Raw genomic sequence first — 70,376 nt, forward strand, 5'->3', positions numbered from 1 at the left:
GTGTTTGTTGGGGTGGGGGGGCGGGGCTCATTCAGCCAGCTAAAGGCCGTAAGAGCAAAAACTGAGGTACCCCTGAAGAAGAAGGAATTCTGCTCCCAAACTACACAGAAATTCTGTTTGAGTTTTCAGCCCTCAGACCCAAGACCACAACATCAACTCTTGCCTGAATTTCCAGCCTGCCCTGTGGATTACAGGCTTGCCTGCCCCTACAATTTGTGAGCCAATTCCTTAAAATAAATCTCTCTCTCCATAGTTATAATGTGCACCCTATTGGTTCTGTTTCTCTGAAGTCCTCTGACTAATACAGGCCAGGGTAGCAGAAGAGAGTGACTAATGGGCTAAGTACCGTGAGATGGAGCCAGAGATGAGGGGTGGGAGGGAGGAGCCATGGCGTAGGGCCTTGGAGCCAGCAGGAGGGCTTTGGCCTTCATGTGGGCTGGGAAGTCACTGGAGGGTTCTGAGCAGAAGGGTGACACCTTCTGACTCGTGTTTTCAAAGCTTCCCGGGCTGCCATGGGGAGAATGGGCAAAGGGCAAGGGCAGAGGCAGGGAGCCCAGGAGGAGGCCAGCTGCAGGGAGGGACACGTGGTCTGGAGGGTCGGGGAATGGCAGTGCAGGTGCTCAGAAGTGAAGAGATGCCTCTTAGACACTTGGCTGTTGGTCTGCCAAATCTGGACTTCAGGGGCCTGGTCTGGAGATGTACCTCTGGTGGCTTTGGGCCGGCCCCGGCCATGACCACACAGGGATGCCGGCCAAGCTCTGCCCAGGACTGAGGCCTGGGTTCTCCACTCAGCACCTCGAGTGTGGGCTGTGTGCTAGAGAGCCTGCCGCAACACCCACACCTCCCCCAGGCAGGTCTCCCAACAGAAGCACTGGCCTCTGTGTCCGAGGCTATCACCCAAGCCTCGGCCCCACTGTTCACGGCACAGGGTCATTCCACTGCAGGCCAGTTATTCACAGAAAACAGAAACAAGCTTGGAAAACCCTAAACCCAGTTGTCTATTAACCCAGCCCTGGGGAGGGCCAAGCAGACAGTCCTGATTTTCTTACCAGAACTGGTTTCTGTTAGTCCTGGCAAGGCAAACAGGTTTCATCTCATGTGCAAACCTAGATTAGTTAGGCTTGCATGTTGTTGTAAGTCATGTCCAACTCTTTTGCGACCCCGTGGTCTGTAGTCTACCAGGCTCCTCTGTCCATGGGGTTTTCCAGGCAAGAATCCTTGAGTGGGTTGCCATTTCCTTCTCCAGGGGATCTTCCACCCAGGGATTGAACCCGTGTCTCCTGCATTGGCAGGTGGATTCTTTACCACTGAGCCACCTGGGAAGCCCCTTGGCTCTGAATAGAGCTATATTAACCAGAGGGAAGTGGCATGGTCATCCTTCAGGAATGGAGACACGGAAAATGAACAGGGGCAGAAGAAAGGAAAGGCTGCTCTTCCAATACCCGTGACATGGCTGCAACATTTAGCTCTGTCCTCTCAAAGCAGCCCAGGTAGGGGATCTGTGGATTGGCATGGGGGTGGCAGATAGCTAAAGCAGTGGGCTAAGTAGGGAGAAGTTTGTGTGGAGCCCATTCATTTATTCAGCAAATAATTACAGCCTACATGTAGCAGTCATTAAGCTCAGTGTAAGGGATGAAAAAGTAGCAACAAGCCGACTCTGTAAATCTGCTGTGCTGTCTTAGTCAGCTCCAGTTGCCATAACAAAGGAGCACAGACTGGGTGGCTCAAGCAGCAGAACTGTATTGCTCACAGTTCTGGAGGTCAGAGGTCCAGGGTTAGGTGCCGCGGCCAGTTCAGTTCCTGATGAAAGCTCCTACCCGGCTTTTGGACAGCCATCTTCTCATTGTGTAGTCTTCTTCTGGGTTCTTACATGCCTTTCTTCTGTGTGTATTTTCTAGGGGAAAGAGAACTCCCTCTCTTCTTTTTTTCCCTTTCCTTTTTGGTCATACAGTTTGGGGGATCTTAGTTCCCTGACCAGGGACTGAACCCAGGCCCCCTGTAGTGAAAGCACAGAGTCCTCACCACTGGACTGCCAGAGATTTCCCTCTCTCTTCCTAAGGTCAGCAGATCTATCGAGGGATTAGGGTCCCACCCTTGTGACTTTGTTTAATCTTGTGTGCATGTGTGCTAAGTCGTGCCCGACTCTTTTGTGACCCCATGGACTATAGCCTGCCAGGCTCCTCTGTCTGTGGGATTCACCAGGCAAGAATACTGGAGTGGGTTGCATGCCCTCCTCCAGCGGATCTTCCTGACCCAGGAATCGAACCCACATCTCTTCTGCCTCCTGCATTGGCAGGCAGGTTCTTTATCACTAGGACCATCTGGGAAGTCCTTATTTAATCTTAATTACCTTCAAAAACCCTATCTCCAAATAGTCACATTGGGTGTTAGGATTTCAACATGAATTTTGTGGGGATAAAATTCAGTCCACAGCACCTGCCCTCATGGAGACTATAGTTTCATGAAGACTGACAATTTAACACTATAAGAAAGTAAACAAATATATAATTACAAGTCCTCTTAAAAAAGTAAACAGAGTGGGGGACTTCCTTGGTGGTTAAGAATGCAGAGCATGCAGGTTTGGTCCCTGGTCTGGAAACTAAGATCCCACAAGCTGTGGGGCAGCTAAGCTGGTGAGGACAACTACTAAAGCCCATGCACCACAGCTAGAGAGAAGCCTGTGCACTGCGACAAAGAACCCATGGGCTACAATGAAGATTCCATGCAGCCAAATTAATTAATTAATTAAAAACAATAAACAGGGCACTGTGATCGAGAATAGTAGAGGGAATCTAATTTCTACAGGGAGGGAAGTGCTCTGTGAGGGTGTGACATTTAGGTCTGGACCTGAAGGATTAGAACTACCCATTCAACAAGCAGGAAAAAGGTGTTCCCGGAAAAGACACCCACAAGTGCAAAGGCCCTGGGGCACGAAAGAACTTAGTATGTTAGGGGAACTGTAAGCACAACGTTGGCTTTTAAAAGATCGCTCTCCTTTCTGTGCAGAAAATAGACCATATAGGAACAAGAGTAGAGGAAGGCAAACCAATTCCAAGGCTATTGCAGTCATCCATATAAAAGATGATGGTTGGAACTAGAGTCTTAAAAGAAGAGATGGAAAGAATTGACTGATTTTAATATCTCTCAGTTGAAGCTAGACTTGATAGGATTTGATGATTGATTAGAGTTTGGAGACGTGAGAGCAAAGTGAAGAGAATGCTTCCTAGGTGGCTGGCCTGAGCCACCAGATAAATTGTGGTGCCATGTATTGGTGTGGGGATGCCTGTGGGAGGCACACATGTGGCAGGGTTATTCACGAGTTCTAATGGGGATGTGTTTGACTGGAGATTACTAATAAATACCTAACTGAAGAGCCTGCAAAAGAGTCCAAAGTGAGGCCAGTGAGTTACAGAAAAGGTGTGTGGCAGAAGTTGATGAGGAAAGTATTTCAAGGAGGAATCTGTTCAATTGCATTGAAAGCTGTTGAAGGGATTAAGAGGGACAAGAATGTAAAATTGATATTGGATTTGGTAGAGTGGTGGACTTTTGTACTCTGGACTGCCTTTAGGTAGGAAATGAACACTTTGCATTTGCATAGGGACAGAAGAGATAAATCCAGACAGGAGCGGTTTGTAAACTTGGTGATAGAAGGAGAACAGAGTTCCTCTTTTGTCCTAACAATATGTCAATAAAATGACCTCATGAGTTGTGGCCATGAGTCAAAAAAGGCATATGAGATCATAAAAATGCCATCAAACACATTTTAGGTAACATGACCTACGAGACCAACCTGCGACTATAAAAAGGGCTTATGTAACAGTCATGATGGTGAGAAAAACCACCATGGATGTTCCCAGTGCCAGGTCTCACCATCTGAACGTCTCCAGCCATTCATAACTTCAATAAACGACTGGAGATGGTTGTTCGTTAGGATGAGTAACATTCACTGTTGCAACAAACATCCCCAAATGTAAGTGGCTGAACTTAATAGAAAGATATTTCTCATGCATGTCACCGTCCAATGCAGAATGGTGAGGGCTTTGCTCTATAGTCAGTCAGAGACCCAGACTTCTCCCACCTTAGGAGTCTGCCTTCAAGGTTCCCGAAGTCCTCTCCATTCAGCTGATAGATGGAGAAGACAAAGGGTCATGCTTGGAGGTCTGTGTGAAGAAGTGAGGCACATCACTTCCACTCACATTCTGTCTGTTAGTTCTCAGTTGCATGCTTACACCCCAACAGCCCCACGGGGGGTTCCCACCAAGACCAGCATCAAGCCCCCAATGTGTGTGTGAGGGTGTCTCCAGATGACTTCAGCCCTCAGCTGTTGAATTTTCCCAATTGAGGACCCAGACACCAAGGAACTGAAACCCACTGCTTCCCACTCTGCCCTGAACAAAATCCTGCAACTGTATACATTTTAATCCTTAATAAATTCCTTTTCCTATACTAGTCTCATATTTCTATTTATATGACCCAAATTCTAACCAGCTATGGACTTGAACTGAACATAATTGTCACTCCCAGTGGTCAGAGCGCTGCACCCGTGGGTTCTGTATCTTTTAAGAAAACAAAATCCTACTGACTTACTACTTATACAAGTGTTAGAACACACCCACAATAAAACCAAAGTAAAGGGTAAATTATTTAGGCGCACTAACAAGTGAGTAATTGGAGGATAAAGATAACCTGATGATTCCTCTGAAGCACAGAGCAGAGTTCTCCCTAAAGAATGAGCAATGTGGTGTGTGCCGTGGGCAGGGACGTGGGCGAAGCAGCAGAATGCCATCAATTTTTCTCAGAAGTGGCTATTTTAGGAGGCCCGTTTATCAATGTTCATGATGAACATTATATTTCATGATGTTTTCATAAGTTTTTTCATGATTTTCATGATTTCATATTTCATGATTTCATAAGTTCATGATGAACTTATATTTATAAATAATTGATTGTACTATTTATTGCAGTTGCTACTTACCGTTTCCCAACTAATATCTTCATATTTCAACATTTCATCCACTGTCACAGGCTGCACAGGGCACACCCACCCAGCAGCCCTGCTAGAGCCTGCTATTTTGGGGGGCAGGGGGCGGGGTGAACTGATCATCTAGTTAGATGTCTCCCCACCTGCAAGTCTTCCTTTCAGAATTCAAATTGTAGAAACATTTTGCTTGGTCTTTTCAAACAAGAAAAACATTTCCCAGATGCAGGCCATTCCCATGTCCTTACCCCATGCACATCTGGTTTATTCTGGGGCCCTTTCTTTCCCATCCAATGCTCTTCACCTGAGGGCACAGACTACCCTGCTTTTATTTCTCCTCCCTGGGTCTCCAGTTTTCCTGAATGTAAAATAAATAAGATGGACAGGTCAGCAGTTTACAAACTTTATCACAGTAGATTGACTACAGTTCTCTGTGCCAGTAGGACTTTGCTGTTATCCGTGCTGTGTATAATGGCTTGATCTGCTATCCCAAACTCCAGTCCATCCCTCCCCCAGCCCCTTGGCAAGCACAAGTCTGTTCGCTATGTCTATGAATCTGTTTCTGTTTCATAAATGAGTTCATTTGTGTCCTATTTCAGATTCCACATATAAGTGATATCACATGGTATTTGTCTTTTCCTGTCTGTCTTATTTCATTTAGTAAAATAATGTCTAGGTCCATCCATGTTGTGGCAAATGGCATTATTTCCTTCTTCTTTATGGCTGAATAGTATTCATTACACACACACACACATCTGTATATATGCCACATCTTCACATCTTCTTTATCCAGTCCTCGGCCAGTGGAAGTTTAGGTTGTTTCCATGTCTTGGCCTTTGTAAACAGTGCTGCTGCAAACATAACAGGGGTGCATGTATCTTTTTGAATTATAGTTTTGTCTGGGCATATGCCCAAGAGTGGTATTGCAGGATCATATGGCAACTCTAGTTTTCTGAGGAGCCTCCATACTGTTTTCCATAGTAACTACATTGATCCACATTCCTACCAACAGTGTAGGTGGGTCCTGGGACCATGATTAATCCTACTTCTGAAAGGAGGACACCAAACATCAGTGAAGCCCGAGTAGGGAATGTAGGGCAGAGTCGGGACTCCATTCAGACCTGTCCTGAAACCTTCTCTTTTCTTTCCTACGTGCTCACCCAAGAGCAGGAGCTGGAACTGGGGTCCAGAAGTGACCCTGAAACTCACTCTAGCTCCCTGTTGTCCATCAGGAAGAGCGGGATGAGCTTAGCACTTCCCTCTCCATGGCGACGACTCTCCCCCAGGCTTCCCCACTCACCCCCAGCCTCCTAATGCACAGACACCCCTCTGCACCCACAAGCCAACTAGTCCCCAATATCAGGAATGGGGAGCCAGGCTCCTGATCACCTTCTGTACTCTAGGTGTGGCAGGTCTGCAGACTCCCCTCCCAACAGCGCTCATGTGCTCACCCCTCTCCACCACGTGGCAGCACTTCCGGTCCAGGCCCCCATCCCCTGAACCACTCCAGCTCTCGGGCCCCCAGCTCACTCTACACCTGGAAGCCTGAGAAATCCTATAACGCGTGATTCAGGTTGTTCACCTTACCTACCCCCAGCCACAGAACAGCCCGGTGGCACTGGATATAAGACTCAACCCCTCAGCCGAAGTCTTCTCTCAGGGAACTCACCTCTCTCCGGCTGCAAGGGTCTCCTCTGAGCTCATGTGAGAAGCCACTCTTGCCCCACCTCAGGGTCTCTGCCCACGCAGTCCCTCTGCCTGGCACCCTCTTCCTCATCTCTCACCAAGCTGGCCACTCACAGACCTTTAGATGCCATCTTCATTGAGGAGCTTCCCCACACCTCCTGTTTGGCTCCAGATTCCACACCCCCTTACTCCTTCAAGCACTCTGTTGTTTCCCTCAAGGCCTATTATAACAATGCGGAATTATACAGTTATTGGCTTACTTTATGTCTATTGTTCCTGTTTGACTGTAAACTGTGAGAGGGGTTGCCATGTTGGACTCTATGATGGTTAATGTCATGTGTCAACTCAACTGGGCCATAGAGTATGCCTGGGAGAGTGTTTCTGGATGAGGTTAGCATATGACTCAGTGGACTCAGTAAAGCATCTGGGCTTCCCAGGTGGCGCTAGTGGTAAAGAACCTGCCTGCCAATGCAGGAGACATTGGTTTGCTGGTTTGATCCCTGAGTCGGGAAGATCCCCTGGAGGAGGGCATGGCGACCCACTCCAGTATTCTTGCCTGGGGTGTCCAGAATCACATGGACAGAGGAGCCTGGTGGGTTACAGTCCATGAGGTCGCAAAGAGTGGGACATGGCTGAAGTGACTAAGCACGCATGCACGCCCTCAGTAAAGCAGTGGGCCTCAATCCCTAGCCTGGTGGGCCTCATCCAATTCACAAAGGCTCAAATAGAATTAAAAGCTAAGGGAGAATTTGCTCTCTCTCCTATCTCTGAGCTGGGACATTGGTCTTCTTCTGCCACAAACTAGGACTGGGACTCACACCACTGGCTCTTTTGGGGCCCCGGCTTGCTGGTTGCAGACGTGGAAGATGCTCCTTCTCTCCTTCTCTCAATAGATAGACAGATAAATGCTTTTAGTTCTGCTTCTCTCAAGAACCCTGACTAATACAGTCTGCTTCACATTTGTATCCCCAGAGTGTAGTACTTAGTACTACTTTAATCCAAAAATGTGTATTAAATGAATGAATGATGCAAGTTAAGAGAAGAATGATGGAAGAATGATGCAGGATCCGCATAAAAAAGGAGGCTCGGGGTTGTGAAGGTGGCGGGGCTGAGCCTCTCTCATCAGACCCTCACTGAGCCGGTGGCCAGCTTCACAAAGATGAGAGGCCCGTGTGAGGGGAGGAAGTCTCTCAGCTTACACGCCTATCCTCAGTTTTCCAGTATTTGTCCTAATTTCCCTTCTGATCACCTCAAAGGAGAGTGTGTCCCCATTTCCCTTTCGCAGATGGTTCTTCCAAGCTTTGTCGTCAGAATCTTCCTTTTACCCCTTCTCCTCTGCACCAAGAACCCTTCCCCTTATCTCAATAACATCTCTGTCCTCTAGAAGCATCTGAAGTCAGTGACCACTGTCCAGGGGCCCTCTTTTGTTGTCACTTATCACTTTCTGGCTCTGTCTCTGGCCTTTTCCTAAGCACTTAAGATGCATTGTTGCAGACTCACAGATAGAGGAAACAAGCTTACAGTTTCCAAAGGGGAAAGAGGGTGGGGAGTAAATTAGGAGTATGAGATGAACAGGTATACATCACTATATATAAAATAAACAACAAAGGTATACTGTATAGCACAGGGAATCATATGCAATATCTTATAATAATCTATAACGGAACAAAACTGAAAAATTACATATAATGTATAACTGAATTGCTTTGCTATTTACCTAAAACTAACATGGCACCCCACTCCAGTACTCTTGCCTGGAAAATCCCATGGACAGAGGAGCCTGGTAGGCTGCAGTCCATGGGGTCGCTGAGGGTCGGACACGACTGAGCAACTTCACTTTCACTTTTCACTTTCATGCACTGGAGAAGGAAATGGCAACCCACTCCGGTGTTCTTGCCTGGAGAATCCCAGGGACAGGGCAGCCTGGTGGGCTGCCATCTATGGGGTCGCACAGAGTTGGACACGACTGAAGTGACTTAGCAGCCACAGCAGCAACACAATATTGTAAATCAAGTATACTTAAATTTTTTTTAATGCATTTTTACATTTACTCTTCATAACAACTTTGTAAGGTCAGTTCTAATTTTATCTCATTTTCACAAATGAGGTAACCAGAGAGGTAAGGTGACCTGCCCAAGGTCACACAGTGAGTGAAGTTAATGATGCAACCATGGCTGGAAAAGAGGCTTCAACTTTTCGTCTCACCATCTGCTCATGCACCCTCCCTGCTCTTGCTAGAATAAATACTTGAAGGAAGAGCCACCCATCTCTGCTTCAAAGGCCTCAGAACCTTTATGAAAGTGTAAGTCTCTCAGTTGTCTCCGACTTTTCAACACCATGGACTGTTGCAAAGAGTACCTTTGCGTGGAATTCTCCAGGGAAGAATACTGGAGTGGTTTGCCATTTCCTTCTCCAGGGGATCTTCCCAACCTAGGGATCAAACCCAGGTCTCCTGCATTGCAGGCAGATTCTTTACCATCTGAGCCAAACCTTTGGGACCACTAAAAGGCCCCCTTGCAAAGTTAGCCCAGAGTGCCCTCTGCTGACACTGCTTCTTATTGCGCCTCCTGTCTCTGACCTTATGTGGCCTACATTAATTGAGAGTGGTTTGGCTGCAAGCCCTAGAAACCAGCTCTGGCTAACTTAAGGTGAAGAGGGCAGGAGGTAGGTGGGGCGAGCAGGGGATGAACATTAGAAGGGTCAAGGGATAGCTCATAGATTCCAAGACAGGGTTGAACAGCCAAGAAATTGCCACAGAAGGGCAGACCTGGAGACCTCCCAGCAAGAGATTACAGGGCTTTTTTCCTAGAGCACTGCCATCAATGGGCTTCTTGTCCACTGACACTGAGATTTCTATGCCTCTCCATTCAAAATTCCAAATTCCTAGCATTTGATCAGTTATTTCCACAAGCTGTGGGGCCGCATGACAGCTCTCTCCTCTAATGGCCAGGCTGGCTCCTGTATGCTTTGATCTGTTCCAGTATCCCCAAAGGCCCTTGGAAGTGTTAAGAGGCAGCCAGGCATGCTAGGATGTGTGTGTGTATGTGTGTGTGTGTGGCCAAAGGACAGGGCTTGTCATGGGTTCAGTGGCTGAGCATCCCAGGGCCAGGGAGAAAGAGGAGACGTGCCAGAGATGCACAGTGGCAGACAGGAGAAGATCAGCAACTGGATCACGGAGCACATTCCTTGCCCCTGCCCAAACCACTCTTCAGTCCACCCTTTCCATCACCTTTAAAGATTGAAATTCAATTAAAGGTACAGTTTCCCAGCTCTACTCTAAGAAGGGCAGACTTAAAGCTCCAGCTCCTGGGGGTAGGGAGGGAGCTCTTACACACCCACCCCCTTCCTTGTGATTGCTTCTCTGCTGTGAGTTTCAGGGAGGAGGGAGAAAGGAAAAACAGGTTTCTCATGTGACTGCCCATGGTGAGTTTGGGCAGGCCTCTTTGGGCAGGTAGGGTCATAACCGCCCTTCCCCTGCACAAGTAACCACAGAGCAATTGCTGCGCTTTCAGTGGACTAAACCAGGGGTGATGCTCCAAGCATCTAACAACCTCAGTGGCACAGGCACCAGCCCACCGGAACAGTGGCTGGCGAGTTGCCAGTCCTGAAAGCCCCTTTCTGTGTCAGGCCAGAGGCAGATGGGCAGGGCTGATTCCGCATGGTGGTTCAAAAGTCCAGGGAGTCCTACTGGGGTTGGGGCAGGGTGGTAGGGGTGGCAGGTGGCGCTTGAGAAAATGGCTATTTACCAACTGATGTGGAAATGTCTCAATATTTTAATGATTGGTATATTGTTCTGGTAAATTTCAGCCTTTCCACCACTAACCCAACTCACTGACTATAGCCTCAGAGTCCATAGTGACATCCCTACAGACTGCTGTGAGAGATTTGACCCTAAACCATTCTCTTGGATATGGATGGACTCTTTTTTTAATTTATTTTAATTGGAGGCTAATTACTTTACAATATTGTATTGGTTTTTCCATACATCAACATAAATCTGTCACGGGTGTACACATGTTCCCCATCCTGAACCCCCCTCCCACTTCCCTCCCCGTACCATCCCTCTGAGTCATCCCAGTGCACCAGCCCCAAGCATCCTGTATCCTGCATCGAACCTGGACTGGCGATTCGTTTCTTATATGATGTTACACATGTTTCAATGCCATCCTCCCAAATCATCCCACCCTCTCCCTCTCACACAGAGTCCAAAAGACTGTTCTATACATCTGTGTCTCTTTTGTTCTCTTGCATACAGGGTTATCGTTACCGTTTTTCTAAATCCCATATATATGCGTTAGTATACCGTATTGGTGTTTTTCTTTCGGGCTTACTTCACTCTGTATAATAGGCTCCAGTTTCATCCCCCTCATTAGAGCTGATTCAAATGTATTCTTTTTAATGGCTGAGTAATACTCCATTGTGTATACGTACCACAGCTTTCTTATCCATTCATCTGCTGATGGACATCTAGGTTGCTTCCATGTCCTGGCTATTATAAACAGTGCTGCGATGAACATTGGGGTACACGTGTCTCTTTCAATTCTGGTTTCTTCAGTGTGTATGCCCAGCAGTGGGATTGCTGGGTTCTAAGGCAGTTCTATTTCCAGTTTTTTAAGGAATCTCCACACTGTTCTCCATAGTGGCTGTACTAGTTTGCATTCCCACCAACAGTGTAAGAGGGTTCCCTTTTCTCCACACCCTCTCCAGCATTTATTGCTTGTAGACTTTTAGATCGCAGCCATTCTGACTGGCGTGAAATGGTACCTCATTGTGGTTTTGATTTGCATTTCTCTGATAATGAGTGATGTTGAGCATCTTTTCATGTGTTTGATAGCCGTCTGTATGTCTTCTTGGATGGACTCTTGAAACATAGTCACATTTTTCTGTTGACCTTCAGCTGGCAGCACACTAGGTTCCTCTGCAATAGTCCCAGCAAGCCTACAGCTCCCAATCTTAGGTAGCCTTTTTATTTTGAACTTCAAGTTCTGCAGCAGGTGCTGTCCAATCTAATAACCACAATTTTTATGTGATTGTGAGGCTTCCCTCATGGTTCAGCAGTAAAGAATCTGTCTGCAATGCAAGAGATGTGAGTTCCATCCCTGGGTCAGGAAGATCCCCTGGAGAAGGAAATGGCAACCTGCTCCAGTATTCTTACCTGGGAAATTCCATGGACAGAGGAGCCTTGCGGGCAACAGTTCATGGGGGTCACAAAAGAGTCAGACAGGACTTAGTGAGTAAACAACAAATGACAATATGCAATTATTTAAATTAAAATTAAATAAAAATGTTAAATTTATTTCTTCATTAGCACTATCCACATTTCAAGTACTCAACAGTCATGAGTGGCTAGAAGCTACCGTATTGGATAAGCATGGAGGTATAACATGCTCATTGTCACGAAAAGTTCAGTGGATCACTGCTGGACTACAGGTCTGTTTGCTGTAATCCTCGGGAATTGACCACTCTAGGGCACGCTGTTTTCTCTCTCCAACTGGCACTATCACTACATCATCTCTTCACAATGCTTTTTCCTATATTGTCCTACCCCAGCCATGGAAGTAGTGACAGATGATACATTAATTTTATTAATACCTTATGGGTCAGCGGAGACAGAACTGAGAAATGAGTTGACTCCCCTTCCTGATTGTGTGAATTATAATAAATATGTATATTTTGTCTTTAGTGTCCACCTCCACAGTTTCCAAAACCCTTGGAATTTCCTAAATGGATAGAGAATGGTGTCTTTCATCACGTTAATGAGGTGACTTTTAGCATGCACTTGGGTTACCTAAGGATGGAGCTGGTTGCCAGGGGAACCAACTTTTTGGTTGTAAGATTGGAACTTTCTGTCCCTCCCTGGAAGGGGAGGGGGCTGGAGATTGAACTGATCACCAATTACAAAGTTGTTGTCCAGTTGCCAAGTTGTGTCCAACTCTTTGCAACCCCACGGACACCCAGCTTCCCTGTCTCTCACTATCTCCCAGAGCTTGCCCAAGTTCATGTCCACTGAATTGGTGATGCCATCCAACCATCTCATCCTCTTTTCTTTCTGCCTTCAATCTTTCCCAGCATCAGGGTCTTTTCCAATGAGTCAGCTGTTCACATCAAGTGACCAAAGTATTTACAGCATCAGTCCTTCCAAAGAGTATTCAGGGTTGATTTCCTTTAGGACTGACTGATTTGATCTCCTTGCTGTCCAAGGGGCTCTGAAGAGCCTTCGCCAACACCACAGCTTGAAAGCATCAATTCTTTGGTGCTCTACCTTCATCATTGTCCAGCTCTCACGTCTGTATATGGCCGTTGGAAAGACTATAGCCTTGACTATACGGACCTTTGTCAGCCAAGTGATGGCTTTGTTTTTTAAAACAAAGTTTAACACATGTCTTCCCTGCCGAGAAGCAATTGTCTTCTAATTTCATGGCTGCAGTCACCAACCGCAGTGCTTTTAGAGCCCAGGGAGAGGAAATCTGTCACTGCTTCCACCTTTTCCCCTTCTATTTGTCATGAAATGATGGGACTGGATACCATGATCTTGGTTTTTTTTAATACTGAGCTTTAAGTTGGCCTTAAGAAAATTAATTTGTTTATTTTAATTGGAGGCTACTTACTATACCCTATTGTGGTGGTTTTTGCCATACACTGACATGAATCAGTGTACATGTGTCCCCCATCCCAAACCCCCTTCCCGCCTCCCTCCCCATCCTGTCCCCCTGGGTTCCCCCAGTGCACCGAATCTGAGTGCCCTGTTTTATGCATCGAACTTGGACTGGTGATCTATTTCACATAATACATTAGTTGCAATGCTGTTCTCTCAGATCATTCACTCTCCTCCTTCACCTTCATCAAGAGGCTCTTTAGCTCCTCTTTGCTTTCTGCCATTAGAGTGGTATAATTCGTGTATCTGAGGTTGTCGATATCTCTCCCAGCAATCTTGATTCCAGCTTGTAACTCATCCAGCCTGGCACTTCACCTGATGTGCTCTGTGTATAAGTTAAATAAACAGGGTGACAACAAATAGCCTTGTCGTACTCCTTTCTCAATCCTCTTCCATATGGGGTTCTAACTGTTGCTTCTTGACCCGCATACAGGTTTATTACATAGCTAATCATGCCTATATAATGAAGCCTCCATAAAAACCCAAAAAGGAGAGGGTTTGGAGAGCTTCTGGGTCGGTGAACACCTGGAGGTGCTGGGAGAGCAAGGCACCTGGACAGGATGTGGAAATTCTGAGCCCTTCCCACATACCTTGCCCTGTGCATCTCTTCACCTGGCTGTTCATCTGTATCCTTTACCATATCCTTTAATAAATGGATAAACCTAAGTATTAATATTTCCCTGAGTTCTGTGTGGCACTAGCAGATTAATCGATCCCAAGGCACTGATCTGTAGCCAACTGGGCTAGAAATTGTGGGTGATCTGGGGATCTACTACTTGTGATTGGCATCTGAAGTAGGATGGGAGAAGTTGGTAAGACTGAGCCCTTAACCATAAAATCTTCCAGCTTCTATGTCCAGGTAGACAGCATCAGAATTGAGTTAAATTTTAAGACACCCTGATGGTGTCACAGAGAATTGCTTTGGTGTGGGGACCAGAGGGTCAAAAATGAAGTCTTCTGGGTGAGTGTGATAGTAATGTGAATGTAAAGGAGACACACAGTGGGGCTTCCCTAGTAGTCTGTTGGTTGAGATTCCACACTTCCACTGCCAGGGATGTGGGTTCAATCCCTTGTTGGGGAACTAAGATCCTGCATACTGTGCAGTACAGCACCTCCCCCTCCTGACCAAATTTTTTTAATTCTAAAAAAAGAAGACACACAAGAAAAAAAGATGCATGAGGCAGAAAACTGAGGTTCTTCCTTTATACTGAGGATACCCCAAAACTCCATGAGCTAATTGTTGGGATTCCCCCTCCAAGAACTATCAGAAAGGAACCATATGAATAGACTCAAAAGGAAAGAGGGGCGAGGGCAGTTTGTCTCCATCTTCATAATCCTAATCTGTTCAGGTCTCAGTATTCTTTACAGAAACCTACTGGGAGAGTAGCAAGGTTCTCTGGCTAGTTTTGAAGTTGGGCATCTCTCAGCAAACACTGAGGAAGGTGGCTGAAACTAAGTACTAAGTCTTAGTACTTTGAATTTACAATACCAGCCACTTACCTGCTTGCTCTCTCTTTTCTCATCTTACTATGCCCTCCTCTGTATAGCCAGGGGCTGGAAGCCTACAAATGACATTTCTCAGACTTCTTTATCAACTGGCTTCCCGTACAATTCCATTTATTTAAGTTGCTCCATTGTGTCCAACTATTTGCGACCCCATGGACTGCAGTACCAGAGAAGGCGGTGGCACCTCACTCCAGTACTTTTGCCTGGAAAATCCCATGGACGGGGGAGCCTGGTAGGCTGCAGTCCATGGGGTAGCGAAGAGTCGGACACGACTGAGCGACTTCACTTTCACTTTTCACTTTCATGCATTGGAGAAGGAAATGGCAACCCACTCCAGTGTTCTTGCCTGGAGAATCCCAGGGACAGGGCAGCCTGGTGGGCTGCCATCTATGAGGTCGCACAGAGTCGGACACGACTGAAGCGACTTAGCAGTAGCAGCAGCAGGACTGCAATACACCAGGTTTCCCATTACCAATTCCTGGAGCTTGCTCAAACTCAAGTCCATCGAGTTGGTGATACCATCCACCCATCTCATCCTCTGTTGTCCCCTTCTCCTCCTGCCTTCAATCTTTCCCAGCATCAGGGTCTTTTCTAATGAGTCAGTTCTTCACATTAGGTGGCCAAAGTATTGGAGCTTCAGCTTCAGCATCAGTCCTTCCAGTGAATATTCAGGACTGATTTCCTTTAGGATTGACTGGTTTGATCTCCTTGCAGTACAAGGGACTCTCAAGAGTCTTCTCCAACACCACAGTTCAAAAGCATCAGTTCTTCAACGCTCAGCTTCCTTTATGGTCCAACTCTCACATCCATACATGACTACTGGAAAAACCATAGCTTTGAATAGATGGACCTTTGTTGGCAAAGTAATGTCTCTGCTTGCAGCAGCAGGTTGGTCATAGCTTTTCTTGCAAGGAGCAAGTGTCTTTTCATTTCATGGCTGCAGTCACCATCTGCAGTGATTTTGGAGCCCAAGAAAATAAAGTCTTGTCACTGTTTCCATTGTTTCCCCATCTATTTGCCATGAAGTGATGGGACCAGATGCCATGATATTTTTGAATGTTGAGTTTTAAGCCAGATTTTTCACTCTCCTCTTTCATCAAGAGGCTCTTTAGTTCCTCTTCACCCTCTGCCATAAGGGTGGTGTCATCTGCACATCTGAGGCTATTGGTATTTCTCCTGGCAATCTTGATTCCAGCTTGTGCTTCTTCCAGCCCAGTGTTTCTCATGATGTACTCTGCATATAAGTTAAATAAGCAGGGTGACAATATACAGCCTTGACGTACTCCTTTTCCTATTTGGAACCAGTCTGTTGTTCCATGTCCAGTTCTAACTGTTGCTTCTTGACCTGCATACACATTTTTCACGAGGCAGGTAAGGTGGTCTGGTATTACCGTCTCTTGAAAAATTGTCCACAGTTTGCTGTGATCCACATGATCAAACGCTTTAGAATTGTCAATGAAGCAGAAGTAGATGCTTTTCTGGAATTCTCTTGCTTTTTCTGTGATCCAATGGATGTTGGCAATTTGATCTCTGGTTCCTCTGCCTTTTCTAAATCCAGCTTGAACATCTGGAAGTTCTTAGTTTACATACTGTTGAAGCCCAGCCTGGAGAATTTTGAACATTACTTTGCTAGCGTGTGAGATGAGTGCAATTGTGCGGTAGTTTGAACATTCTTTGGCATTGCCTTTCTTTGGGATTGGAATGAAAACTGACCTAGCTGTGTGTGTTTTTATAATTTAGGAACTTCTATTGTCCTTGGTAAGAACACCCTCCTTCCCTACTCTGGATACACATGCTTTAGGAGGAATTGAACTTACCTCCCAGTTCTAGGGGTGGGTAACCCAGCCCTAGCTAAGGAGAGCACTGGATCCCCCTGTTTTCAAAAACTGATTCTGAGTTTAGCCTGGATCCCAAATCAGGCCAATGAGAACCAACCCAGGTGTTGACTGGCTGCTCTGCAAAAGAGAAAGTCTGCTTTTCTGTAGGACTCCCCTGGAAAGGATGGTGGCTAGAGATGATAGCAGATATCTTGCCTTTATATGGATCCCAAGAACCAAAATTGACACTGACACAGGAGAGCGAAGCCACGCCCCAGAAAGAGGTCAGATATTAATCACATTGCTTAAGCCTCTGAATCAAGTCACCCCCTGAAGTCCAATCTACTTGTGGAGTTTTCCCTTGCTAGAGCCACTTTATCCTATTTTTGCTTAGCCCATTGTGAGTTGGATTTTCTGTCTCTTGCAACCAAGAGTCATAACTGATAGAGAAATATGACAAACTCACATGTACTTCCTGCAAGCAAACAAAAGTCACCTCTGGGGAGCTTAAGTTTAAAAAAAAAAAAAAGAAAATAAATTTGAGGGAGGGATGTGAAATGGCTCACAGAGCCAAAGGAAAAGCAGAAGTAAGTCTTTGGAAGAAACGTGTACCAAAGTGGTTCTGAGGATTCAGATAGCAGGAATGAATTATAGCATCATCAGGGCGCTGCTCTGGAATAAACCAGAGCTAATCATTTACCACCCTTGAATCACTTTACTCAAGATTCAGATTAGCTTGAGAGGAACAGCGAGAGAGACTATTTAGCCTTATTTGAGTCTTATGACCAATCCTTGTCCATAGGAAGGCAGGACACTTAGATTGATAGTCCCACCAAGACTGTATACAATGGGGAAGGAGTGATTCCCCAAAGTAAAATCTGTTCTAAGCACTTGGCATGTATTAACTCATTTTAATTCTTAGAGTAGCCCTTGGTATAGGTACTGTTACTATTATCCTTGTTTTATAGATGAGGAGATTGAGACGCAGATAAAGTAACCTGCCTGTGGTCACCCTGCTGGAAAGTGATAGATGCAAACCCAGGCAGCCCAGCCCCAGGGTCTATGCATTTGACCCACTACACCACAGGGCTTCTGCAGCAGAAAATAAATGAGAGCAGGGCCATCAAAACACAAGGTCTCCTGTAGGTAATGCTCAAGGGAGAGAGTATGGGGAATTTTTTAGCCACTGTGTATTAACAAGAAAAAAAAATAATAGATTTCTATTTTGAAAATTAAAAAAAAAAAAATCCTGCTTAGCCAATAGAGAAAAGGAAAGAGCCCAAAGCTGGTGATCTCACTCTCTCCCAGCCACTAAGAAGACTACAAAATATCTAGAACCCAGGGGAATTCCAGCTGTCACCAGGCTGCACTGAGAAGGCTGAGGAAACCCAGGGAGTCAGGAAGCGTTATTCATCATAAAGGCACCGTTTGGGACCAGCAGGGGAAGAACGCTAGCATTTCGGCAGAGCAAACTGAAGCGCCGGCCACTGCCTACAAATGTCTGCCCTCACCGAAACCCCGCTGGACTCAGTTCTTCTGTGCCCCCTTTTGGGGGTCTCCTACACAACCACACTGCTCCTTTTTCCCTTCAGGCTGCTCTGCCCTCCTCATTCTGCCGAGCCCCTTCCTTCAACATACCTCACAGGTGCTGCCAAGCCTGAGAACAGATCGGTCACAGCAAAACTCCAGAACTTAAACCTCACTCCTCTGGCTCAGCCTTTAGCTGCAGAACAGTGGAAACAACAGCTCTGTTCTGAACACTCTCCTTTCCCAGGAACACAGGTCAGTTAGTGGTCAAGAGCATGCACTTTGGGGACTTCCCTGGTGATCCAGTGGCTAAGATTCCAAGCCCCCAGTGCAGGGGCCTAGGTGCAATGCCTGGTCAGGGAACTAGATCCGCATGCTGCAACTAAAAGATACTGCCTGACCCCACTCCAGTACTCTTGCCTGGAAAATCCCATGGATGGAGGAGCCTGGAAGGCTGCAGTCCATGGGGTCGATGAGGGTCAGACACGACTGAGTGACTTCATTTTCACTTTTCACTCTCACGCATTGGAGAAGGAAATGGCAACCCACTCCAGTGTTCTTACCTGGAGAATCCCAGGGACGGGGGAGCCTGGTGGGCTGCCGTCTATGGGGTCGCACAGAGTGGACACGACTGAAGCGATTTAGCAGCAGCAGCAGCTGCAACAAAGATCAAAGATCCCACATGCCACAGCCAAGACCCAGTGCAGTCAAATAAATAAATATTTTCATTTAAAAAAGAGTGTGTACTCTGGAGTGGACCGAGGTTGGAATCTCTGTCACTGATGGGCTGTGTTACAATGGGCAAGTTCTCTAACATTTCTGAGCTGCCATTCACTGTCAAGAAATAAAATAATGATACCAGGACTGAAATTTAGTCTGTACACACTGGTATAGCAGGTTGTTAAAACATCAAAATATTTCTAAATTGATTGGTAAATGGTTAGCCTAGCCTTGGGCCCCTATCTTCCTAGCTTCTCTTTTGCCTGCTCCCCTTGATCCAGTAACTAAAGTGTTCATTTTTGGAAGAACAGAGTCCTTGATCTAAAACTAAGGCCAGCATCCGTTCTGACTGGTAACGCTTGTGCCTGAACTGGTTGTTAGATATTTTAAATGTCACCCTTGGCAGAAGTCATATTTGGGATGATACAGATAAAGGACTTGGCAGAGTGTCTGGTACATAGTGAAGCAACTCAGTCAATGTCAGTTGCTATTGCTTTAAACATCTAAAGGGCAGAGGCAGGATCAAGATCAAGTCTCAAGTGTCATAAGCTGGTGAAGATGGGTTATGACTGGCAGTTCAGGAACAGTCACAGGGCCTGTGATGATTCATGGGCAAGGCTGGCTAGATGTCCTGCCTGGTTTAAAGAGCCAGAGGAGGACCAATATATCCCACTGGGCTTTGCCTTTCTAATGCCTTGGGGGATCAGAAAAGAATATTCCAATCCAAAGCCCTTCCCATTGAGGATTTGAAGGATCTTTAAAGAGAGACAATACTGTGTACTGGCTACAAGTGTGGACTCTGGAGCCAGACTGCTTGAATTTAAATCCCAGCTCTGCAGCTTACCAACTATGAGAACTTGAGCTAGTTATTTAACTGTTAAATGCCTCAATCTATTAAATGGGAGGGATAGAAGTACCTGCTCTGGGGTACTTTCCTGGCAGTCTAATGGTTAAAACCGCGTTCCAATGCAGGGGTTGCAGGTTCCATCCCTAATCAGGGAGCTAAGATCTCACATGTCTCAGGGCCAAAAAACCAAAACATAAAATAGAAGCAATACTGTTAACAAATTCAATAAAGACCCAAAATAGTCCACATTAAAAAAAATCTTTGAAAAAATGTACCTGCTGCAAAGAGTTCTTATGAGGAAAAAAAATAGGCAATACATATAAAGTGTTAGAATAGTATTTGACACAAAGTAAGCTCTCTATATGTCACCTATTGTTAAGAAGCTCATAAGTGTAGCAGAAAGCAGTCGGATTCATGTCCACAAAATTCTGTCCAGAATGACAGTCTTTCTTCAGCCTCCTAGTTGAAATTCTTCCCCTGCCTCCTGTGTCCCTGGGCCTCCTGTGTCAGCTCCCAATTTTACAGACTGAGGAAGGCACAGAGAGGGAAGGGTCTTGCCCATGCTCATCTGTGGACTCCCTGGCAGAGATGGGATTCCACCTGAGTTCCAGAGTCCGTTTCCAGCATCTCACGCTGCTTCTCCCCACTTGCTTATGCCTTGGTTATGATACCTGTGAGCAGGAATGAATTTTTGCTCTTCTCTGGGTTCCCAGGGCCAGGTGCTCAGGACGTGACAAAGTCAGGGTTTTCAAACACCTGTCTTGGGATGTCACCCAACTAAGGGGCCAGGGACGTGCCAGGTATGCTGTCATTCTGCTAGTACCTCAAAGAGAAGACAAAGCCTGCAGCTGGGAGGATGGGACGGCAAAACAGATTCAAGGGGGAACGGACGCTTCCTAAGGAAAAAGAGAGAACTCCACTGGCTCCTCCCCAGGGAGTTTGGCTCTGAAGTTTCTGGGATCAAGCCTCCACTCTCGGCAAGGTTATCCTCATCCCCTATCGCCCCTCCCACCTCAACGCCCTCAAAATTGGCAAAAGGCCCCGCCTCCCTTTCAGCCCCCTGTCCCCCAACATTCTCTCTCCGATTCAACCAATCCCCAGAAGCCCCGCCCTACTTTTGACAGATCCCTAGACGCCCCTCCCCGCACGTGGCCCAACCCGAAGCTATCTGCTCCCCTTTCGCCCCCGATTTGGAGTAAAAGGGTTCCTTATTATCGCCTTGGGTTGGAAGCTCTCAGCTGCCAGTGCAGCTGGGGCGGGCGGCTGGGCCCGGCATTGGGGAGACCCCCAAATGCGGGGAGGAGGTGTTCCCAGGGCCCTGAAACCTTCCAGACCCGCTCAGTGTAAACCGCTTCCAGCTTGTGTCAACATCCGAGGCCAGAGACTGGCGGGGGCTGGGGACAGGCTCCGTCTACAGGACGGAAGACGGGAGGGTGGGAAATGGAGGGGTTCATGGGGCAGGCAGAGAGATACCTCTCGGGGAGATCCCGTGAGGCCTCCTAGGACTCCGTGAGAAGTAACGAAGGCCTGTGTGGGGGAAGGATCGAAATTCTAGCGTGGGGTTAGGTCGAGGCTGGGTACTTCGCCATCCTCGCCCACCTGCCATGGCTTGGGGGGAGTGGGTGTGTTGGGGGAGGCGATGAATGATGTGAAGGCGTGGGCTGCTGACCACCTCATCTCTTCCCTCCCCACTCAGTTCCTCGTGGCCCTTCTCCGATTTTGGGTGGGATGTGCGGGGGAGGGGGGATCACATCTTGTGACTCATCCCCTTTTCCATCCCCACCCTCTCTGGGCCCAAGAAGGAAAGGCTTAGAGCCTCTGCTGTGGTTCTTCCGTTCCCATAGCAACCGTGCAGTTGTTTTTGCGAATCCACTTCAATCGTGGACACTTTTAACCTCAGACGATGGCCTGGGGTCTGAGTCTCGGGGCGGGATACAGGCGAAGGTACAGCCCTCCCCTTTTCATCGCGACTCTGGGAAGGTCAGGGAGGTCGGGCGAGGCGCGCTCCTGTAGCGGGGCCTCACTGGCCACCCGGTCCCCACCTGAAACCCCGCCTGCCACTCCGCCTCAGCCGACCCAATCAACGCCCAACATGCCCGGGGTGAGGCGGGGCTTATGCAAATCGTGTCGCCTCCGAGCGACAGAGTGATCCAAGAGCTGGGAGGCGGCTTCGGAGCGGACCTTGGAGAACCTGGAGGCCGGCCCGCGAGCCCGTCTCGGTCCCCGCGACCCGCGGAGGCTCAGAGTCATCCAGCGACCCGGCGAGCGGCCTCAGGTAACGCGGGTAGGGCCGGGCGGAGGCACGTATCCCCTCCCCCTCCACTCTCCATTCCCTCGTCTTCTGCTCCCTCGGATTCATCTCCCTGACCCCTGATTCCACCATAGGCGGCGGCTTATGGGGGTCCCGCCCCTGGCCAGGGGACCACCCACTCGAGTCCTGGCCCCGCAGGTCCCAGGGAAGCAGGCAAAGAAGCCTCCTTAACCCCAAAGCAACAACTGCTCTGGTCCCCAACACACACACACACACACACACACACACACACACACCACACACACACACACACACACACCCCTGGGGGTGTGGTGGCTGATGCTAGAGGAACCCATCCCCCTCCCCCATGGGTAGTCAGCTCAGCCCCATGACCACCTCCCACCTCCACAGACAGCCCCTAGCCACACCACCCAGCCCCAGGAGCAGTTCACTGCACTTCACACCACAGTGTCCCTGTCCCGAAAGACAGCCTCCACCTCCACAGAGAGCCCACTCCCACTTCACACAGCTCCTCAGACCATCTCCACCTCCACTTCTCAAGCTGACAGAGCTCACAGCATACCTGGGGGCCACCCAGTTCTCCTCCTCATGACTCTCTCTCAGCAGGCCCCCCTCCCCATGGTCTCAGTGAGAGACAGAGGCCCATCTTCCGCCTCTTTCACCTGGCTTCAAGATAAACACTACCCCTCAGCAGACCACCCAGACCTGTCAGTCACTGCTGCCAAGGTCCCAGCCTCCTCCGTTCCCCTCACCCCTCACGGCCAAAGCACCAAGTTTTCTCATTCCACCTCTCAAATATCGTTCTAATTCATACCCTCTCTGGCCTTCTTGCACCCAGCCAGCCGCTCCCTCTCCCGTCTTCCTTCTGCTCAGTGGGGATCATGCCAAAGCTCCATGGACTGTTTGGCTCTTTCCCTAAGGCAGCCTGAGTCTGGAGGGCAGAAGAACTTGCCTTTGCTGTTTGACCAAGTCAAACTTCCCTCTCTGATCCTTCATGAGATAGGAGACAGAGGGTGGGTGGGCAGGACAGAGAGTGGATCTGATGAGACGATCTTGGATAACCTTCCAACTCTGACGCACTCTGATTCTATGGCTAATTATGAGAAAACAGGACCCTTTTTTTCTTTTCCTGAACCGTTAGGACATTTCAGAAAGGAGGTCTGAGGGGCTTTAGTCCTCACCAAAAGGACATTGCTTCTTACCCAGGCCTGGGTATGGGCCTCCCCCTTCCTACACACTCTCCAGGCTCAGGCTCCTCCTTAGCAATTAGGAGTCCCTTCTTGACCAAGAGCCCACATGACATGGGCAGCTCCAAGGTGGAGGTAATCAACAAGCCCACCTTTGGTTTATCATCCCCTGCCACTCACTAATAAGAAGGAGAAGACCTAGCTATTGCCGCCATGGCTGCTGCTTGGAGAAGAGCAAAGGGAGGAGAAGAAAAAAATCTCCTGACCAGGGAGCTATTGTCACCATGGCAACAGTCTCAGCACCAGCTCCTCTGAAGCTTGGTGAGGGTGTGGGATTATTGCCTCCCTCAGTTCCTCCCACCCTCTCTGCCACCTTCCCATTTGGAGCCCACAACTCTGAGTTCTGCCCTCTGAAAGAAACCTCTGAGCCCAGAGGCACAGTGTCTTCACGCATGGGGAAGAGCCAGCTTCTTCAGAGCTGGAGGCAGCCCTCAAGAGGAGCCTGCCTACGTTCAGCCAGGCCACAGCTCCAACAGAACATGCCCCCGCAGGTTCTGGCCTTCTTCCTGCTGATGGACTCCACTTGACCTTGGGTGAACTCTTCCTTTCCTCAGATCTAGGTTCTGTTGTCTCTAAGAGGGTGCAACGGCAGGAGAACACAGATAAACAGCCTGATGCTGTTCCAAGGAGAAAGAAGGGGGTTCTGCCCCTTGAGTAATCCACAAAGGGACATTCATTGAACATCTCTGGGTTCCAGAGTAGGTCTCTGCAGGGCACCTCTGTCCTGCCACAGAGGGCAGAGTGGGAACCTGTGTGGGCAGCTACAAGAGGGAAAATAGGAATAAGGGAAGATGACTTTTCTCACTGTCCGAGCTGCTCCCAAGCAGACAGGGTTAATATTGGGAGAGGATAAGCTCTTTACCATTGAGCAAAATGTCTGGAGAAATGTTTCTGGCCCAGACAAGAGAGTAATGCAAAACTCTTCCCCAAATCAGGCTCCATTCTGGAATTCTAGAACACCAGGTGAGAATCAGAGAGCTCTGGAGTCTACACACCTGTCAGGATCAATTCTGTGGCCTCACAGGGTCTACTCATGCCCAGAATGCCAAGTCCAGGCTGCTGACTGTCCGCTCTCCAGTCTGGGAGAGGCTGATCATAAGGAAGTGGGCTTTAGTCAGCCCTGAAGGCTGATTGTAGCTGCATCAGCCCAGAAGAGAAGGAAGGATTATGAACAACAATTGAAGTAGGTTCTGACTGAAGTATGTAGTTGTGAGGGGAGTAGTGGGAGGTAAGGGTAGACAGTTGACTCGAGACATGAGATTTTAGAGGGTTCTGGAGTTTAAGGGGACCCATGGGTAGAGCAACCCGTAGCCTACATTGTACCTCTGGGCAAAACTAGAGAAGACATTCTGTTGAACAGAGGAATCACAAGGAAAGCCCTCCTTCTGAGGCAGCTGAGTCCATAGGATGGCTTGGCAAACAGTGCCTCAGCTGGGTTTCAGCCCCTTTGGCTGTGCCCCTGACCCTGACTATGCAGTGGCGGGGGCGGGGAGGAGGGGCACGGGGAGAAGATGTGGTGTACATTCCAGGAGCACTTCAAAAGAAGGAACAATAGGCCTTAGTAGCAAGTGGGATCTAGGGAAAAGGAAGAGGGGAAACTAAATGTAACTATGATTGTATTCCCTCCCTGATCCCAGGGAGGGAAGGAAGGGTCATGGAGGGAGAAGGACCATCACAGGTTGAGGGTGAATCTGGCTGTAGGTGTGCTGAGTCAGAGGCCCTGGTGGTCCACCCCAAGGATGGATATTTCCTAGGTATCAGATAGTGTGACTTGGAGCCAGCAAAATGGTCCCATCTATGCCAAGAGGCAGAGCAGAGCCATAGTTTTCCTGGAAGGCAGGTAGGAGTCTGTAGTGGACAAGAGGTGATTCAGAGAGGGCAGTCCAGGCAGGTGGCATAGATTCAGCCTGGGTGTAACTCTGAGCCAATTTTCTCCTCCCTCTGGCTTCCAGTTTTTCACTAACATAAGGGGATGATCTTAAAGGGGATGATCTTAAAAGCTTTGGCCTGCTGACCTAAGAGTGGTAGAAGGAATGAAGAGAGATGAAGCCTCCTTCTTAGTCCCTGGTGGGCCAGGAATCAAATGGGGACTGAGAACAGGTATGGCCAGGAGACAGAAAATGGTGGGAAGGCAGCACAGAGCGGGGGAGAGAAAAGGGGCAGAAGGTAAGAGCCACATAGACTCCATCACACACACAAACACACACACACATACGTGTGTGTGTGTGCGTTCTGGCAGATTTGCAGTCTTATACACTGACGTGCTCCCACCCACTCCTACTGCTTACGCAGACACTTGGGTACGTCTCACAGGAGACAGAGGGAGAGGCTCTGCCTCCCCCACCAGACACCACTACCTCTGCATTCTCGAACTTTCTTGACGGTACCTGAGCCTTCAGTGTGCTTTGGAGGAGGGGGCAGCTGAGAATGGAGCCCGCCTCCTTCTGCCCATGTGTGTTTCAGTTGTGCTTTTGATTCCGGTCCCAGGACAGCTGTGTGGGACCCCCTGGTTCCAGGTTCCCGAAGATGGCATGCCTCCCCGTCCCTGGCTTTCCCTGGGAGCGTATAGGATTCATCATCCTCTGGGGGTGGGAGGCAGGCGAGGATGTTGCCGCCTCCACTGCTTCTTGATCTTCTTGATGGCCCTGTGGAGGGTCTGAGATCCAGAGGTATTCTATAACTCAGGAGTCCCCAACCTCTGGGATCTAACGCCTGATGGTCTGAGGTGGAGCTGATGTAATAATAATAGAAATGAAGTGCACAATAAATGCAATGCACTTGAATCATCCTGAAACCATCCCCCCACCCTGGTCTGTGGAAAAATTGTCTTCCATGGAACAGGTCCTAGGTGCCAAAAAGGCTGGAGATCATTGCTTGAAGTCATGAAGCGAGAGAGGGCATGGAACTGACCAAACTCAGACCTGGCTGTCTAGGGTACTCCCAGCAGTAAGGATTAGAAGCCACACAGGCATGCACTGGGCTGTGGAAGTGGAATTCCTTCTGCAAGCCTGCGGGTGTCCTTTTCCAGAGTGTCTTCATGACAGGCCACCCTGCAGCTGGGGTCTGGCACTCTTCCAAAGAGACTCAGAGTGGGTCAAATTCACCTCCCAGGTCATGTCCTGGGGAAGTCAGGCTCTAGCAGGACGTTCCCCCCATGGAGGTCTGACAAGAATGTCAACTCAGCCTTCAGGGCCTGCCAGGGGCCTCACTCCAGCCAGGCTTCCTGGGGAGGGTTTGTACCTCCCTCTGCAGGAACTTCCTCAGGCACAAGATACTTGAGGGGCTCATGGTCCCACTGGGACCTGATTCTTCACCCTCCCCAAACCTGCTTCTCAGAAATACCACCTCTATCCATTCAGCCCCGGTTCTGAGCATTGGCAGCAGTCCTCTGTCACTCTCAGCCCCACATCCATTCAGTCCCCAGGTCCTGCCAGTGCCTCCTCCTAGCATCTCTCAGTCCATCCACATCCCTCTACCACCCCACCCTATTGTCATCGCCTCCCACCTGAACTCTGCAGCAGAGCTACCCCTCCTCTCCCGACCCAGGTCATGTCGTACACTGTAGCCAGGGAAAAATCTGAAAAATGCATTCCTTCTCTGTGGGTTCCCAGCACCATATTGTAAACAATCTATAAGTATTTATGTAAACCACAGGAGCTTCTGTGCCCCACGCCAAACTCCCTGGCATGGATTTAAGGTGCTTTACAATCAGCCTCTTTGATCCAATTATGAGTTAGTGAAGTCTGGCTCATGTTGACTTTATCCCCATCATCAGCACAGGGCCTGGCACATGGTCAGCCTCAATAAATGCTCAGGGAATGAATGAACTAATGAAAAGGAGAAGACAGTCAGGGTCATCAGGGCTACCAGCTAGGATTTCTGTTGTACAAAGGAAGGAGGGAGAGAAGCTTCTTGCTCAGGTGCCCTGGAAAGTCTTGAGGAAGGACTTGGGAGACAGCGCCAGGGGAATACATGAGGAACCTGCCAGGTAGGAGAGGAGCTTGTAGTGGTGGGTAGAAGCTGAGTGCAGAGAGCTCTGAAGAGCAAGGAGAGGATTACGACTATTCTATGGGTGTAGGGAGCTATGGAAGGTGTAAAGAGGAGAGGAAAGAATGAAGACTGTGATTTGCAAACCGGTCAGTGAGAAAGAGGAGAGCTGAGCCCTGGGAGGCTAGAGACCCTGGTTGCCAGGGGAGGAAAACTGCTGTGAGGATAGGGGAGGGGCCTGCTTGGAGAGGAGGCCCTGTAATCGGGATGTAATAAGGGGAAAGCCCCCACTTTGTGTGCGGGGAAAGAGGGGAGCAGAGGAGAGGCAGGAGCTTCTATGGGAAGGAGTGTGGTGGAATGACAGAACCCATCTGTAGGAGGCGGGGGTGTCCACCGTGTAAGTGAGAAGAAGACCCCTCCCCCCCTACCCCCGGCTGTGGAAGGAGGGGGGGGGGTGGTCCTGGCTGTGGGAATGTGGAGTTGGTTAGAGGAAGGGGCTGTTGTGGAGAAAGGGAACCCCGTCCTAGAGAGACTTGGCGGAAGGCTGCAGAGGTGACGGCCTTGCCCTGGACCAAACTGAGGGAGCCCCTCTCCGCCAGGCCCTGCCATGGGGAAGACCAACAGCAAGCTGGCCCCAGAGGTGCTGGAAGACCTGGTTCAAAACACCGAGTTCAGTGAGCAGGAGCTGAAGCAGTGGTACAAGGGCTTCCTGAAGGACTGCCCCAGCGGCATCCTCAACCTGGAGGAGTTCCAGCAGCTCTACATCAAGGTAAGCGGAGCCCAGCACTCCGGGGGCGGGCCGGACGGGCGGGGGCGGAGCCAGGCAGCCATGGGGGCGGGGCCAGGCAGCCAGGGGGCGGGCCGCGAGCGCGGGGCTGTCGCTGGGCTCCAGCCCCTCGTGTCCTCGCCTCAGTTCTTCCCCTACGGCGACGCCTCCAAGTTCGCGCAGCACGCTTTCCGCACCTTCGACAAGAACGGCGATGGCACCATCGACTTCCGGGAGTTCATTTGCGCCCTTTCGGTCACCTCCCGCGGCAGCTTTGAGCAGAAACTCAACTGGGCCTTTGAAATGTACGACTTGGACGGTGACGGGCGCATCACGCGTCTCGAGATGCTGGAGATCATTGAGGTGGGTTGGGTATACACGCTTCCTGTCTTCGCTGCGAGGGCCGTTCTCCAGCCACCCTCCGCTCAGGCCTCGGGAGCCCACCACTCCCTCCTCCCTCTTCCCTCCTCCTAGGATCCAGCGGCTAGCCTTGGTTGGGTGTTCAGAATAGGATCGGTCTTGTGCTAAGTACTTTACCCAACAAGTCTAGGGGGTAGGTACTGTTAGAAACCCCATTTTACGGTTGAAGAAATGTATCAGGTGATGGTTCTTGATCCCAAATCTAAGGAGTCTGACTCCAGAGTCCCAAGATCTTAACTCAGTGTTCTTTCAACAAATATATATTCTTTCAACAAGAGTCCAAGTTCTTAACTCATTCTTTCAACAGAGACTGCCACAAGCCAGTCTCTGTTCAAAGTTCTTGCTTTCACAGGGCATTCCTTCTACCAAGAAAATTTAACAAAACAAAGCCTATGCTATGTCAGGCAGTAAGTATTACAAACAAGATACGCAAAGCAAAATAAGGGGAGAGGGCAATGAAGTAAAAGTGATTTTGTGTAAGGTGAGATTTGAGGAGTAACCTGGATAAAGTGAGGGAGCTAACTGCATAGGTGTCAGGGGGAGGAGTGTTCTGTGCATGGGGAAGAATAAATGCAAAGACCCCACTAGACTGTGTTTCCAGTGTTCAAGGAGTGGCTGGGAGCCCAGGGTGGTGGGAGAGAAGTGAGCAAGGGGAGAGTGGTAGGAAGAGGTCAGAGAGGTAGTCAGGAGGCCGTTTCTTAGCATCATCTGGGGTAGAGACTTGACTTTCTTCGAAGTGAGATGTGAAGCCCTTAAGGGCTCTCTCTATTCTCCATGTGGAGAACACACTGAGCAGGTGGGAGGGCAGCAAAAGTAGGGAGAGACCAGTTGCGAGGCTTCCAACAGCAGTCTGGTCACAGGGGGATGGAGGCGACAGCCACGGAGCAGTGGAATAGCAGGCGGTGGCTCGTTATTGGACCTATTCAGAATTAGGGCTGACAGAATTTGCTGTAAGATTAGACATGGGTGTGAGAAAAAGAGAGTCAAGAATGGTGTCGAGGCTTTTGGTCTGAACATCTAGAAGAATGAATTTGCTGTTCACTGAGACAGGGCCCTCTGGGGCAGAAGCAGGTTGGAGGTGAAGAGTTGGGTAGTAGACATGTTTGGTGTGAGATGCTGATTAAATAGCCAGTCTTAGTGACTATACATCACCTTCCAGTATCCTCACACGGCCCCTTGTTCTCCATGCCACCCCTGGGTCCCTTCGTACATCTCCCATCTCCTGTCCCCGTTGTGAGTGTTCACATCCCCCTTCTTGCCCCACCAGGCTATTTACAAGATGGTGGGCACTGTGATCATGATGCGCATGAACCAGGATGGGCTCACGCCCCAGCAGCGTGTGGACAAGATCTTCAAGAAGATGGATCAAGATAAGGACGACCAGATTACACTGGAGGAGTTCAAGGAGGCGGCCAAGAGCGACCCGTCTATTGTGCTGCTGCTGCAGTGTGATATGCAGAAGTAGAGGCTGGTGAGGGGCAGGGCCTCTGGCCAGGAGGGGCGTGGCCACCTCCCAACCCAGTGACCTCTCTGGCTGGCCCTTCCTTAGGGGGAGGGGGACTCCAGCCTCACTCTCTGGCCCACCCACCCCTCTGCCCAAGCCCTTGCTCTCCTCAGTCAAGATCTTTAAGGGACCACCTCACCCTGGAATAGAGAAGATCCTCAGGTATTTAATGGCCTAGCCCCAGCCCCAGTCTTGGCCCAGAACCAACATCTGCTGGGCATAGGGGAACTGGTTTTTGCCCCAAGGTTCAGGGTAAAGGCAGGGGGGCTGGGTTCTGCTTTGAAATTCTGTTCTTCTGGGATTGTGCTTTATAGGATGTGGTCCTACAGACCCCAGTTAAAGGGCCAGATTGGGTCTGTCCTTCACTGAGGACCCAGAACCCTTAAGGGTGGTCTGTGCCCTGTCCCACAACTCTACCTGGCCCCTCCGGCCCCAGCCTTTGGAGTGTTCACTCAGTCCTTTCTTCAACTAATGTTTATTGAGCACCTATTCAAGGCCAGGCACCGCTAGGTGCTAAGGCTATGGTAGTTTACAAGACACATTCTGGCCCTCTGGCAGCTCATAGGGTAGTGGTCAGGGACTCAGACGGACATTGAACTCAGGTGAGGAGAGGGTACAGCTGGTTAGTTTGAGAGGAACAGTTAAATCTTTCTGCTCAGCTCCACACAGAGCTGCAGAAGGATGAAAGGGAAAGTATTTGGAAATCTAGGAACCACATCAGTGGGGATTTTAAGAAAAATTGAAATTGATGTAATACTTATTTTTTAATACCCTTTAAAAGAGCTAAACTCATTTTATTAGTTGAGGATGTTAAAACATACTTTATATTACTTGGTTTCTTGTAAAATGATTAAATGAATATAGAAAGTGCTAATTTTCAGGGGGTAAAAAAGAGCTGAGAGAAAAAGAGGAAAATATCACCCAGCTTACCAGATGACACATTTTCTTATCAGGCTACATCCTGAACTGTCACTGTCAGCAGCTTCTGCTGCTTCCTTTTAAATGGTCTTTTTTTCAATTCAGTGAGCAACCCTCTACTGTGCACTTAATGCTGGTTAGGTGCTGACTTCAGTAACAGAGAACACAAGGCTTGCCAAGAGTGAGACAGAAGTAGTTCCCACATCTGGATTTGGTCTAGTTTAAGGATGGGCTTTGTTCTTTCACTGCTCCAGAAGCAGAAGGAGCTAGAAGAAGAGGACCAGCCGGCCACTGTTTAGGCTGCCAGGCTGCATTTATGGATTAAATGCCTAAAAGCATGCCGGGCATGCTCCACTTGAAAGGCTTTTTCTAACTCCCAATCCTGAATCTGCCAGGTAATTTGTCATCTTCCAAGTACACTGGCTTTGCTTTTCAGTGTCTGCTTTCCAATTCTGGATCAGTGAGCTCTACAGCTGCATGCTTTGACTGCCGGAAAATTAATCTTGCTTCTTCATCAAGTCTTTCACTTTACTTTCTCCTGTACTTATAATCAGAAGTTAGCTTTGATGTGCAGTGACAGTGGATTTCCTCTTGAACTGCTGGTGAAAACAGTCTAGTTCACAGGTGCTGTCAACCCAGTGTGGGAGCAGGGAATGATTGCTGGGTTGGGGAGTACAAGAGTATATCTTCAGGAAAGGGATGCGGCATACCTCTTACTTCTGAGTCCTCCCTCTCTGCAAATGGAGACTCGGGGAAGCTGACTTTTTCCCTCAAACTCTCCTAGACCTTCCTTCTTGCTGCCCTTGGAGATGGCAAGTCCACTGAGTTGTCACCCTCTTTTCATCCTTCTGCCTATGACCAGCCACATGGTCAGGCTGGGGAATTCACATCCTTGGGCAGTAACCAGCAAGTTTTTATCCAGTAATGCCTCAAGGGATGTTCTATTACTCTCAGGAGCTGGCTGTTAAGTCTGTTTTATGCTGCCAGTCAGCACCAGAGATACATAGGACTCTACAGCCCAGCTCAGCTTTGACTTTCAGTGGGAGACTTTTTACAAAGTGGGGTTCCTATCCCCCAAATGTTGACTCTAACCTAATTCACAATCACACAGAACTTCATGCTTTAGATCTTGCCATTGACCCCCATCTCATTCTATCCTCACAGCCTAGGGAAATAGGATTCTTCATTCCATGTCTCCACGCTAGGAAACTGAGGCACAGAGTGGAGTTCCTAGCGCATGAGCACAGCCAGGAGGTGGCACAGTGCCCAGACTTGAGCCCGGGGCTCTATGAGGATCTCTTCCCTGCTCGTTCCTCTGACTCTGAGTGGTACAGAGGTTGACCGTAAAGAAAGCTAAGTTGGTTTTGATCCTTTACAAGCGTCCTTCTAAGAAGTATCTGAGGCTCTGGTCTTCCAAAAAGAAATAGGAGCTTGATTGAAGCCCCCACGTTTTCAAACATCTTATTTTCTATTTCTGGGCAGCTCTGCTAACAGGTCAGTGCTGTCTTAGGAGGCATCTGACTCAACCTTGGAAGCATCTTGCAGTGTCTTTACTATTTTCCTCCCTAAGGGAACTTTTTTTTCCCTCTCTCTTTCTTTCTTTCTAACTGGCGGGAAAATCCTACTCATGAAAGCATGATCACTCCAAGCTTCTGGACACATACCATGGGTGATACTTGCTGTTCAGGTCAAAGGTTCTCAGCCATCCCAGCAGGGTGAACACATAATGTCAGGCTGGGAACTGAGACCCCCATCTTGCTCATGGGAGGAGCCACAGGCAGGCCAGGCTTTGCTCCCACATGCTCCTGGATGTCCTAGGGACTGTGTGCTTGGGAATTCCTGTGGTAGAGCACCAGCCCTGCCTTGAGAAGAGAGGCAGTCCTCCTATCCCTGCCCCAGCAAAGAAGGGCTTGCCACAGAGTTAGCAGAGTATGAAGTATGACTTGCATAGACACGAAAACATATGGACAGTTAAAATGTTGATATAGCCAAACTCTCCCTTGAAGTTCTGTATCTTTTTGCAGCAGCTCTGTGAATTGCAAGGTCCCCAATCTGCCTTCTAACTGTATTTTGCCCTCATTCATCCTTTTGGGCTAACTGATGAGCCCTTTGTTTCTTCTCTCTGAAAATCATCACTGGGACTTCATGGCGATCCAGTGCTTACGATTCCACGCTCTGACTGCCAAGGATCCGAGTTCAATCCCTGGTTGGGGAACTAAAATCCCACAAACCAAGTGACTCAGCCAAATATATATATATATATATATATATATCATTATGAAGGGGAACTTCAGATGTCCACTCTAGTCTTTTGAGTTGTAGTCAAGATTATATGACTTACCTTTAAATCAAAAGTTAAGAAAAAGGAAGCCCATAAGCAAAGGCACTGAAGTGTTTCCTGACAATAGCACAGTCCCTCGAGGAAGAAATTCATCCTACAGCAGATCAAGAGAGGAGGAGAGGGGAGAAAAAGGAAAGAGAGAAGAGGCTGGGCAGGGGAGTAAGCTGACCCTGTAAATACTTTTACACAAAAATTTACTAAAACAACAAGTATTTCCTGAAGATCCACCCTGGGTGAGGCTTTGTGCTGACTTTGGAGATCACTGTGGGGGCAAGAATACATTGCTTACATATTTTATTCATCAGTTTTGAAAAAATGTCATTCGAAGCTGCAATTGAAAAGTCTCAGAAAAATGTGGAATTTTCTTTCCAAAACTTTCAGGGTTTTCTTTTACTTTTTCCAGAGGGTGGAACAGGACTGGGCCTCCCAGGGCATCTGGCCCTGCTTGCTTTGGTGGAGGCCTGGAGAAGTAGGGGGCGCTGGGTGGCAGAAGGGGGGCCTCCCAACCCATTCTCCAGCGTGGCCCCCTCTCTCCTGATGTGCTCCTCCTGGTTGTGCCTGCAGTGACTGTCCTCACTGTTCAACCCTGTGCTGTGTCGTGTATTTTTTTTTTTCACTGACATTGAATAAAAAGTGTGACCGTGCTGGGGGCCTCTTCTCTTCCTCCATTGGAGACAGGGCTGGGGTGAGGAGAAAAAGGGGAGAAGAGACCTGAGGGAGCTCACACAATGGGGGAACCTCGACATCCTCCTTGGGGCAGAGGTCCTTGTTCCAAGTTACAGGGGACAGAGACCCACTCAAGCTAGTTCACAGCAAGGGGTGAGCAGATTACAAGGGACCCTAAAGATGGAAATTCAAGAATGACTGGGCCTCAAGAGAACAGGCACTGTCAGTGGGACCTCTGCCCTCTCATCTCTGGGCCTTGAGGGTTCTCATCCCTTTGGCAATGTTCGCGTCTATACTCTTTTCTTTAGTTTCTCTTAAGACCCCTTTGGTTTCCCTGCACAAAGTGGCTGCTTCTTCAGCTCTGTATCCAGACTCACCAGTGACTAACAGCTCCCTTCCGTGTCTCTTAATTCAGTTTTCAAGCAAGGGAATCTGATTGGTTCAGCTTAGATTTTCCTGGGAGCCCTTGGTCCATTCATCGGCGCCAGACCAGATGCTGATTTGGGGGGCCTGGGGGCAGGAGTACTGTCCCCAAAAGGGAGCTAGTGGCGGCAGACCTTGGACTCAGTTTCTCCCTCTGTCCAATGGAAGACGTGGTTAGAGCCCACATGAGTTAGTGGGCAGAGGGCAGCGGGGACAAAGGCCAAGAGTCGGGATTACAATTAGTCCACCTGGTGCTCTTTGCACATGTTAGGAAAAGGTGCCCCTTTGAATGTAGCAATCCCATAAGCAAGCAGCTAGGCCAGTAGATGGCACATTTGAGCTAATGAGAACGATCTACCCCTTTCTGAACAGTCAGCCTGTCATGCCCCAGTTCACAGCTTGGCAAGGGGCACACAGCCTGGATCTCAGCCCCTGCTTGCCCCCCTGGTCAGGGGTGTTGTGCAGACACTGTTCCACCATCTACAGGAGCCCAGAGCCTTGAGACCCGCTTACGCTGACCCAAAGGTGGTGGGGTGGGGATGGGAGTTGGTGGCAAAGTGTTTTTCTCAGAACATGCCCCCCTCAATAGCCAGAGAAGCACTGTTCTCTGCAGGGAGTGGGGGCCAGTGAGGGGGGAGCGGTCAGCTGCAGGTGTCTGCTTCCTCCTGAAACGCTCAATTACTTTCACAAGGGTTTTCTCAAGGACGCTTGGAGGGGGCCAGCTCCCTTGACAGGAAGCAATTAGGACAGAGGAGGGAGGCTGACCTGGCCTCAGGGCAACAGAACCTAAGGAGGTGACTCAGAGGCCTGAGAACTGGGGGGGCTGCTGTTTCCAGCTGAAGCCACACTGGAGGGAGGGAGAGCCTTGTTCCTGCCTAGTTTGAGGGCGCAGGTCAGTCCACCTCCTGCTTTCACATTTGCCTTCTGCGCCATCTGGCCCTGAGGATCCAGAATGTTCCTCCTAAAGCGTGGATGTTACCACGTCAGCTCTCCAAGCCCTGCTTCTTCCTCCAGTATAATAAGCTTCTTCAAAGTCCCTCTCCACCCTGTCACCTGCTGACCTCAGAAACCAGCTCTGCCCCCTACCATCCCTCCTGCACATGGATCACTGTGAATTGCCCTCCATTTCCCTAAGGGATCTCTTAGGCTTCTGTGCTTCTGCGCAAGCCACTGCCCCTCCCTGGGCCAGCCATGCCCCCATCTCAGTGATCTCCTCTGTGAAGCCCTCCCAGATCTCAAGCAACTGGCCCCTCGCGTCCACACAGTCCATCATAGTCACCAAACAGCTTCCCATGCGATTCCCTGCCAGCTGAGCTGAATGCACACTTACGTCTCTGTTTTAAAAAAAATTTTAAAGGAAATGAAGGCTCAGAGAATGAATGGTAAGGCCAGGACTTGAACTCAGATATCTTAACCTCAAGGCCACTATTTATCATGCATTCTCATCCGTGGGGAGTGAATCCAAATCTGAATGTGAAAACAGAGGTAACAGACCTCAAGTTCTGTGCTTCAGAGGAGGGAGAGTCTTCCCTGGCAGGCCAGGGGGTAGAGGAGGGGTAGGGGAGGAGGACAGGTGAAGGATGAAGCTCCTGTTCATCAAGAGAGCAGGAGGTGGTGTCCACCCCTGGTCTTGCTAAAGACCAGCCCACAGGGGAGCAGTTCAGGTAGAATCCTGAGTCCTCCCTAGATGGGCTTTTCCTGTGCTTTCACCTGCCACAGGGAAAGATGGATTCTCAGCTCATATTGTCCCAAATTAATAACCCTGGAGAAGACAGAGGCAAACCTCCCAGCACCTGTATATAAGAGTATAGGAGAGTGAGTGATGCAGCTGAGGTCATGTGCCCATCCTGGCTCAATCACTGTGTCCAGGGAAATAGGGTTCTCCCATTGGGCAGGTCTATGTCACATGCCTATTCCTGTGACCAGGGAGGCAGGGCCTGTTACTAGAAGAAGAGAGTGGGAAAGGATGCTAGTCAGCAAATCCAATAGCCACCAACTTCTGAGGAACATTTGTAGAAGTGATGTGGAGAATCTCATGGAAATTTAGAGGTGGGGACTATAGCCAGGCTTCAAGCTAGGACTTGGGAAACTGTCAGGACCAGAAGTAGCTCCCTCTCAGGGCAGCATGGTTTCTCTTTCATGGAGTCTCTGCTGCCTTCTGCTCATTGCTTCCATCTTTATATCCTGGTGGGCTCAATCTGCTCACAGAGTTTTTGCCTCCTCTCCGCTTTATGTTGCACATAACTACAGCTTGCTAAGGCCCATCTAGGTCTCTTAGAAGCCAACTATATTTTGTAGTATTCTTAGCTTCTTTTCCTATGGTTGACTAGCCAGCCTCTGTTTCCCAGTTCCCAGTTCCCGAGGAAGAGAAATCTGATTGGCCCAGATCTTTCCTTTCAACTCAGGCTACACAGGTCAAAGGTCACTAGACAGCAAGGGGATGGTTCACCTTTGCATCAGGTACTCACTGCCAGCCAAATAACGACTATACATTCTCCTCCTCCATGAGGCACCTGAGAATAATGGAAACCCTTCCTAGAATTTCATTATTTATTGTTGTGTAGCAAGACACCTCAAAACTTAATGCCGGAAACAACAAAAATGTATCATTTTTCATGATTCTGTGTGTTGGCTGGGCTCACCTGGGAGATTTTGTTGCTTCACACGCTGTTGGCTGGGGTTACTCATCCCACAGCACCCCACTAAGAGATGGGCTGCGACTGAAACCGTTAAGATGGTCTCATTCATATGTCTGCAGCTGAAAGCTGCCTGAGAAATCATTGGCTTCTGATCCTCCAGGGCCTCACTGCTTCTGCATGTGAACTTTCCAGATTTCTTTACACTGTAACTGGCTGCCAAAAGGGCATAAAAAAGATCTGCAAGGCCTCTTAAAGCTTAAGCTTGGAAACCGCACATCACTTCTACAGCACTCTATCAGTCAAAGCAAGACACTGGGTCGACTCAGATTCAGTGCCACCACTGGAAGGGAGGAATATTCAAGTCACACTGCCAAGGGGCAAGCAGGATGGGAGAGAGTTTGGGGCCGTTTATGGAAACAATCTACCATGAGTGGAGAAAGACAACTCTAAACATACTTCCCTCAATCTTAAAATGTCTTGTTATGATTACAGTAAGTCCCCTACATACAAACCTTCAAGTTACGAACACAGATGTGAATGTACAATCACCTGGCCAATCGTGTCAGTTCATGTGTCTGGTGTATATTGTCACATGGGTGCCTCCTGTACAAGTGGTTGTGCTTTTGTGTATTTTATAGCACTGTATAGAGCACAATAGTACAGTATCTATTTCAAGCCCAGAATGGCCAGAAGCAAGCATAAAAACAGTGGTGATGTAGCTGGTACTGCTGTACTTTTCAAAGTACTCTACTGTAAGATTAAAAATATTTCTTTCATTTTTTGTGTTTGTTTTATATGTGTTATTTATGTGAAATATATTATAAACATAGTACAATGCTATATAGCCGACTGTGTTAGTTGGGTACCTAGGCTAACTTTGTTGGACTTACAAACAGATTGAACTTACAAATGTATTCTTGGAACGGAATTCGTTTGTATGCAGGGGACTTACTGTATTTCTCCCTTCCTCCCATGCAGTTTGGTTGGTTCCTCCCAGGTCATGATGGAGAGTGGGCAGACCCCTGCATTCTGTACCCCATCCCAGTCATACTTCCTCCAAGCTCAGCCGGTATTTTTCTCCTGCTGCCCCCATCCACCTTTGCACTCTTTTAGACACACACAGAGATGTCCCTTGATCGCTTCCTAACCCGTGCCTTGGAATGAGTGGCATCAGTGTCTACACCTCGGGCTCTGCATCAAGGAGGACAATGCTCTAGAACTCCAGGACGGTGGTCCAAGACTCCTGGTTTCCTAGGCTTTTCTATCCTCCTTCCATCTAACCACTTTAAGGCCTGTAACTAACCAAGCTCAGCCGGTGGGACCTGGGAGGGTGCGCCCCCTGCTGGCCATCGATGTCTGGTCTGGGTTCCTAGCCCCGCCAAGGGGAGCCTGGTGTTGCCACCGACTTCAAGGGTCCCTCCGCCTTGTTGGGGAGGAGCTGACGGGCTGGGCCCTCCAATGTGGCTCCCGCTAGAAGCAGGTTCCTGCTCTAGCAGGAACTGTCCATCCTGCTGGATGGAGCTGTCCATCCACCACCTCCTCTCCCTCCACGAAGTTGACTAGGATCCCAGGAGACATCGCTCAGGGTTCCAGGGTCCTGGCATCAGAGAGGAAATACGGTGGGGGCGGGGGAGGGGAGGGGAGAATAGCTTTTTAATTTTTTTTGGGGGGGGGGTGGCTAGAATTTCATTTTCTCCTTTGTGGATCACCACCCTGGGTTTAAAAAAAAAATAGTAGTCAGGCTTCCCCTTCTTTCGGTGCCGTTGACCGCCTGCGAAGAATAGGATTCCCGCAATCCCGAAACCTCAGCAGCCCGAAGGCCTGGTTTCAGGCTCAGTCCTGCGAGCCGAAGGGTCTAAACCCTCAGTAGGGGTGGGGCGGTCGGGGAAGGAGAGCTCAGTGTCCCGAAATATAACTCCACCAGCAACAGCAGCTACACACCGCCTGCCGACTGGTCGGGTTGAGCACCCAGCGCACTGCCCCCCCTCCTGCCGGCCCGCACGCGCACTCTCCCGCGGCTGCCCGCCCCCTTCTCACGCCCTGGACGCGCCTCCCTCCCTCCCGCAGCCCAGTCCCGCCGGCTCCGCTTTCCGCAGCCTCCTGCTTCGGCCAGGCCGGGTCAGAGCCGAGCATGGAACCCGGGGAGCCCCGGGAGCCCCGCGAGCCCGGGCCAGGAGCAGAGACCGCCGCGGCCCCGCAGTGGGAGGAAGCCAAGACTTTCTATGACAACCTCGCGCCCCAGAAGAAACCCAAATCAGTAAGACCAGGGCATGGGTATGGGGCAGGGCAGGGTGAGGGTCACTCTAGGAGGGGTCGTCAGCCCTTCGGAGAGGGACCCGTGGTGCCCCTCCGAGAAGGGACGCAGGTCCTCATCACCAGCATATGCCAGGCCGTTGGCACAGGCTCCGTTTTATTTTGAGAGCTCTGGTCGGGTGTTTTTTTTATCTCGGGACTCCGGTTCCACGCCAGGATCCTCCTCCCCCATGCTGTCATCAGGGCCCAGCTCCGAGCCGCGGCCCAGCCGGGGGCACGGGGGCAGCACTTGTTGGCAAAGCCGGTCAGCGGCGCCTGCAGAAGCGCCGGGGCTCAGGTAACCGAACTCTGTAAATCCGGCTCCTTGCTGTGCGCTCCGGTTTCTGCCATCCTGCGCACAGGGCTCCGGCTCGGGGTCCCAGGCTCCCTGGGTTTTAAGAGAAGGGAGCTGCACTGGAATCTGCGCTCTGAGCTTAGGGCTCTGCGTCCCTGACTCTGGGGTCCCAGCGCTGGACTGTGCCCCAGCTCCGGGCTCTCCTCCCCTCACAGGGTAGCCCTCGCTGGCATCAGCGTTTCTGCTACCTAGGTGGTCGCCTCAGCCCTCCAGGACTCACACAGAGGAGGAGTCTCGTCTCCCCTTGGTTCCTGGGCCTTGCTTACTCCAACTTCCCCGATCTCAGAGCTTGGGAAGGGGATGGAGGATGGAAGCTAGCTCAGAGCATCCTCCAAAGAGCTCCAAACTGACCTTAAAGCACCCTGCTGCTTCCCTCCAAAGACCCCTTCCATGAGGCCCACCTGGTCACCAGTCATTCCCTGCTGCACCTCCAGTCCTGCTCAGCAGTGCAGATTGAGAGAGGAATTAGGCTGAGTCCCTGCCCCAGGAGCTCACAGAGACCCTAGATATGGTGAATGCCCAGGTGAAAACCTTAGCAGTGGGAGCATAAGGCAGTGACTGCCAACTCAGGAAGTCTTGTAGAGGTGGCTTGGTTTGAGCTGATCTTAAAGCCCGAGTAGGTGGACCTTCCCAGACAGGGAAACAGGATGAGCAAAAGACACACGGTCGATGTCTTTGAAACTGAGTGAGAAAGTAAAATGCAGGATCTTTAGGAGAGGAGTTGGGAAGATGCCAGAGACCCACAGAGGGCCTTGAGTGCTGCATTAAAAAGTCCAGATCTTATTCAGTGGGGTTGCTGCTGCTGCTGCTGCTAAGTCGTGTCTGACTCTGTGCGACCCCATAGACAGCAGCCCACCAGGCTCCCCCGTCCTTGGGATTCTCCAGGCAAGAACACTGGAGTGGGTTGCCATTTCCTCTTCCAATGCATGAAAGTGAAAAGTTGAAACTGAAGTCGTTCAGTCGTGCCCGACTCCTAGCGACACCATGGACTGCAGCCTACCAGGCTCCTCCATCCATGGGATTTTCCAGGCAAGAGTACTGGAGTGGGGTGCCATTGCCTTCTCCAGTGGGGTTAGAGGTCTTAAAATTAGGCTCCATGAAGACCCATGTTTCAGGGTGTCTGCTTACAGATGAAGTCAATTCATTTTCTTTCTTCCTCAAACTATGTTTTACAAAAGTAAAAATATGTGATAAAACTCAGCTCACTCAAATGTGTTGGTGGACATGTTAGCACCTTGCAGACCGCCAGTGTGTTACCTTATGCTACAGGTCGATGATCTCTTTTAGCAAACCTCAGAATGAAGTTTTTATGGTGATCTGTTTTAAAAGAAGAGTATCGTGAGATTGCTGACAACTGTGGTTGAGTTTCCTGAGGCTTGTAGTTTAAAATAGAACAAAACAAAAAAGCCTTTTTACCATTCGCAGCCACTTATTGGTATGAATCAGGACTTTCTCAATGCTGTGCAAAACCCAGCAAATTGAAACATAAACAAACTGACTAGATGATGAAGTTTAAATTCTCACTGGCCTCCTGTATTCATTGGTGGACATTAAATATAAATATACCACAAACATCTGAATACATAATACATTTGAATTTATGTGTGTGAAAGTGAAAGTTGCTCAGTTGTGTCTGACTCTTTGGGACCCCATGGACTGCACCATGAAATTCTCCAGGCCAGAATACTGGAGTGGGTAGCCTTTCTCTCGTCCAGGGGATCTTCCAAACCCAGGTCTCCCACATTGCAGGTGGATTCTTTACCAGCTGAGCCACCGGGGAAGCCCAAGAACACTGGAGTGGGTAGCCTATCCCTTTTCCAGGGGATCTTCCTGACCCAGGAATTGAACCGGGGCCTCCTGCATTGCAGGCAGATTCTTTACCAACTGAGCTGTCAGGGAAGCCCTATTGAATTCATGGTATGAATTTATACCAATAAAATATGGTACTATATGGTTTACATATTGGGGCTCTCCCAAAAAGTTTATTTGCATCAATGTCAACCTACTTTTTAAACAAGTATGAAAACCATTATGAGCTACTACAGGATTTTTCAACAAGGGATTAACTTGGTTCGTTTTCATTTTAGCAAGGTCACTTTGGTAAAGTGAGGCTGTGTTTGTGGATGGCTTGGAGAGGGTGTGCCTGGTAACAGGCAGAGCAGTGAAGAGGCTGGTTCCTGCCTGGGGAGGAAGCTGGACTAATGTCACAGCCTCAGGGATGGAAAGAAGGGGATGGAGACTAGGGTGGTGAGTGGAGCTCACCAGTCCGTTTCCTCCGGGAGCTCAGGCCCAGTCGTCAGTTATGACCTCTCGGTCAGTCCCTGGACCTTGCTGTTCTCTGGGTGGCAAGGAGACTGGCGGCTTCCTGGCCCCTACTCCTTCCTGTGGGAACCCCTCCCCCCACTGGCTATTTTGGGGGCTTTGGGCCTCCTGGGCTGGTCTGGCCTAGACTTATTCTCATCCCCCGGCTCCTGAGTGAAATAGTTAACCCTGAAGGTCTATATGAGGCCCTCACCTCAAGAGGTCAGAGGACTTCCTAAGTCCAGACCTATCTTGTTCCCCTCTCCTCCAGCAATTCTTCTGTCTCTAAGTCCTTCTAGAAACAGCAGTTTGTGGCCATGTTCCTATCTTGGGCCCAACAGGCAAAATCCCAGGGCCTCAATGCGAGCTCTTCGGGCAGGCAGGTGGGGCCAGGTTGCCCTGCATGACGCCTCAATCTTGTCCCTGAAGCAGGAGTAACCAGCCGGTTCCCCAACACCACTCCAGTGAAAGACAGAGAGAGCTGGAGGGACCTGGCTTCTTGGAGTCCAGAGCTCTTAAACTGAGACCTTGGTCTGGCATAGAGGGTCTTTCTGATCCATGGTTCAGTCCGATGTCTGGACTTCTTCCTGATTTCTGGAGGAACTGCCCTGAGGTACACCTGATGGCATTTGACAGGGTGGCCTCCCTCTGCAGCGAGGTCCAAGGACATCTCTAGGTGCTTGGCTTCTCCCCAGCTCTGAGCAGCCCCTTTCCCCTGTTCTTTCAGCTCTGCCTGGAGCCTGGACAGGCTGTTCCTCTCTTCCAGCTGGGATCTGAATTTTCCACAGCATCTAAGGCCCTCTAGGCCCTTAGACTCCTCCTCACTTGTACAGAGTCAGAGCAGGCTAAGCAGGAGAGCAGGGTCCCATCCTGGGACTCTCCATTTTGGGGGTAAAGAGTCCTACCCTTTGAAACCTCCGTCTGAAGGCATGGTGCCCCTCACCAGTTCCCCCAGATCTGGAAAGGGAGGCCAGGAGGGTAGGGAAGCATCCAGGACAGTGGATATAGCAGGGGTTGGGGTCTTCCAGGAGTGCTTGAGGAGGGGAGTAGAGGTGGGTGGTGCTGCTGTGTGGACGGAGGCCAGAGGCTTAAGATCTTATCCTGGCTCTGCTGTGGCTTTGCTGGATGACCTCGAGTAATACTCTGCCCGTCTCTGGGCCTCTTTCCCCATCTGTCAAAGAAGGAAGTGGAGACTCCTGGGACTGAGGCAGCTGGGATCTTTTTCTTGCAATGGCCAGAGGTGGGATGCAATGGGATATGTGCAGGTCAGCCGGAGAAGACCCAGGACACAGCAGTCTGGCAGGGACTGTGGGACAGAAAGTGAGGAGCGAGACCTTGGCTGGCTGCCTGGGCTGGAGCGGCGGCTTGGGAACCTGCCTGAAGGGGCTGGGAGGGCAGCTGGCTCTCTGTCCTTGAAGGGGTGATGGGCTGTCCCTGGGGCAGTAAGTCCAGGGGGCGAGGCAAGCTCAGCTCCTGCCTTGAAGGCCAGCAGACCTCCTGGGTTTCTGAGAGCGGGTCTCCCCACCCCCCTCGCAACTGTACTCTTACCGTCCCAGGCCATCCCTCTATTACCCCTTTTCTTTAATTTTTACCTTCCTTCCTTGAAGGCTCACAGTGGCTAAGGGGGTTGGGAGGTACCCAGCCCAAGGACACACAGACACTGGGGGTGGTTGGTGGCTGACAGAGTTACTGGGCTGAGCCCCAGATGACGGTCACCTGTCCTGCCAACACCTTAGACTCGCCCTGCTGGCCCCACACACTGTCTTGAATGGGGTAAAAGTCAAATGCAAACTGAGGTCTGCCTCATGAGTCTGGGGACTCTGGTCTTCTGTTCCTACTTTGAGGTTCTAAAGCTTCATTAGCCACTATGGCTACTTAAGTTTAAACTGATTAAAATTATATGCAATTAAAAATTCAGTTCCTCCTTCTCACTGGCTGCATTTCAAGTGGCTCTCTAGCCACATACAGCCACACGGACAGTGCTGGACATTTCCATTTTCACAGAGAGGTCTATTGGACATTGTTCCTCTAGAGGAGGCATGGACCTCTGCCTTGGGGATAGATCATAAGCTCCCTGGGGGCGGGGATCACATCTGTATGGTCCCCCAATCAGTGCCTGTCACATGGTCATCACTCAGTGTTGTCAACTGATTGGGACCCAGGCTTGACTCCAGAGAGAAAAATTGGGATTGACTGCGTGGCTGCCAGGGCTGCTAGGAGCAGGCCACAATGCAAGGTCCATTTATGAGCCTTGCCCCCAACTTGAGTCCCTGCTTCCTCATCTGTCGAATGGGAACCATGGTCCCAAGATTGCTCAAGTCACAGAGATGTAGTGGGACTCTCTAGACAACTGTGAGTCCCTTGGGGACCTGCATTCTCATCCTCTGCAGGGATTATGCAGGGTCCGGCTGCTGCCTGTGGCGGCATTCCCCTCTCCCTATTCCACAGGAGGTGCTGAAGGAGTTCTGAGACCCTCGTGGGCCCCTGAAAGAAAGCCTTCTGGCATCTGGCACCTGCCTACTCTTCTGGGCTCAGCTACACTCTGCCCCCATGCACAGGGCTCTGCTCACCTTTGTGAAGGCACGGCATGTGTTCACAGCTCCTCATGCCTTCCTTCACCCCACTCCTCCTTCAAGGCTCTGCTGAGACGCCACCTCTCCCATAGCAGCTTCCTCTGAACTTTGCTTTCGCCTGGTTCTAGCATTCATTTCAGGTCCTTTTGCACCTCTGTTTACCCATCTTTCTCCCCCACCAGCTTCTGACTCTCAGGGCAGGAGCCGAGTCTCTACCAGGACCATCCTCAGGCAGAGCCCAGGTGCTTGGCACAAAGAAACAATAATAAATGTTTATCAAATCTGCGTCAACTCAAACAGTATTCTCTGAGCGTCTACTATATTTCAAGCAATTTGAACAGTTAAGGGCACTGCAGTGAAGTTTCTTGTTCGTGTTAAATTTGTTATGGCAAATACTGTCTTTCATTAAAATAAATTGCTTAAAAGTTCAGAGACATTAAATATTTACTGAGCACCTACTATATGCTAAGCACAGTTTGGAGGACTAGAGATACAGTAAATGAACAAGATAACTCTGGTTCCTGCTCCCTCATAACTTAAGCATGGTTCCTGCTTCTAGAACTCTGCCTAGAAACGGAAATAGTTAAATAAGCAATTGCACTTCCCTGGTGGCTCAGTGGTAAAGAATCCACCTGCTAATGCAAGAGACTCTGGTTTGGTCCCTGGGGTCAAGAAGAGCCCCTCGAGTAGGAAATGGTAACCCACTCCAGTATTCTTGCCTGGGAAATCCCATGGACACAGGAGTCTTGTGGATTACAGTCCTTGGGGTCGCAAAAGAGTCAGACACGACCTAAGGACTCAACAACAACAACAGATAAGCAATTATGTATATTAACATATATGCACATATATAGTTGTTGTCAGAGGTTTATTGAAAATATTACAGCAGAGCAGAAAGATTCAAATGGCTCCACATGGTCTTTTGAAATTCATCCCAGCTGTAGGCTGAGTGACCGGCAGATTGGACAGACTACCAAAGTCCAGGAGATTCAGCATTTCCTTAGTGTCAAGCATCTACATCAATGAATTATACTAAAAGGAAAAAATTTACTAAGTTTACTAAAATTTTACTAAAAAGGAAATTGGTAGGAAATGTAGCAAGCCCATTACTAGGGATAAGGGACAGTTTTGTAAAGATGATATGTAGTTTGAGACCTGAGGGTTGAGTAGAAGTTGGCTGGATGGGGAGTCAGGGAAAGAGCAAATCAGGCAGAGAAAACATCCAGTGTAAAAGTTCAGAAAAGGGGTGGGGGAAGATGTGCTCAGACATAGAAAGGTCAGATAGAGCAAAGCAGGGTAATGAGAAGGTAAGAGAGGAGACAGAGGTAGGAGTCTCATGAAGGGCTTCCTACTCCATCCTCAAGGCTGCTGATCAGAGTGTGAGAAGAATTTGATGACAGTGGGTGCATGTGTGCTAAGTCACTTCACTTGTGTCTGACTCTTTTCGACTCTATGGACCGTAGCCCACCAGGCTCCTCTGTCCATGGGGTTCTCCAGGCAAGAATATCGGAGTGGGTTGCCATGCCCTCCTCCAGGGGATCTTCCCAACCCAGGGACTGAACCTGTGTCTCTTATGTCTTCTGTATTGGCAGGCAGGTTCTTTACCACACAGAGGGCACTACTGAAGGGGGTGGGCATGATCAGATCTGAATTTGAGAAAAATCCCCTGACAACAATATGGACCACATATTGGAGGGAATAAGAAATGGTGATGGCTGGCCCATGGTAGGGAAGACGGGAAGAAGTGGATGGATTCTAGTAGAGTGGATAGGTTTTGGTGACTGATTGAAGGGAAAGGGAGCAGAGGAAGAGGGAAGACTTGAGGTTGACTTCTGGGCTCTGGGCTGGGGGATGAGTGATTGGTTGTGCGGAGCACTGAGATGAGGAAGAGGGGAGCGGGGTGAGGCTTGAGGGTGGACAGATTGCTGTCCTTGGGAATTCAGCCTTGGGCATGATGAGTTTGAGTGTTTGTTAGTCAACTGGGCAGTTAGAAATAACAGTCTGGAGCTCAGGAGAAAGATCTAGGCTGGAGACAGATTTTCTTCTATAATTGTCATGCTTCTGGGCGCCATTTCTTCCCAGGGGCGTGTAGCTCCCATTTTATAAAGGACACCTTCTGAAGACCATCTTGAGCATCAATCATACTCTGGCTGCTTACACTGTATTCATTTTTCTGTCATGTCAAGCTGGGCAGCTAGACTGCAAACTCCCTGAGGACATGGCCTCCCACCAGATTGTCCTCCTCCTTGGGGAGCCATCGTCTCCCCCCAGTCCCCAGCTGGGTCCTTCACAGAGGGGATCCTGATCTAGGTCTGTCCCTGCCCAAGACTGGGCTCCTTTAGGGCACAGGCCAGGCCTGGGCTCTCTCCCTGCCCCAGTTCCCAGAAAGGCTGGTACATGAGACCCGCCTCAGGGAAGTCTGAGGGTAGACCCCTTCTCCTGCATCCCTGCAGCCCAAGCCCCAGAATGCCGTCACCATCGCTGTGTCCTCCCGAGCCCTGTTCCGCATGGACGAGGAGCAGCGGATCTACACGGAGCAGGGCGTGGAGGAATACGTGCGCTACCAGCTGGAACACGAGAACGAGCCCTTCAGTCCTGGACCAGCCTTCCCCTTTGTGAAGGTGAGGGGCAGTCCCACCACTGGCCATACAAAGCCTTCATGGGCATTAGCTAAAAGCCCTCCCACGGGAGTTGGGGTTGGTAGATTGCATTTAGGATGGATAAACAAGGTCCTACTATATAACACGGGCAACTATATTCAATATCCTGTGATAAACCATAATAGAAAAAATAGGAGAAAAGGAATGTATAAAAAAGTATATTCTGCCGCAAATCTTGTTATAATTTCAGACATAGTATTCATCCAAGGAACACTGTTTTTGTTGTGTTTTAATCTTTATTTATTTGGCTACACCGGGTCTTAGCTGTGGCATGCGAACTCTTACTTGTCACATGTGGGATCTAGTTTCCTGTCCAGGGATCAAATCTGGGCCCCCTGCATTGGGAGCCCAGAGTCTTAGCCACTGGACCACCAGGGAAGTCCCCCCAAAGAACACTGTCTTTTATTACAGATTAACTAGAGAGGAACATAATAATGTAACTGAAAAATACCTTAATCTAATATATTGAACTATTTTATATTTTGTATTTATGATTATCTACTGAATTTGCTTTCACTTAAAGAAATCTTAATTACTTCTTATTTTTTTAAAAATAAAAGCACTCCCTTAGGGGTTTGAGTAAAGGAAAAGGGTCCCCTCTGGGTAGTGCTACCCCACAGGAGCGTGACTTGGCAAGGGGACAGCCATTGTGAGAAGAAGAGTCCTCCCCATCCCCTGAACGAATGCAGCCCCACTTCAGATACCCAGCTTAGTTCATGGAACCTGAGATGAATTTCGACTTCCACTCACCCTTTTAGTGAGGTGTCAAAATCTAATAATTTACATTATTGAATGGGCAATAATCAACCCATACAAGGACAGAGATTAGGAGGTGATAGTCCATGTCCACTGATCTGACCTCGAGCCCAGCCCCTGACTTCCCCTCCCCTCCAAGCATTGGATCCCAGCCCACCCCTCATCCACAACCCTGGCTACTAACCCCAGGCATCAGTCCCTGGGGAGTCTGAGCCCTAGGACCCACTTTCCCATCCAGGCTCTGGAGGCTGTGAACAGGCGGCTGCGGGAGCTGTACCCTGAGAGCGAGGACCTCTTCGACATCGTCCTGGTGACCAACAACCACGCTCAAGTGGGTGTCCGTCTCATCAACAGCATCAACCACTATGGTAAGCATGACAGCTTTGGCCATGACATGATCCCTAGCGGACACCCAGGGTTGGCATCCCAGCTCTGCAGGGTGCAGGTATGCCCACTGGAATCTTAAGCCCAGTGGGGTTCTGGTAAATAGGCTCTTTCAAAAAACAAAACCACCCCTCCCCAGACTCTGATCATAGCGTTGCCATTTTCAGGGTGTTAATATTCCCATTGTGGCTGATGTCCAGCTATCAATAACTGAACAATCTAACTGGCTCCAAAGTCCCTGAATGTTTGACATTTGGCCCTTGTAAGCTGGTACAAGCCAGCTCCAGCACATCCTTGCACAGGCCCCACTCCCTTTGCGATGCAATTGGATATTTGCTGCCTCTGTGTCTCAGTTTCTCTTTGCAGTGGGGCTGACAGGTCTTACAGGGCTGTTGGGGGAGGCAGGTGCAGTCGTCAGAGTGAACAGACTTTGTGTCTTAGTCCAAACTCTTGACTGAAAGTAATGGACCCTCTAGAGCCAGCCTTAGCTCAAGAGAATGATTTCTTACTAGGTTATTGGAGTGCCTCTTGGAACCACAGGGAAGGAAGTAAAACTGAGCCCAAAGGGCCTGAATCCAAGTACTGGTAATCTCTCCAGGGCTCTTTTTCTCTCTGGACCACAAGAGCCCTGATTTCTGCTTCTCTCAGCAAACCCATTCTTATTTTCCTTTGTTGTCTCTTTTTCTCTTTCTCCAAACTGTGTTTCTTTGCTTTTCTTGAATATGGCCCAAATTTACAAGTTTACGAGTCCTTGTTTTCAGCAAGCAAGAGAACCAGTTGGCATTGTTTTAATCCTAATTTCAAACTCTTGGAAGCAGGGGTGATATTAAAAATATTTACCCACTTTGTGACACAAGCTCCGAGGAATAGGATGGACACCACCTATGGTACTGAGGCAGGGTCCTGAAGGACCCCTGCTGTGCCCTTCCAAGGTGGACCGTCGTGTGTGAGGGGCTGGGGCAATGATGCGGTAACTCCGTGGGTTCAGAGCAGCAGCTGTTGACTGACAAGCAAAGTTTTACAACCTGCACAGACATGGGTACCAGTGACTATCAACCCAGGCTGGAAGAGAATCTGACTGGCCCAGCCTGAGGCAGGTGCCTACCCCGATACAATCAACTACGATCAGGAAGGATTGACCGTGAATCACATGGCTGGGGACCTGCCTTTGTAGTACTGTGGTTCCCTGACAAGGGGATGTTACTGTGAGCCAGGCAGCTCCTTCAGAGATGTGGTCATCCCCATTTCATGGATGAAGGATGGGGGAAGCTCAAAGAGGGGAACGCTGGCCTAAAATCGCTCAGAGAATCACTCTGCTGCCCCACCACCACTCAGAACCAAGATGGCATCCACTGGACACGGAGGGACCACTCTGAGGTGCTGAGGGTTGACCCAGACATCACCTGGCTCCTCTCTACCTCCTCCCCAGACCTGTTCATCGAGAGGTTCTGCATGACAGGCGGCAACAGCCCCATCTGCTACCTCAAGGCCTATCACACCAACCTCTACCTGTCGGCTGATGCAGAAAAAGTGCAGGAGGCCATTGATGAAGGTAAGTCAAGCTGGAGAAGGAGAGTGTGGGGGATCTGGCAAAAAGGAGTGTAGGGAGCCAGTGTCAGAGATGGGCAGCCTGGTCCTAAAGCTCTGAGCAGGCTCTAGGGGTTGCCATGGTAACTGGAAGGGCAGTACCTCCCTTAATTCCTATGGCCTGTCCTGTAAACCCTGAGAACAAGGTCCCATCTGTTTCACTCATTGCCCATCTAGTTCCCTCTCCCACCTCCTGCCCTACCATGTTGAGGATGCTTTTACTCATCCACATCACCCAGCCGTCAGTTTCTGTGGGAACCCTCTTTGCAGCCCAGAAAGCTATTCCCTTCTAAAAAAATCCTCCAGATCAGTAGGAGTTCTGATTCCTGTGTGACCATGGGCAGCCTCTGTCCCTCTCTGGGCCAGTGAGGAAGGAGATCAGTACTTTTCCAGCAAAGTGTAGAGCAAAGTGAGTCAGTTATACATATATTCATTCTTTTTTTAGATTCTTTTTTCATATAGTTATCACAGAATATTGAATAGAGTTCCCTGTGCTATACAGTAGGTCCTTGTTGGCGCTTTGTCTTGTATATAGTAGTGTGTGTATGTTCATCCCAAGCTTCTAATTTACCTCTGCCACCAATATTTCCCCTTTGGAAATATTGTTTCCAAATAAGTTTGCTTTGCAGCCAACAATGTGTTCGCTTACTTCTTCCTCTCTCATGCTATCTCCTGCCTAGAAGCCTGGCCTCTCTCCCTGCTGAGGCTTACTCACCTGAGCTGCATGGGGCTCCAAGAGGCTTTCTTTAAGCCCAAAGCAGAACCCATTTTCCTAGACAGATGTCACACCCTCTGGTTGAGACCTTGGCACTGTCCTGCTTGAGTCCCTCTATATGTCTTTAAGTTAAGCCCAGGCTGGGGAGCAGGGCATAGTCAGAAGGGAGGCCCTGCTCAAGATCAGATGATTCTGGTTCATCCTGGCTCTAGCACTGGCAAAGCTGAGAAGGAAGCTGGCCTGATGTCCAGGGCCTGAGCTTGCTTATAGCATCCTCAGGCTAAGTGAAGGTGAGGTGAAGTCGGCATTGCTCACTCCTCCCAAAGCTCTGCCTCTTCCCAGGCCTAAGGACCCTAGATCCCCAAAGAGCAGGGCTGACGTGGCCTTTGGAGAGGTAAACAATCAAGGATGGGCTGAGCACATTGGCCAGGTCTCCAGCCTCCTGAAACTGCTCTCTGTCATCCAGTGAGCTCTAGTCTGGAGCTAGGGTTCGCAACAGGCATACTGGACCCCATGGAGAAGTCCAGAGTCTGTACTGAGTCACATGTCAATAGTGCTGCCTCCCATGGCCACCCGGGTTACCCCAGGGAAACTTTAAAGACCAGGCAGCCCTAAGGAGGGCATGTAGGGGTGGTTTACCTGCTAAGTCGTGTCCTATTCTTGCAACCCCATGGATTGTAGCCTGCCAGGCTCCTCTGTCCATGGGATTTCCCAAGCAAGAATATTGGAGTGGGTTGCCATTTGCTTTTCCAAGGGGTCTTCCTGACCCAGGGATCAAACCAAGATCTCCTGTGTTGCAGGCGGATTGTTTACCATACCAGGGAGTAAGGCATACCTGGCTGTAGACTAGGAGCTGCCCACAGTGCCCCCACCCCAGACTGAAGCCTGGGATCCCTGGACAGAGATGAAGCATCCTTAATTTTATCTGGGTCTAGAGAGGGTGAGGGTCTTGCAGGAACCAATAGTAAGAGAGTAACTGAGGCCCAGCCAGGGTCAGGAGTCCTTCCTGTAGATCTACATCAGGGGCCTGTGAGGAGCCCCAGGAAGGACAGTGGTGACCTGGGGGGCCCTGCCTTCTACTCAGGACTGATATTCAACTGTCCACACCAGTCTGCCCTTTCTAGAGTGTCGAAAGGCCCCCATACTGATGCATAAAGATAAATAGCTCCTGCCCTGTGCCTTCCAAGTGCCCTCCTGTTCGCTGGGAGCCCCTCGCCCCAGACCTTCCCTCAAAGCAGCAACTAAAGGGGAAACCCTGGCTTAGTCTGGGGTCCTCAGAGCCCTACTCAGAGATAAAGCCACTTTCCATTCCTTTTTTTTTTTTTTGGCCTCATTTCATGTAGCATGTGGGATCTTAGTTCCTCAACTGAGGATCAAACCTGCATCCCTGACATTGGAAGCCCAGAGTCTTAACCACTGGACTGATAGGAAACTCCCTCCGCTGTCCACTCTTACTGGCCTGTTTTGTAATATTCTGAATGTTGGCCCTCCTTTGCTGGGCCCTGAGTCCTGGGTGAGGCAGATGGGGCGACGATAGGGTGAGATAGCCCTCTCCTGGCCCCCCAGGCAGCTGAGGTGGGTGTCGGGGTGCCTATTACCCAGATGAGGGGGGACAGTCTTGCCTCTCTCCATGCAGGGATCGCAGCGGCCACCATCTTCAGCCCCAGCAGGGACGTGGCTGTGTCCCAGAGTCAGCTGCGCGTGGCCTTCGACGGGGACGCTGTGCTTTTCTCGGACGAGTCAGAGCGCATCGTGAAGGCCCATGGGTTGGACAGGTTCTTTGAGCATGAGAAGGCTCACGAGAACAAGCCTTTGGCCCAGGTGCTCCACACACTCCTGGGAACCCTTCGGTGGAGGAAGGAAGCTCCCCAGAACCTGCCCTTGGCTGGAACCTCCAGCCCAGAGTCAAACCCCAAGCTCAGCCCAGAATCCAACCAGGGCCCCTCCCCAGGCCTCCAGCGAGCCTTTCTCTCACCTTGACCCCTGGCCCCCCTCAGTAAGCTTCTACCTCTTCTCTGAGCCCCCACTGCTCTCATGACATTCCTACCCCCTCTTTGAAGCCCCCATTCTCTCTTGAAGCTGCTCTCTGAAGCCCTCTGCCTCTTTGCAGCTCCTTTATGAAGTCTCTGTCCATTTCCTGGAGTCCCCATCCTCTTGCTAAATTCCCATCCCCTCTCTGAAGGCCTCTATCTTCTTTCTGGGTCTCCATCCCTTCTCTGAAGTCCCCATCCCTCTCTGAATGCCTCACCCTCTCTCTCTCTGAAGCTGCCCTTCCCTCTCTGAGATTCCCCCACCCCTCTGAGCAGGGTCCCATCCTCTAAAGAAGCCCCCGATTCCCTCACTGGAGGAAAGGAAGAGCCAGACAAGTGTCCCTCCTCGGGGCAGGGAGATCCAGCTGGTGTGGGGTCTGGGGCAGCCCGTCTGCTCTGGACCATACCAGCCCTTCTCACTTTCTGTCTTCCATCCATTGGCCAGGGGCTCGGGGATCCTCACTCACCCTCAAACTACTCAGAGTCTCCCTGAGAGCAGAACATGACCTAGAGCTGGTGGAAATCCCCTGGGGTCGGAACTACTGGGATTCTCCAGCCCTTGGGGAGCTCCTGTCTATGCCTTTAACAAAAATCTGGGTGCTCAGTAACCCCAAAGTCCCTCTCTCCAAGAGCTCAGCTGGCTTTAGCTATGACCCCTGAGTGTTCATTTCACTTCCTTTCTTGTTGGTCCTTCCTAAATCCTTGGGAATCCAGAGCAGGACGGTTTTGTGGGGTTTTTTTTGTTTGTTTGTTTGTTTTACATTAAGTGAGAGGCAGAGCCCCAGGAGACCTCTGCTTTCCCCAGGTCACCCAGCAAGTGAGGGGTCTCCAAGATTAGAAGCACACCTTTCCTGATCCTTTCCCTGATCCTACGAAACTGGAGCACGACACTCTGAGCCACCCATGCGCCCCAGGAGCAGGGTCGATACTGGGCAGTGACACACTGGTCTGTCTGTCCCAGTAGTCTGCAACCAGAATCCATTCTGTTTAAAGGGTGCCCATGCCATAGTTACTAAATATTTTTAATCTCCTCCCTGCTGATGAGCACAAAAGCCACACTTACAGAGCTGTAGGACAGACACCCATATACCTGGTGGGCTGCTATAGTAGCAGGGGCCCAGGTGTGTTTTTTCTGACACAGCAGTGTGGACACCTAGAATGCCGTGGGTACCTACAATCCAACTGATGCATGCAGTAGCCTGAGCAGGCAGAGCAGAACTGAGAGATTAATAGGGATCCTGCAAAACACTCCAACCACAAACAGCAAGATCTTAGTGCTGTAGGGAGCCCAGCTGGTGAGGGGGCAAAGTGTTTGGGAGATGGGTAAGCTCATAGCGTTCCTTCACCTTCTTGTAGGGCCCCTTAAAGGGCTTCCTGGAGGCACTGGGGAGACTGCAGAAGAAGTTCTACTCCAAGGGCCTGCGACTGGAGTGTCCGATTCGCACCTACTTGGTGACAGCACGCAGTGCAGCCAGCTCGGGGGCCCGGGCTCTCAAGACCCTGCGCAGCTGGGGCCTGGAGACGGATGAGGCCCTGTTCCTTGCGGGAGCACCCAAGGGCCCCCTTCTGGAGAAGATCCGCCCGCATATCTTCTTTGACGACCAGATGTTCCACGTGGCTGGGGCTCAGGAGATGGGCACGGTGGCCGCCCACGTGCCTTACGGCGTGGCTCAGACATCCCGGCGGACCTCACCTACGAAGCAGGCCGCCCCTGCGCAGTAGCTGAGCCACCAGCGCCACCCAATGGACCTTTCTGGTTCCCCACCTCTCTGCCCTTCTGCATGTCTGCCCTCATCCCTGGGAGTGAGGTACCTGTAGAACACTGCAGACGGGGCCAGCATCCTCACCAGCCCTCCTTTTAGGCAAACACTGTGCCATGATCCTGGCTCAGAAAGTAAGACTGTGCACAGTAGCTGGGTTTCAGGGGGAAGTTGATGAGACTGAGGGTGGGAGAGTCAGAGCAGCCAGGATGCCTCAAGGAGGGCTGCTGAAACTAGCTCAGTGTAGTACAAAGAAATGGGATCTGGCTTCTAAGCTCTGTCTTGGCAAATTAAGTGTATGACTTTAAGCTCCCTTGCAAGGGACTCTAGGATGAGGTGGCCTGCCCCTGAGGTGCACTGGTGAACACTCCGTCCTTGCAGGAACCCCTGCAGCCCCTTCGTCACCATCTCCGAGGAGAACGCTCACTACTTGATGAGTCAGTTTCCCCTATCTTCTAGGTGGTCTTCAAACTCTCCTTTAGCTAAAGAAGCTTGGGTTTTATGAGATTGCCCTTTTTGAAGCAAGCATTGTATGCTGGGGCTGCTCCTGATATATATGGTGCTTTTGTACAAGTTATAGAAGGATGAGGTCTTTGGAATGAATTACGAAAAGAGAACCATTCCTGTGAACTGACCCAGACCACACTGGGGTGCACAGCTTGGTTAGCAGGATATAGGCTGGATTTCAGCACCTGCTGGCTCCTCAGCCCAGAGGCCTTTGTCAAATGGGCAAGATGCACAATCAACCACAGCCACTTCCCTACAGTTTTACACATTTGGGAACCACTGGACTAGACGACCTGTCTGCTTCCTGCGATCCCCTGAGTTATCAAGGGTCAGCAGACAGGTGCAGGAGTTTGTGGAAGGAGTGGAGTGAATTTAACCTGCATGCAAACTCTCCTATGGCCAGCAGGGGGCACTGCCTGATCAATGCTTCCTTTGCTTTTGTGTGTTTTTTTAGCCAAATTTGATTTGTTCCTCCCTGCCAACTCTCTCATCTCAGCCCTTACTCCCTCAGTGGTTGTATCCTGCTCTGCTGCCAAGCAGCCGTGTTGGTGGAGGAAGCAGTGGAGAACTGGTGTTTACCATGGCAATCCACTCCAGCACTCTTGCCTGGAAAATCCCATGGACGGAGGAGCCTGACAGGCTACAGTCCATGGGGTCGCAAAGAGTTGGACATAGGCTACAGTCCATGGGGTCGCAAAGAGTTGGACACGACTGAGCCACTTCACTTTCACCTTTCATTGTGAGCTCAAATGCATGGAAGAAAGCTCAATGACTGAAGTGGGAAGTCATCCAGGATTAGCCTGAGGGAAGGCCTGCCTGGGGTAATGTAGGAAGTGTGAAGAGGTCTGGTTTGGGCTGTGGCTGATTAGTGAGGAAGGAGTGAAATGTCCACTAGCAAGATTCTCCAGCGCTGGGATTCTGAGTGGAGGTGGTGAGCTCACTGTCTCTAAAGACGCTGCGCAGGGACTCCAGGATGAGGTGACCCGGTGGGCTTGCAGGATCCCCTGCGGCGCCTTTGCCACCACTTGCAGGGGAGAACTCTCATTGCTTGATGAATCAGCCTCTTCCTTTGCTGACAAGCCTGGCTCTCTCTGGAGAGAAAGTGGGAGCTCCAGTGATTAATCCCACAGGAAGACCCAGAGGGATAAGCAGACATCAGTGGTGGGGACTGATTGTCTAGCTCCCCAGGGGGAATCCCAGCTGTGAGCAACCACTTTATGAGGCAAGCCAAAGGTGCGATTGGAGGTGTGTGCAGGGGAGCTGGAATGCTTCTGGGGGCAGGGAAAGGAGTGATGGGCAATGTGGAGCCTGTCCTTTGTCCTTTTGAGGACTCAGCCCAGGGTCCGAACGGCCCAGGTTCTGGGCAATGTAGGGCATAGTAGCAGAGTCAGACAAATAACCCAGGAGGGAGAACAAAGCGAGAAGACTGAGCTGGCTCTGGAAATGAGCGGCAGTTTGTGTGAGAAGAGTCCTGGGCTCGCTGTCCCTCTCAGTGCTGGAGCAGCCAGGAGTCTGACTGTGGGGAGGAAGGGTAAGACCGTGCCGTGGGTGGGGAGTGGAAGGTGCTGAGGCAGCTCTGCTGACGCCTTATCAGGGAATGAGCAAGTGATAAAGGTGTCCTTGCACAAGGTCATTCCCAGCCACAGCCAGGATCCTCCCCGGCCTCCAGTCAGAGGCCCTGGTCGGGAGCTCTTTCCTCTGCCGAAGCCCTTGGCCCAGCCAGAGATACTGTGAGGCCTGAGGACGACCTCGAGGAGATGAAAAGGAAGTGAGGGAAGGAGCTCAGCCCCAGTCACCCTTGCTCTTGGCCGAACCACACCAAGGCCTTCTGCCTCGCCTCCCTCTGGGGTCAGAATCACCGGTTGGATGAGCCTCTGGGGCTCTCAGAGCTGGCCGGTAGCCATAAGAAGCCTGAGAGTCTGGGCACAACCGCGGCTCACTGCTTGGACTGGGCTGAGTGAGCAGGGTGGACACGTGCACTCCGAGGGCAGCACCAGATGTCACCTAATTAAGACACACCCCAGGGACTCTGAGGCCAAGAGGTCCTGCCTCTAGGGCCTCGTGATTACAGGGCTGATTCTTCCAGGGCTCTCGGGAAGCAGGAAGATATGACGTGGAAAGCAGCAAGATAAGGTGCGCTAAAAGCTATCTATTTCACTGGAGCACGGTTAATAGACTTGGACAGCCCTGGGCAATGAGAGACACGAGGGTCCAAAGTCTATAATTGAAACCATAAATGAGCATTTCAGGCCTGGAAGAGCTTTCAGTGGCTGCCATAAAAGGCCAGAAGTCCTGGGGGCAGGCTGAGGCAGCTGCCAGACACACCTTCTGATCATTTCAAGTGGTGAGGAGGTGTGCTGGGGAGAAGATTGTTAATTGTGTCAGCAGGCAAATTAAAAGTGAACGTGAAAGAGGAGAGTGAAAAAAGCTGGCTTAAAACTCAAGATTCAAAAAACAAAACAAAACAAAACAAAAAAACCTGAAGATTCAAAAAGTGAAAATCCAGTCCCATTCCAAAACCGGTGTCCGGTCCCATTACGTTATGGCAAATAAATAGAGAAACAATGGAAACAGTGACAGACTTTATTTTCTTGGGCTCCAAAATCACTGCAGATGGTGATTGCAGCCATGAAATTAAAAGACGTTTGCTCCTTGGAAGAAAAGCTATGACCAACACAGACAGCATATTAAAAAGCAGAGACATTACTTTGCCAACAACGGTCCATCTAGCCAAAGCTATGGTTTTTCCAGTAGTCACGTATGGATGTGAGAGTTGGACCATAAAGAAAGCTGAGCACCTAAGAATTGATGCTTTTGAACTGTGGTGTTGGAGAAGACTCTTGAGAGTCCCGTGGACTGCAAGGAGATCAAAGCAGTCAATCCTAAAGGAAATCAACCCTGAATATTCATTGGAAGAACTGATACTGAAGCTGAAACTCCAATACTTTGGCCACCTGATGCAAAGAGCTGACTCATTGAAAAAGACCCTGATGCTGGGCAAAATTGAAGGCAGGAGTAGAAGGGGATGAAAGAGGATGAGACGGTTGGGTGGCATCACTGACTCAATGGACATGTATTTGAGCAAGCTCTGGGAGTTGGTGATGGACAGGGAAGCCTGGTGTGCTGCAGCCAATGGGGTTGCAAAGAGTCAGACACAACTGAGCAACTGAACTGAGGCAAATTAAAAAGCCATACAAGCACCAGAGCCCCTGGCCCAGCCAGGGACTGAAGCAATAGAGCAGAGAGGACACAGCTTCTAGCCAAAAGCATGGCACTCCTGCAGAACATGTCCCAGGAAATACTTACCAACCAAGTCCCAGACCCAGCGGAAACTGCCACTTAATTAAAACAGAAGCCCTGTTACTACACACTGAGATTTCCAAGGTCACTGCAAAACAGTCCTCTCCGCTTTCTGAGAACCCAGTCAGAGCGATGGGGATGTAGCAGAAGATGCCAGAGGAAACTGAAATCAGAAAGAAGTCTAAATCCAAGGTGGATTCAGCATTATAATGATATTCAACTGGTGTGCACCAGTCCAGCCAAACTGGTGCTTATAATACTGAAATGCCTCCGTAACAGTTATAAATAGCATTGTCCTGAGCCCCTGAGTGCCCCCTCCCCGTTGCCCTGGCCCCTCTATCTTCTCACGTTTCAGCAAAAAGGGGCTGTGGGAGCATGATGGATGGCCAGTGTCCACTCTGGTGGTCTCCTGGGTCTGCTGGCTTAGAGAGGTAAAGTGAGTTGTCCAAAGTCACACAGCTGGGAAGTGGCAACAGGAGAACTCGAGCTCATGTCTGTCTGATGCTGGGAATCAGGCTCTTAACTGTTCTGCCAAATGGCCCATCCACGTGCATAGATGTGACGCTTCTTAACACCGGACAGTCTGTTGAACATATTGACTCCCTGCCTGGCAAAATGCCACAATAGACTTGAGTGGGTACATCTTTGTTGCAGCTTCCTAAACAGCAAAGAAGAATTTAAGCTAGAATCAAACATTTGCAGACTTTCTGAAGCACCTCCAGACACCCCCATGTTCTGTGGAATCCATATGTTTGGGCTGATGCTGGGTTTGGCAAACTGTGGCACCTTGGGCCAAATCTGCTGCTGCTGCTAAGTCGCTTCAGTCGTGTCCAACTCTGTGCGACCCCCTAGACGGCAGTGCACCAGGCTCCCCCGTCCCTGGGATTCTCCAGGCAAGAACACTGGAGTGGGTTGCCATTTCCTTCTCCAATGCATGAAAGTGAAAAGTGAAAATAAAGTTGCTCAGTTGTGTCCGACTCTTCGAGACCCCATGGACTGCAGCCTACCAGGCTCCTCTGTCCATGGGATTTTCCAGGCAAGAGCACTGGAGTGGGTTGCCATTGCCAAATCTAGCCCACCAGCTTTTCTTTCAAATGATTTTCTTTATGTCTGGCTGCACAGGGTCCTGGCTGCTGCGTGGGCTTTTCTCTAGTTTCGGCAAGCAGGGGCTACTTTTTAGTTGCGGTGTGCGGACTTCTCCTTGTGGTGGCTTCTCTTGTTGCGGAGCAGAGGCTCCAGGGTGCGTGCAGGCTTCAGTAGCTGCAGCACGTGGGCTTAGCAGTCGCGGCTCCAGGCTCTAGGGGGGCCTTTGGCAAGTGCCTCAACTTTCCTGGGATTATTTTCTCCCCTCAGTCACGTCTGACTCTTTTTTGTCACCCCATGGACTGTAACCCGCTAGGATCCTCTGTCTATGAGATTCCCAGGCAAGAACAGTGGAGTGGGTTGCCATTTCTTTCTCCACCTACCACCTGTTTTTGTAAAGAAATTTTATTGGAATATAGCCATGCCCATTTGTTTACATATGTCTTCAGCATTTGAACTACAGCAAGAGAGTTGAATTGCTTCAGCAGAAATCAAGGAGGTGAAAAATTTCCTCTGGATCTTTGTAGGAAGAGTTTGCTGACCCCTGGGTTAAGGCAAACATCCCTGGCCTACTCCTTAGTGGGAGAGACCAGCTTACATCCATTCGGAGGTAGAGGCTGGCTAGGTTGCAAAGGAGGGCAGCAGGAGTAGGTTCTGTGCCCAGCTGCGGGCATCATCAGGGGTTGTAGGCATTGGGAATCTTGATGCTAAACACAGTAGGCCCTTAGCATCCGAAGACTGAAGATTTCAAGGTCTGTTTTCAAGTGCCTTGGCACATAGTAATTTGGAATTTCGATGCACACGTATGACTTGAGTGCTGGGTGCAGGGCAGGCAACAGGACCCCTGGCTAAAGCTGAGCCCAGCTGGCTAGCTAGTATCTGCTCAGCACAGCCGTGTGGTTCTCAGCTCATGAGTGCCCCTGAGGAGTTTCTTGAGAAGTGATAAGTGCTGGTAGATACATGGGCCTTAGGTAAATATTAGTTTGGGATAAAGTGAAGTGCCCCCTGTTGACTTAAGGACCTGGATCTAACGAGTCATCCACATGCTGTCTGTGGAAGCAAGAAATAGCTCTTCACAAAGAGGATTCCAGGGAGAATTTCAGCTGGCTCGGAAGTTACTGATCAAGTAAGATAACACTCAGGTGAAAGCTGGAATGTCAGTTTCCTTGTGGTTGTGAGAGAGTCACAGACATACATACCCTCATGCTGGAATTGTGGGTCAGGGGAAATCTGGAGATTTAGGGAATGGCAAGTGTAGAAGTGGTGCTTACTGCCATGATCGCTGGTGCTGTTCCACAGTAGAAGGATACCCTTCAGTGCTAAGCGCAGACCTGGCTTCAGAAGCCTTCTCAACCCAGCATTCTAGGCAGCCACCACTGGTGAGCTGGAGTTGACACGGAAGATGAAAAACCTGTTTTGCCATCCCTGTTAGTGGTGGATATTGCTCTCCAGGGCGGTGTGCAAGGCCCTGAATGTTCGTTCTCCGATGCTCTGCTGCAGCTCTGAGGATGCCAGGGTCTCACCTGGCTAGGTGAGAGGAGGGAGCGGGGGGACGGAGAATGGCATGCTGGGTTGGCGGCTTACTTAGAAGGGGTGCCTGAGGACTTCCCTGGTGGTCCAGTGGTTAAGAATCTGCCTGCCAATGAAGGGGACACCGTTTCGATCCTTGGTCTGGAAAGATTCCACATGCTGTGGGTCACCTAGGCCCATGCTCCCCAACTGTTGAGCCTGTGCTCTAAAGGCTGCGGGCTGCAGCTGCTGAGCTTGCACGCTAGAGCCTGTGCTCTGCAACAAGAGGAGCCACTGCGATAAGAAGCCGGCGCATCACAACTAAGTATCCCCCACTCCCCACAACTAGAGAAGACCTGGTGCGGCCAAAATTGAAATAAAATAATTTTTAAAAAATAAAAGAAGAGGTGCCTGAGAAGCAGTGTCTCAGGTTTCACTGTCTTCAAGCAAAGTACAAATGCCCCTCCTACCAGTAGGGGGCACTGCAGGCCAACACTCTGCTGCTGGCCGCAGTTTCTGGTTTTCTTTGCTGATTACTTTTCTCTCCCATGTTACTTGGTGCTGTGCTGGACTCCTGCAAGTAGCTCAGTCAAAAAGGACTTTGGGTGCTTTGAAGATGTTCATTAAACATACCTTTGTGATGAGCTGCTCTTACCAACAACCACTGTGATGGTGTGTATGGACACACTCATATGAATATGTGCAACAGGAAAAAAACTGCACACATGCATGCTTTTTGTACATGTTGTGGTTTTGTGGGTTTGTATAATGTTTTGTGGGTGTGTATAACGGGGCAGATAACTCTGCTAATGACTGAATGTGTGTGTGTGTGTGTGTACAGGATGGTTATCTCTGTTAACCAAGGGGTCCTGGGTATACTGATGGCCAGCCCTGCTTCCTGGAACTAGTCCTGGCTCTTCCTGTCATCTCATGGGCCTTTGCACATGTGCAGTGTGGGGCCCTCTGAGGCCAGGCCCCTTATCTATTTCTCCAGCTTCTATCCTCTGGCAAACAAGGTCTTGGCTCCTCACCCTCTGCCTCCCACCCTTCATCCCTGCAGCCTTAAAGACAAAGCGGTAGAATCACTTCTGAATGCACCTGCATCACCATCTACATTTATTTCTTCCCTTCTCTTGACAGTCCCGAGGCCAACATGTACAGTCGGGCAGATTGTGCACTGCACAAATGCAAATGGAGCCATTTACACTGTGAGTGATACCTCCTAGGCATTTATAAAAGCCGCTAACAGTACCCAGCTTCCCTGGTCATCTCATGGCCATAGCTAGGAAAGCTGCTTTCTTCCCTGCCCTCCTGGTCCAGCCTGGCCTACACTGGGACTGTCCTCCACTTGGGTGTTCTGGACTGATCCAGAAGGGACTTACCCTTGGCCTTGATCAGGAAGTATCTGATGGGTCATCCCCCAAGAGGGCTTTGGATTCTGTTTATGAAATTGAAATATGGCTGGCAACTTTTCGGTCACAAACCAAAACTCTGCAGACAGGAACCCTGAGTTCCACACTCCTGGCCTGCAGGTGAATACATCTTCATGAGCCAACTGTTAAAATGGGTCTGCTCTGGAATTAGGGTAGAAGCCTCAAGGCTGGGCGTGTAGCTGCATCAGATAGAAAATGATGAGGTCACTATAGACTGGACATCTGGGCCAGGCCACAGACTCTGATGCCTCCAAGGGCCAGGCAGGAGACATGAATGAGCAAGAGGATTAGGCAAGGACTGTAGCAAAATGGGGAACACAGATACTGTCGTCTGACATGGTTGCTGCTGTGTGGGAATGTGGGCTGCTGTTGCCAAATATTCCTCTCCATTTTCCAAGAGAAGCTAGAAATTTGGACTTTTAAATGTTGGCAGATATTATGGATTTAGAAAACACTGTGCATGCCAAATAAAACACATCTTACAGGCCAAATCCGGCCTCTGAGTTTCCAGTTTGCACCCTCTGACCCAGGCTTGGTGAATTGGGTTTTTCAGAAACGAGTAATTAACAGTATGAAGATATAATACTCAGACTCACAGAGCTTTGGATCCTAAGAGACCCTGGAGATAACCTGGTTCATCCCTTTGTGTGTTTTAAACTGTGTGCATATAAACTCCTTTATTAACAGTACACATGTCTCTGGGCTTCCCAGGTGGCGCTAGTGGTAAAGAACCCACCTGCCTAATGCAGGAGACTTAAAAGATAGGTTTGATTCTGGGTCAGGAAGATCCCGTGGAGGAGGGCATGGCAAACCACTCCAGTATTCTTGCTTGGAGAATCCCATGGACGGAGGAACCTGGCAGGCTCCACTCCATAGGGTCACACAGAGTCGGACACAACTGAAGCAACTTAGCTTGCGCACACACATATCCTTACGTTCTAGTGGAAGTGTTAGTTGTCCAGTCGTGTCCAACTCTGTGGCCCTGTGGACTGTAGCCTGCTCGGCTCCTCTGTCCATGGAATTCACCAGGCAAGCGTACTGGAATGGGTTGCTATTTCCTAGTCCAGGGGATCTTCCCCACACAAGGATTGAACGCAGGTCTCCTGCACTGCAGGCAAGTTCTTTACCATTCAACCCACTAGGGAAGCCCATATCCTTAAGTTCTAATTTCTACTTACAAACATCTTGGTACCCCCACTTTAGAAGAAGATTTAAAATGAAACCTCTACACACAGTGGGCTTGTGTCTACCTGTCAGAAGCCCTATTTTATACCATTTGTTTTATAGTAGGTCTACTTCAGTCTTTTGCAAACATGGGCTGCCCTGGCCTTCCTTATAACCTAGCTTCTCTCGGTTACTTTCCGTGGTAGACCAGTAAGTGCCTCCTTAAACAGGTGGAGCTCGTGTTTCTTCATCTGTGGGGCTTCCCTGGCCTGGGGGTGAGACTGCTCCCACTCTTCCCAGCATGGCCCCTCCGTGGTCTGCCCTCAGCCCTCCGCAGGCCCCAGCCCTGTCTGGCTCTGTAACATTTACCCAGTCACAAAAGAAAGGGTGCTATGTGCTTGCTGGCGTGGGTTCCTCTCACTGCTCATGCTTGTCCTACTCCTAGTGTTACAATCTGGCCTTCTGCTTCTTAAAAGCCACTCAAATAAATAGAAGACTTTTAAAATAAACTTACATTGCCTTCTTGTCGCCCCCTCACAATTGTACTCACCAGCTGGCTCAGGGTCCCTTCAAGGAATGCCAATAGAGGGACTCCCCTGGTGATCCAGTGGTAAAGAATCTGCCTTCCAATGTAGGGGATGCAGGTTCGATCCCTGATCAGGAACTAAGATTCCACATGCTGCTCAGAGCAACGAAGCCCACACACTACAGCTAGAGAGCCTGCGCTCTGCAAGGAAGACCCAGTGCAGCCAACGTTTTTAAAAGATTAAACAAAGAAATGCCAGTGAGGACCCATGGAGTGAGCAGGCCTGGTATCTGTCCCATCCTTGAGTATCAGTCCCTTTCCATGGTCTCTCCCTATCCACTTGAATGCCAACTTGCAGGGAGATGGTGTGAGCCCATCAGAAGGCCAGCTTCCTCCAGAAGTGCTCTCGGTGTGGACTCAGTATCCCCATCTGAGACTACGAGGGGGTGGGGAGGGGGACGGAGTGGGAGGAAGAAGAGGAGCTAAGAGAGCATTCGAGCTGCAGAAGGAAGGGAGGAACTCAGATTCCAGCCTCGGCCCCCACGTCATCTGTCCTCCAGCACCTCCGCCCCCGCCCACAGCCCACCCAACCTAGGGTACCTCTCTTCTGCTCCATCCACCACCTTCATTTCTCCTGCACTCTCCTTTACCTCTGTCTGTTGAGGCCCTGTCCAGGCTCATCTCAAACACAACTTTCTCAGCTAGGCTCCCTCAAAACTCTGTGTATCGAGGGACAGATCACTTCCTCCCTTGAACAGTATTTAGGTCCACGCTTCTTTCTCCCGTAGCCCAACAGGGCATCTTCAGCTTTGGTTTTGGTGTCCTCCAGCCTGAGTAGCTGTCAATCAACATGCCCATCGTCGAATGGCTGAACTCAGGGCTGATGGGACTGAGCCAGCTGTTTGCAGCCGAGGTTGTTTCTGAACTGGTTGTAAAGTATTTTAATTATCTCTTCTCAAAAGGAAACCAAAAGCATGAGAATCTTATGGTGGATTAGTTTATCTGTTGCTATGTAACAAATTACCCCAGTACTTGGCTGCTTAATACAACAAACATTTGGTATCTCACAGTCTCCATGCCGCAGGAATTCAGCAGCAGCTCAGCTGCGTGGTTCTTGCTCAGAGTGTCTCGTGAGGTTGTTACTGAGCCAACAGCCGGGCTGCCATCATCTGAAGGCTTGACTGGGGATGGAGGGAATGCTCACAAGATGATGTGCTTGTATGGCTATTGGCAGGTGCTCTCAGTTCCTTGCCACAGGGTGGCCTGAGCGTTCTCACAACATAGCTGTTTGCTTCCCCTAGAGTAATCCAAGAGAGAGGAAAGCAAATTTGCTCTTAAAAACTGCCTTTTGGGACTTCTCTGATGGTCCAGTGGTTAAGAATCTGGCTTCCAAAGTAGGGAGTATGGGTTCAATCCCTGATTGGGGAACTAAGATCCCATATGCCACAGGCAACTGAGCCCATGTGCCCTCGTGCCCATGTTCCAGAAGCCAGCACACTGCAATGAAGACCAGGCACAGCCCCAAATTTAAAAACCGTCTTTTATGACCTCGCCTCAGAAGTGACATAGTATCACTTCTACCATCGTCTACTGATCACAAAGACCCACTCGATCCAGTGTGAGACAGGACCATACAATGGTGTGAAACACTCGGGAGTGGAGATAATCAGGGGCTGTCTGAAGTCGACTCCCTTGTATTATTATACCCCCTTCAGCCTAGAATAACTAGGGGCCTCTGTGTTTATCACAGCTAGTTCCTTGCCTCTGGCTAAAACTAGACCCAAATTTTTTAAAAAATAATAAATTAAAAAAAGGAAACTTAAAAAAAAATTAGACTAGACCCAAATGTGCTTCCTCAATTCTCCAACATGAAGTCCCCACTTCCCACCCAGTCACCAGGGATAAGGTCCTTCTTTATACTCCTGCCCAGCAGACTCATTCAGGAGCCCTGGGGTAACCTACTTAGGAACGTCATGGAAACTTTGTGTTCTGAGTGTCTTGGTCTCACTGTGAAGTTTCTACAGCGTCCATGAGGCTAGTGGTACTGGAGCTGCTTACGCTGGTTTGTACCCAATGGACCATATCTAAGGTGAGTGGAAGGGCAGGGGTGGGGAGGGGCTGGCCCTTGCCTGCTAGGACCTTGGATGAACAGACTCAACCCTCTGGTGCCAGAATTGAATCTTCTATTTTCTGACATGATCTTAGACTAGATTTGGGAGCAAAAACCCAGCAACATGGTTGAGATGGAACTGTGGCTTACAACAGACAGAGAAGGAGCAATGGGATGGAGAAATGAGGGACACGCTTCTTTCTCCTCCTCTATTCTTTTCCTTTTCCACTTGCAAAGCTCTCCTAAGACCTGAGAGCTATGTGTTTTCTTCTTTTGTCTTTTTTTTTCTTATTGGTGGTCAGTTTCACTTGCTCATAAATTATTTTTTAAAAACTTTACAAACAGATCAGTCAAGAAATAAAATCACAAATTCACATCTTAACAGTGAACAGGATAGACTCTGTTCTAAACACTTAATCCAGGGACGTCCCTGGTGGTCCAGCGTTAAGACTCTGTGCTTCCACTGCAGGGGACACAGGTTCGATCCCTGGTCAGGGAACTAAGATTTCACATGCTGTGTGGTGTGACTGAAAAATTAAACAAACACTTAATCCAAATCAATCCATTTCATCTTCACAACAATCATATGAAGCAGTTACTATTTTTATCCTCATTTCGCAGATGAGGAAACTAGGGCTCAGAGAAGTATGTTAAGTCACTAGAGGTCCATAGATAGTTGCAGAGCTTGATTTAAGTTCAAGTTGTCTGGCTCCAAACTGCATATCTTAAGTGCTATACTATACTGATTCTCATGTACATTTTAAGATTAAACACATGTAAAAAACTTTGAGTTTACACTGTTAGTTTGAGATATGCCTCAGAGGTAATACAAATAATTTTTGGCCATTTGGATTACTCTAGGAGAAATGTTTGAGGAGTGGTCTTTCACAGGCACCTCTGGAAGAAGCTGAGCCATCTTTCCAAAGACAAAGCTACTGGTTCCCCTTGCCCCGTTGTTTTTGGATCTGGCAGGAGAGGCATGGCTGAGCTATTCTGTCCACATCTTGAAAAAAGTGAAAACCCCGTCTTCGAGACAGAAAACAAGTTGTCCGAGGACACATGTCTGTGATGCCAGGCTGTTGCTCCAAATTCAGTGCTTTTCTCTCTGAAACCCTGTAATTTCACCTGAATTTTCATTCATCTGTCAAAATCCCCCTTAGAAGCCTTGTGAAGATCCAAGTGGTTTAAAGCTCACCCCTGTGCTATGGTAGCAAAGCCATTGCCCAGGCTGCGAACTTGTCACCTGCTTGTTGGGCTGGGTGACCTTGCAAAGCACACAACCTCTGCAGCTGCCAGGAGGGTACACAACTTGTAGGTACCTTCAGGAGAACTGGTTGGGAATGCAAACTGGTACAGCCACTATGGAGAACAGTGTGGAGATTCTTTAAAAAACTGGAAATAGAACTGCCATATAACCCAGCAATCCCACTGCTAGGCATACACACCAAGGAAACCAGAATTGAAAGAGACACGTGTTCATGTTCATCACAGCACTGTTTACTAGCCAGGACATGGAAGCAACCTAGATGTCCATTGGCAGACAAATGGATAAGAAAGCTGTGGTGCATATACACAATGGAATATTATTCAGCTATTAAGAAGAATGCATTTGAATCAGTTCTAATGAGGTAGATGAAACTGGAGCCTATTATACAGAGTGAAGTAAGTCAGAAAGAAAAACACCAATATAATACATTAACGCATATATATGGAATTTAGAAAGATGGTAACGATGACCCTATATGCGAGACAGCGAAAGAGACACAGATGTATAGAACAGACTTTTGGACTCTGTGGGAGAAGGCGAGGGTGGGATGATTTGAGAGAATAGCACCGAAACATGTATATTATCATATGTGAAACAGATGACCAGTCCAGGTTTGGTGCATGAGACAGGATGCTCAGGGCTGGTGCACTGGGATGACCCAGAGGGATGGGTTGGGGAGGGAGGTGGGTGGGGGGTTCAGGATGGGGGACACATGTACACCCATGGCTGATTAATGTCAATGTATGGCAAAAACCACCACAATATTGTAAAGTAATTAGCCTCCAATTAAAATAAATAATTGATTTTAAAAAAGAGAGAGAGAGAACTTGCTGCAAGGAGTATCTTTAACTTCTTCAGCTACTGTCTCTGTAGATCTGCCTAGAGGGTGTGTTTCCCAGGCCGCTCTCTGTCAGTTACTGGGCCCAGTGGGAAGACCACAGCCAGGCTACATGGGGCTCCTCTAATGGACGGGTTTTGCCCTAGGCCTGACCAAGACTTTCTCAAAGCTGCATTGCAGCCTAGGGCTCTTCCTCCCCAATCCTCCTTCTTGCTCCCTCCCCTTCACAGGTGTCAGACCTCCATCATGGTCAGAAGGCTCTTCCTGCTTCCTCATGCTCACTCCCTCTTTCCTTAAGAGTGATTTCCTCAATAAGTCTCCTGCACCGCCAATTCATCTTAGTGTGTGTTTCTTAGGTTCTAGGACCTAGAAGACTTGAATGATATACCCTCTCTACGCCATAGGCCCTACAACCCATCTGCCCCTCAACATAGCTTGTGTCTGATGGTCTTACAATTCTCCATCATTGCTGAGTGGTGGAATAGAAGTGTGACTTCCCTGTCACCACCAGGGGACATAGTGGAATCAGTGGTAGCCATAGCCAGAGGCAAGAAACAGCTGCTTTCCACATCTGGGGTTCCCACCCTATCCATACTCTGTCTCAACACCACCCACTTCCTAGCCTCCAGACCCTCTGCCTGGAGGAAATTTCAGGGTAGAGAAAAAGGACCTCAGGGCTTTGGACTAGGGTAGGAGCCCTGAGTTCCTTTTTTAAAAAATTTACTTACTTTTTTTGGCGGTGCTGCACGGCATGTGGGATCTTAGTTCCCCAACCAGGATTCGAATCCTTGTCCCCTGCAATGGAAGCACAGATTCCTAACCACTGAACCACCAGGGAAAGTGAAAGTCACTCAGTCATGTCTGACTCTTTGTGACCCCGTGGACTATACAGTCCATGGAATTTTCCAAGCCAGAATACTGGAGTGGGTAGCCATTCTCTTCTCCAGGGAATCTTCCAATCCAGAGATCGAACCTAGGTCTCCCACCCTGCAGGAGGATTCTTTCCTAGCTTAGACACCAGGGAAGCCCTAGAATACTGGAATGGGTAGCCTATTCCTTCTCCAGCGGATCTCCTGACCCAGAAATTGAATGGAGGTCTCCTGCCTTGCAAGCGCATTCTTTACCAGTTGAGATACCAGGGAAGCCCGAACCACCAGGCAAGTCCTTCTTTTTTTTAAAAAAATTGATTTTTATTAGAGTATAGTTGCTTTGAGCTTCCCAGGTGGCGCTAGTGGTAAAGAACCCTGCCTGCCAATGCAGAAGACCTAAGAGACATGAGTTGATCCCTGGGTCAGGAAGATTTCCTAGAGGAGGGCATGGCAATCCACTCCAATGCTTTTGCCTGGAGAATCCCATGAACAAAAGAGCCTCGCAGGCTATAGTCCATGGGGTCGCAAAGAGCGGGACGTGACTGCAGCGACAAAGCACGCACAGACAGTTGCTTTACAATGTGGTGTTAGTTTCTGCTGCACAGCAAGGAGCCCTGAGCTTTAATCCTGTCCCTATGGCTAAGTTCCCTTCTCTGGGCTTCAGTTTTCCCCATCTGTACAGTGTGACTTTGGCTTGACTGGCCCGGGTAGGGGAAGGGGGATATAAGGGGGTCTGGGTTTAAGAAACGCCTTGGCAGCTAGTGATGACTAAGCTAATTCTTCTGCTTGTTAGGACTTCCCAGGCGGCCCAAGTGGTAAAGAATCCACCTGCCAATGCAGGAGATGCAAGAGATGTGGGTTCGATCCCTGGGTTGGAAAGATCCCCTGGAGAAGGGCATGGCAACCCACTCTGGTCTTCCTGCCTGGAAAATCCCATGGACAGAAGAGCCTGGTAGGCCACAGCCTGTGGGGTCACAGAGTCAGACATGACTGTGAGCATGCACACACACTCGCTTCTGCTGTTGAGACCAGACCAGACGGTACAGGTTGGAAGCTCTACCTGACAGCATCAAGGGAGGCCAGGCCTAGAACCATGCCTGACTATGGTCTGATCCCACAGGTTGCTGAGTGCCATGCCTGGACTCCTGGGGGTGGCCATCTACCCCGGGACCGACAGCTCCCTGAGGAGCCATGGTCAGGGGAGGTAAGCAGACAGTAGTGACACGAGGCGGTCAGGCTGCCATAGAGGGAAGCATGGAAGTACAAGGAGGCGGTACCAGCGCCCGAAGGAGGATGGACAGGCCTCTGAGAGAAGGACTTGTGCTGGGCTTTAGAGGCAGAGGACTTCCCTAGTGGCTCAGATGGTAAAGAATCTACCTGTAATGCAGGAGACCCAGGTTCTATCCCTGAGTCGGGAAGATCCTCCCGAGTAGGAAAT

General features: G+C 49.7%; 2 protein-coding genes across 3 annotated transcripts; both read left to right on the forward strand.

The window, feature by feature from the left end:
- Positions 1-21,920: 21,920 nt before the first annotated feature.
- HPCAL4 (hippocalcin like 4) lies at positions 21,921-33,835 on the forward strand. 2 transcript variants are annotated; one of them, NM_001099382.1, is given in 4 exon segments: positions 21,921-22,011; positions 27,842-28,011; positions 28,156-28,371; positions 29,696-33,835. In NM_001099382.1, coding segments are annotated over 3 exon segments (576 nt in total). In that variant the 5' UTR covers positions 21,921-22,011; positions 27,842-27,849; the 3' UTR covers positions 29,894-33,835.
- A 5,146-nt stretch (positions 33,836-38,981) lies between these two features.
- NT5C1A (5'-nucleotidase, cytosolic IA) lies at positions 38,982-55,319 on the forward strand. The gene is made up of 6 exons (NM_001205546.3): positions 38,982-39,176; positions 46,894-47,061; positions 48,095-48,224; positions 49,670-49,792; positions 52,179-52,363; positions 53,929-55,319. The coding sequence occupies exons 1-6, from the start codon at positions 39,051-39,053 to the stop codon at positions 54,292-54,294; spliced, it is 1,098 nt and encodes a 365-aa protein (NP_001192475.1). The 5' UTR covers positions 38,982-39,050; the 3' UTR covers positions 54,295-55,319.
- Positions 55,320-70,376: the final 15,057 nt, after the last annotated feature.

The sequence above is a fragment of the Bos taurus genome, chromosome 3 (assembly GCF_002263795.3).
Source record: "Bos taurus isolate L1 Dominette 01449 registration number 42190680 breed Hereford chromosome 3, ARS-UCD2.0, whole genome shotgun sequence".
Lineage (NCBI taxonomy): Eukaryota > Metazoa > Chordata > Mammalia > Artiodactyla > Bovidae > Bos > Bos taurus.

What these genes read in the sequence shown, in the direction of transcription:
- HPCAL4 (XM_059884648.1), top strand. Translation starts at nt 27,850, where the DNA reads ATGGGGAAGACCAACAGCAAGCTGGCCCCAGAGGTGCTGGAAGACCTG. An exon ending in TCCAGCAGCTCTACATCAAG is followed by an intron (nt 28,012 to 28,155) that starts GTAAGCGGAGCC and finishes TCCTCGCCTCAG; the next exon opens with TTCTTCCCCTACGGCGACGC. An exon ending in AGATGCTGGAGATCATTGAG is followed by an intron (nt 28,372 to 29,695) that starts GTGGGTTGGGTA and finishes TTGCCCCACCAG; the next exon opens with GCTATTTACAAGATGGTGGG.
- NT5C1A (NM_001205546.3), top strand. Translation starts at nt 39,051, where the DNA reads ATGGAACCCGGGGAGCCCCGGGAGCCCCGCGAGCCCGGGCCAGGAGCA. An exon ending in CCCAGAAGAAACCCAAATCA is followed by an intron (nt 39,177 to 46,893) that starts GTAAGACCAGGG and finishes GCATCCCTGCAG; the next exon opens with CCCAAGCCCCAGAATGCCGT. An exon ending in AGAACAAGCCTTTGGCCCAG is followed by an intron (nt 52,364 to 53,928) that starts GTGCTCCACACA and finishes ACCTTCTTGTAG; the next exon opens with GGCCCCTTAAAGGGCTTCCT.